We start from the raw sequence: 72,089 nt of genomic DNA on the forward strand, positions 1-72,089 counted from the left end.
GACAACGGCTTATAATAGAGTGTTAAAACAGTTCATAACATTTTGTGACAACAGTTTCTAATGATGTGTGACAACAGTTTATAAAAGTTTGGCAACAGTATATAGTAGACTGTGACAACATATTGTTATAGTGAGTGGCAACGGCTTATAATAGAGTGAGTAAAAAGTTCATAACAGTTTGTGACAAGAGTTTCTAATGATGTGTGACAACAGTTTATAAAAGTTTGGCAACAGTATACAATAGAGGGTGACAACATATTATTATGGAGAGTGACAACGGCTTATAATAAAGTGTGAAAACAGTTCATAACAGTTTGTGACAACAGTTTCTAAAGATGTGTGACAACAGTTTATAAAAGTTTGGCAACAGTATATAATAGAGTGTGACAACATATTATTATAGTGAGTGACAACGGCTTATAATAGAGTGAGTAAAAAGTTCATAACAGTTTGTGACAAGAGTTTCTAATGATGTGTGACAACAGTTTATAAAAGTGTGGCAACAGTGTATAATAGAGTGTGACAACATATTATTATGGTGAGTGACAACGGCTTATAATAGAGTGTGAAAACAGTTCATAACAGTTTGTTACAACAGTTTCTAAAGATGTGTGACAACAGTTTATAAAAAAGTGTGATAACAGTTTGTTATTGTGAGTGACAGCAGTTTATAATATTGTATAACAGCAATTTATAATAGTGTGTGAAAAACAGTGTAAACACTCTAATGTCCTTCAAAACGTATCTAAATTGAAAAGCTATGTTTGTGTTTAAAACGAATAATTGTGTTCATATCGCAGTAACTCCAGAATTAACATATTAATGTCTCTGAACATGTATTTCGATAAATTACATACGTGTTTATTAATAATATTTGAATACCATTAAATACGATTTGTTGGGGAATAGCTTTTAAGTTCTTTCAATATAATAAACAATTAAAATACTGTACTTAACCAATACTTGTACACCAACACGTATCGCATACGTGTTCTAGTATTAGGATAAAATTGTTCGACTGTTTCGCGAACCGGCATGACAAGACAAACGGTCGTAATTGCAAATACGGTAATTAAAACCCCGTCTTGTCAACGAATACGATTTTTAAATAGTTTATTTTATGGATATTAAAATAATAGAACATAATATTTAGTTAAATTTCGATTCGGTTAGATGAAGCTTTGTGTTGACAAAGAGAGCTATAATTTACAAACATGATTGCAGTGATCAAGTGGGACTCTGTCAATGGTATACATCAATGACAATTAAACACTTTTGTCTGTTCCCGTTTCTTCCGTTTGATCAATTAACGTTCGCTATACACATAATCGAATATAACGTTTCATTTTTATATTTCTGCAGTACACTTTTAATTGTAAACTGTTCAACATAAAAACATTCTTTTATTCGAATTAGATGGAAAGATATGTATTGTTTGGCAGTTTATTATTAAACGATAACTAGAAAGTCTAAGGAATTACAAATTTTATGAATTAGAAGTACACAAGCAGCTTCTTAAATTTTGGTATGTTACAGTTTTTACAATATTGAAGAAATGATAACAGGACAGAGTACTAGCATCTGTAACTCATACAAATCCAAATTCTACAGGACGTTATAAGAAGACGGAAACTTTATACAATTTCCTGCTGCCTTGACATTGGAACGTCTAGTACATACGAGTTAAGTAACAGAGCAATAGAATGATTTGACAGAGAACTAACTCGTTTAAGGATTCAATAATAGCATGTAGTGCTGGAGCACTGTATTCTAGTGACAGAAGACTAACTTTTTTTAAATAGTCAATAATAGCATGTAGTGACGGATCACTGTGTTCTAGTGACAGAGCTCTAACCTGTTTAAAGAGACAATAATAGCATGTAGTGACGGATCACTGTACTCTAGTGACAGATCACTAATGTATTTAAAGTGATAGAGCACTAATCATTTTTAAGTGACACAGTAATAGTATGTATTTACCGAGGACAAGTATGTTTACGTGACAGAGACATGCGTGTTGTGACGGAGTTATAGTGTGTAGTGAGAGTACACTAGCATATTTTAAGTGACAGAGTACTGACATATACTGACAGAGCACATACATGTTTAAAGTGGCAAGAGCAATTGCATTTAGTGTGCACAAGAACGTTTTAAGAGGAAAATTACAAGGATATTTTAAATGACAGAGTACTGACATATACTGACAGAGCAAATAAATGTTTAAAGTGACAAGAGCAATGGCATTTAGCGTGCACAGGAACGTTTTAAGAGGAAGATTACTAGCATATTTAAGAAAATACTAAAGAAACCGAATTGTGATGAATTATTTTCTATGTATAAATAAAATACTATACTTTCAGATAAAATATTAGTTTAAGAATGATGCTTTTTAGAAAATTCACTTTAGAAGTAAATTTTGGAAGCAATAGGATGATTTTGGTTGCACTGGTGAATCGGAGTCAAACTCAAAATTCCTATTCAATCAATTTTTTAACAACATAGCTACGTTATGTATGGAACTGGACAAGGTACTTAGTGTTATTGTGATGCTTTTTCATCAATGCAATTCCCATTATTAAAAAAAAATGTATTTAGGTTTAAGAAAGAAAATTTACTTCAATATTGCTGATAAGGTTTTGACCCTTCAATTGTTGTGATGATCTGCCAAGTGCGCGAAATCGAAAAACAGATAACATCAATCAATTTCCCAAGTAGATTGACACAATCAGCACAAACTCTGACAACCTCGCAAGGACTGACAAGCGACAGTCTCGCGTTAAATTTCCCAGGAGATCAACTCACACATCAAGGGCTGCTGGATTCCTATTACTAAAATTAAATTGCATTATTTCTCGTTGTCAAAATAAATATACACAGATAAAACTTTAAAACATACAAGATTATTTTTATTTTAGCATTTAAATATTTAGAGTGTACCTGAAAATTTTATATAATCTACGTTACGTTTTACATACCTAATAAAATTAATCACTATCAATCGTAATTAATTTTCATCCTCTCCATCTGAAATAAGGAACATTAGTTTTAAATTTAAAATAATTTTACGAACAGAACAGTCTAACGGACTATATCGAATATTTTGCATAATTCCAAGGTAAAGAAGGAACAGTAGCATTCAAGCATTATATGTTTTTGAAATTGCTTAAAATGTTACGCAATGAGAAGTATAACACATACACATACTATGGATTAATTTTTTTATGGTGTTATGTATCCGAAAACAAGCATTTTCTATAAATATTCAGTTTGTAAAATGTAATATTTCCTTGAAATATTGGATTCTAATTGATGAATTTAAATATAAAATAATTACGTTCATAGGTATAGTACTGTGTCTTTTCAACTAGTAGTTTTTTTTTAATATCAGCAATACTTAGTTATCGTAAAACGAACATCAGCTTGCAACTAAAAGATTTAAAATGATCTTGGACTTCATCTAATGTGTGAGATAACAGTTACATGCACTAGATTCTTGTAACCTGAGTTCGAAGTGTTTCAAGTGGCTGGCAAGAGTCTACAAGTTGATCATGTTAGCTTACTTGTAAAGAGGTGGATCCGTTATCCAGGTGCTCTTTTGCTTTTTGTTATGTTACATGATGCCTTAAGACGTACGTGTGAAGGATGAAACTACAGCAATTTTATTTTTTGGGATTTGAATTTTTGCTTTAGTTTTCCCTTTAGAATTGAAGGATTTTCAACTACCCTGTAAGACATATGAAGCATTGGGACTATTTTATTCACATTAAGCATAGTGTTTTTGTCCTAGTCTACATGTCCGAAAAAGCTCAGTGGTTGTTCTTCTGCTATCAATCTTTGACTTAAAAACTCATTCACTTTATTATTAAGTTAAATACATTTTGTAGGTAAATGGATTTATTTCCTAAGACCTATATATAGTGGTACCATGCTAAATATTTTGTCCAAGGCGCTAGTAGTTTTCAAAACCGTTAAACTCTGATGGGAAACCAATGGCCCCGCGATTGTTCATACATAACGTCTATCCAAAATCTCCCAAGATCAGGCAAGGGACAGGCAGCAGATGTAAAAGCACGAAAGCCTCATACAATTCAATTGATCCAGAAAAAGATTTAAACAGAAACAATAATCCTAGGATGATTGTTCTTAATTTCAGTGTGCAAAGTCGGGTCGTTTCTTTGTTATTTGTACATCCTCACCAAAAAGTCATAGCCAAATAAATTAATCCATTTACATCTTTGTGCAGTAAAAGAAAACTTCAAACGTCGGTCAAAGACATAGATGGGCGGCTGATTGCACTTTAATACTTTTCGGTAATGTTATGATTACTTTTCATTAAGGTTTTAGTAGATGTGGCTTTTACTCTCTAACTTTATTTTGAAGTAAGTGGGTTCAATTAATATTTTTTTACTTAATAGTGAATAATTATCTTTTGAAGTCAGCAGCTGTAAATAATTATCACCCACCTTCTTCGGTAGCCTCCTTTATCAGAAATTTGCTTGATAAGATAAGTTAAAATGATTAAGGAACTCTTTCACTGATCTAATCTATGCGAAGACTGCGTTTTCCAAAAGGTGTAAACACTGCCATTTATTTACTTTGTGTGTGTCGCTTTGTAATCGTCCACTCCCTAGGTTCTACCACTTATATTTGAATCCTTATCAGTTCACAAAAACTAATAAATATCATTATATCCAGTCACTTTACAATCTTATCCATTCAGTCGCTACACTAAGCGGAAGTTAAAAAGGAATTGAACCCAACATTCGTACTGATTCAACCCTACCTACTCCATGGTTGAAGAAAGCATTAAACTCAGAGAAGTCACCGCCTTAATGTTCCTGATGGATCCATATGGATTATAGATAAAATATATTGAACTTAAAAATATATCAGTTTTCTATATAAACTGTGTTGGCCATACTTATATTGAGAGAAGGTGCCCATAACACAAAAATGTATGAAACTTCTAAAAGTTTGAAATACAAAACCATTTTTTCAAGGTATGAAAAGTGAAACGCGTAACTGATTCGTCTGTGGTTGTAGATATGACAAGAAATTAAATGCTCGCACAAAACAACAAAGAAACAAAATACACAATAAGATTACCAGAACAAATTGACCAGCCTCCAAGCATTGAACAACCATTGAGGTGAAAGAGTAATGAAAACTGTACTACTCTTTTTCATATAACAGAATCGTTACTGGTATTATCTATCGGATATTTTACAGGAGATGATTAGCCGTTCCATTCAACACGTTGATTGCAATGCCTGAGGGAATGAGCCATCACAGAGATATAACTGTTCAGTCACACGTCCATCAACCATCAACACAAAGCTGATGATGTTGGTCCATTTTGGGAGCGGAAACAATTTGGGTATCTATCAGTCCATGTAAAATATAGTAACAGACGAATACTAAGGATATTTTTTACTGCTGAAATGAAATTTTTTAATGAAGAAATACACGCTACAACTGTAATGTTTTAGTGTAATAAACACAACTTTCCCGTCCTCACAATTTTTAAGTATGAATGCAATACAATCTTCATTTTATTAAGTGAACATAGGATCAAGAGTTCCATCTTATATTTATCCTTAAAATATTCCAATAAGTGATCTAGAGGAATGGAAAACAAAAATAAATAAAAATATTCAAATAAACATAAATCACAATTAAAATAAAATAATTAGCAATTTTTACATAACTTATTTCCCATATGTAATGAATCAAGACTGGCTTCTGGATCATACTACTGCGGCTGTCTACTAAAAGTCTGAAACGTCCAAAAAGACATGCCACATGAAGCAGCGTAGTTCGTCACATGTTGTTAAACATGTGAGCATGAGGTCTACTTAAATTTATTATTTACAGATTTTCAACCAAACAGGAAAGACTCATAAATTAAGAGAGAAACCCTGGTGAATGTGTTATTGATAGTTATTATAAATTTTGTTGCAAACTTAGGGGTAAAAGTAACTTTTAAAAGTATCATAAATATAATTTGTTTTAACTAATAGGCTATACATATACGCAAATGTTATACGACATATTGTACACATAGATACAATTTAGTTCTTATTGCAATTTGGATTCTGCAATTGGCTCGGCTCTGAGAAGAGTTAAAAGAATTCAATTTCGTTGAAAATCCAATATGGAAATTTCGTCATTGTGTTGGAATAAAAGTTGAATGTGACTTAGCTGTGTTCTTTTTTTGTGTGGGGTATACATGTTAAATGTACCGTACCAAAGTTATTTTGGTTAACCGATTGTGTAGTTGGACAAACAAACTAGCCAACTTGATTATGCATTGTTTCAAACTAGTAGTGGTTGGTATTTCTCCTTTAGTAATGTACTAGAACCACAGAAATAATCATAAATTTTAAAATATGAAGGACCTATACAAATTGGTGTTTTTTACCTAACAACCTCGTTTTTTTCTTGAAAATAATACAAATATTAAAGAATAGAGCGACCAAAACTAATACAATTACAATTGCCTAAAAGATAACGATGTTTTGAACTCAAATATGTACCAATTACTCATTGAAGTTAATCTAGCCTAATGCGCTATCCAGCTCAAAACAGATTGCAATGCCGTAGGGAATAGTTATCAGAGACATATAACCGCTTCCTCCCATGCCTATAAACCAACAAAGCGCCGATATTAGTCTATCACGGCTACAGCTCGCCTGAGAGTTCGTGAACGGTTTCCAATAATCCAGCTATAAAATACTACGAAATATGACAACCAATGTTGTACCGTCATCCTTTTACTCTCTATATATTTGAAATTAATGTACGTGTAATTTGGCAAACTCTTTCTGCTGCTGATAACGTTTTATAATCTAAAAAATATTCAGATGCAAATAATACGAGTTATAATAATTTTAGGTGAACCGTGTAATATGTGTTTACTTATAATTTAAAATGGGTTTTGTAGATTTTTGTGAATAGTTATTTTAAAAATTGCATTCAACGAAGAATAAAAGGCGTTTAACACAGAGTATTTAGGAAATTTTGAAAAGAATAATAAAAAAGAAAAGAAATAGTGGCACTTTAGAGAGGTGTGATCAAAATTAAAGGAAACATTCAACTGAAATACATTGCACCACCCTTAAAGAAACCCCATTTTAGAAACTATTTGAGAAAAACTTCAGATTTCTATTATTTCATTTAACATGATATGTGAAATACAAAAGGAAAAAGTAATGGCTTACTTATATATTATTAATTGTCCTACTAATTTTGATGACAATTTCTACTGAGCAAATGTATAAAACTGTATGATTATTAAAATAGGAATTTTCTCGGTATATTCAGGTTTCTTAATTATTTTAAGAAGTTATACCTAATGCAAGCACAGTTAGCTCCGATTCACCTTCCGCTTTGTCCAGAGTCTGAAATCGGACAATGTCACAGATCTAAGCCCTTTAATCTGGATTCCGTGCTCTTCTCAAAGGATCCAAAATATTTCTAATTTGTAGTCTAGAAGTATCTGATGTCAAAATGAGGCGATATTCGCTTTTTAGCCCCGTCATCATTGAAATGATTTTTAGCTTTAATACTGCCTAATAAAATAACTATATAAATTATATTTGAAGGCTTTGTTAGATTACATGTTATCATATGAAAGTCGATAACTATATGTTATACATGTCTAAATCTGAAACGTCTTAAACCTTGTAAAACTTATTTCCGCTAATTTTTGTCAGAAAATTATATTATTGAATGTATTTTTGTATTATAGGTAAGGAAAATAAATAAATATTTATCAAGGAATGTTTTTATTTTATCAAACTATGAGTGCCCAGCTATAATTTATATTTACAAAACGACCATACCTCCCGTTTATACGTAGATAACACTAATCATAGCAGGTTATGCTGTTCTATTTTCTAATAAGATTTCAGGGGCAGCATAATCTTCAATGATTATGCTGTATTTTTGGTGGAGATTGATAGATTTTGTATTATGAGCAGTTTTCAATAAAATAGTCATCGCAAATAGTAATATATCATCCATCGTGAATGGATGGTTATCAATAAAGTGACAGGGTGGAGAGTGATATTATCTACAATGACTGAACGCCTGTCAATTAATGTATCAGAGGATAGAGCGATAGGTAATTATCTACTGTGAATCTATAAAAATGATAACGTCAAAAACACTAAGATTATTATCACAGAGGGGTGAATAGTCTACGCCTTTGATGGTGAGTTGTGGTTTTTACAAAATGGGTGATAAAGATGTCACTAAAAGGAGAGGGAGAGTAAACAGCAGGCTATAAGAGAATGGACAGTGAGAGATAAAAATGAAAAACTACTCTATTAAACATATACACAATTACTGAAGTAATGATATTTATTGAGTAAATTTTATTCGTAGTGAGTTAGATTTCAAATATAGGTTAAGAAGACATGTATAAGAAAATACCATTGTAGCAACATAGTATAGAGTGAGAGAACGGTTGATAAGAGAGTTATTGAGTGGAGGGAAATAGCTTTTCCATCATAAGTGATCGGTTGTAAAAATTTAGAGATTGGTAAAGATAACATTTTGAGACACGATTATCCTTACAGATTTAAAGAATACGTAAAGATTTATTAGATTTGTAACCACACATCAAGGAGGGACCGAACGACTGTGAATAGAAGTGAAAGAGTGGTGACTGATAACATAATGTACAGTGTGAACTGGTAGTTAAAGGAGAAAACTAAAACTCACCGAAAAGAGAACCAATAATATTATTTTTAAGGGTGTATAGTTATTTTACTTTTAATTACAAATTAAATTATTAGGCATTCCACTGTTGAAGTTTTCATCCTTGACTAGCATGACTCGATTGGTAGCGTCCTTACATTAGGATACGTATTATTTATCTTCGTTAGAATATAAAATATGTATTTACAGAGGCAAGGTAGCAGTGGCTAGACAAATGCTAAAGTGAACTGGAAATATTCTTAATAGATATATAAGTGTGTATGAGTGTTTTCTCCTTAACAATTATTTCCACAAATTCATAAATTTTGTTCTCAATTAGACGACAAAACCCCAATAAAATTTGGAAAAGACTCGCTATCCGATCGTTTTAGACATTTTCAGAAAATAATTGCGTTAGTGCAAAATATCTTTTTACTCCTAAATATAGCTGAAAATCGTGGCTGTATCCCTCTGGCTAGACCGCCTCATAAGTTCGATATACTTTACATTGTACGACAAGTAAGTTCTTATTTCACAACACTTCATTCGTATAATGTACTTGCCACTAAATTATAGTAGAAGCTTAAGTACAGGTCTTTTTAATAAGTAATGTGCCAATACTCTACAAGTGACACATCTAATTGTTATGTACCAACTTCTGGACTTCCTAGTAAGTATAATCAATCCAGAAGTTTACTCTTCCAAGTGGTTAATATTGCAAATCTCTTTTATTTTCATCCACATTTTCAATAAGAACTTTGTTTTTTTTAATTATTTATAAATTTAATTCTAAAGTGGCACAATGCTGTCTATTTATGCGATTATTACAAACCCTATAAAGCAATAATATATCTGTCTAGGTTAGTGGTTACTAGCTGAATAAAATACAATTTAACTGTCTCGTATATACTAAAGTTTGAAAGACCTTTCTATTTGAGGAGCGAGTTTAAAAATGTGGATATATTAAAGCATTGAAATAAATTACTGTTACGTTCTTAATAAAAATAAATAGTTTATTTTGGACTTTAGAGAAATTCACATATTAATGTTCTGTGTTTAATAATCTATTGTTACATAGATAAAATCTAACTATGTGACGTAATGCTATCTAACTGTCTGATATACTGCTGATATAAATTGTATATCGCATATAAATAATACACAGGGCCTTTATTTTGGGGTAGTTTTCTGCTAGTATCGCTGGTGAACAAAACAAGTCGTCTTTTATAATAATTTTTTAAAAAGCTTATCTTATTTTGCTGTAGTTAAATATTAAAACATAAAATGATCTATTCAATATAGGTATGACTGTATCACTTATTTTGCACATTAAGTACTTATATACATTTTGTTAGATGTGTTTTCAGATACAGCCTATTCCATTACACTGGTCTGTATTATATATTTTAAGAGCAAAGTACATAAATCTATAAATACAAATATGCTGTAACCCTGAGGTACAGGGGGTTATTATAACACTGGCGTTTATGTACTGACCTTTCCCTAGAACAAATACCACTAACTGACCTTTATAACTGACTCAGCTTTAATTAGAAAATATACTCGTGATTTCCCTAATCCTAGACACTTCCTTCTTGAAATCAGAATGTACTCAAAACAAATTTCTTATTAAACATACTTCATTTTAACTGGCACATGGAAATTCAGAAAACCTCAAATTATCTTGACTACCAGGAGAGAGCTACACAGTATTTATTTGCTAGGAACCTCAATGACCACAAACCCGCCAAAAAAAAACTCCAAACTAATTAGCATAACCCGAGACAATGACTTATTATTAATAAATTAAAAACTCATGTTCATTGCGAGCAACTTCAATACTGGTTTGAATGATCAAAACCTTAAACTTATGGTATGAACTTATTAACTTTGATCGATTGCTGTAATAATATATTAATATTAATATTTACAATACCTCACCTTAATCTTATCATACGAAAAATGAATACTTATGGACGGAATTAGCTGGAATTTTGTTTCTGTGGCGGTAAACAGGGGCAACTTGTCTACCGAATGTCACTACAATAATACTAACTCAGCCACATATAAAAAAAAAAACGGTACTGTTCATATATGATTGTTTTATAGTAATATTCTATATTATAATTTGTTATAATGCGTATAGTCGTGTTTAAGGGTTTATTAAAGTACCATCCAGGATGATCCTGAAACAAAACCCTACGTATCAAAGCATATTAACTAATGTAGTGCTGTTCATAAACAAAGCTCGAGTTTATATTTGTTCAATAAATTGTGATCATTCGAAATGACCAGTCCATGAGAATGTTTCACAGGGCAAAGGGCACTAAAGGGCACTACACAAAAGGACTTTGTGAGCCTACATCAACACCCCAAAAGGGACATCTCTGTTGATGATGTAGCCAGCTGTATTTGTCCCTGCGCTACGTGTGCAAATGACCTTACAGTGACATTTTACTCTTAGTCTCCGATAACTTTAACGTTTACAATTACCAGTTTACTATAAATATAGTTAAGTTACTCCCTTTTGAAGACTTCGGAAATATAACGCTCACTTTATAATATCACTCTGAAAATCCGTTAACCCCAAAAAATTTTTACATTTTGTTAATTTATGAAATGTATACCTACATCTTTTAAAAGTCGGAAATATTTAGCTGGTTTCATCACTATAATACGGTTTTCTTAATCGTGTCCTCCTCATATAAGTAGTTTACTTATTTCTATATTTTTCATAGCACATATATTATATGTTACGTTACAAAATATTTAAAAATAACATTAAAATCATTACGCCCATTCTTCTTGTAATTAAATGAGTGTTCTCGCCAAAATGTGCTAAGAACTAAGAACCTTACAAACTGGTGGCATTATTTAATCGTTACAAATAATTTCTTATGGTGTGCCTCGTCAAGCCAAATATGTCGCACAGTAAGGTCGTCGGAATTTAATAAATGGTTGAACATGATTTCCAGTAATAACTTTAGTAATAAATTCATTTTGCAAAACCTATAAATGTTATTTCACGTAGCAGATTAGGCTGCACACGAGTGGCTGGAGGTCTCGCCCTCATGTAGTAATTGTTTAAAAACAGCTGTTTGTAGATAGGAATTAAATATGAATAATAGAGTGTCAGCAAAAACACCACAGCTAATCACTTTCAACAATTGGCTGTTCAAACAATCATTTAATGATGTTTAATATCAAATCTCAACTCAGTGTTGTTTTCAACAGTCAGCTGTCAGCAACAAACAGTTGATTGTACATAATTTTAATTAATTAGGAAACTTTTAGCTTGGTTTTTAATTAATACTTACATATTTATTCATTTTTACGATATAATCTTAAAATGTGGAATTTTTTTATAATATGTGTAGATTAGTTTATTTCCCTGTCCCAGAGCTTTCGGCTATTGTATAAAACTAAAAATTCATTGGTATATAAGTTCATTCATCGGTAACTTAGCACGATATCACTGGATTAAGAAAGACGTAAAAAGGTTTTCATTTTGTCTAATGTAAATGCAAATTAACATAAAAGCGTTACTAGTAAATATTGGGTTAAGTTTTTGTAGAAATTAATCTTTAAATATTTTACAAGCCATTATTTTCCACTATGTTGCAGTTTTTGCCAGTTTTTTTACCGTCTTAAGGTTATTTTAAGTATATGATTTCAGTTATTGTCTCCGTCGGAGAGTGAAATATTGCAGTAAAACTCATCTTCCAACAAGAGTTATTATAACTGCTTCCGTCCACCAAGAAAAGAAACTTCTCTTTACGCAGTATAAATTAAACACAAGATGAAGTTACACATAGTTCTCATCCAAGCGCAGAATTGAAAACATATAAATTAGAGAAACAAACATTAATTTATAATCGAACAAACTGATCAAAACATTCCGTTCACATTTTTCTGCGAAAGGTATGTTTAAAACATATTAATTACCATTTTATATTGTACTGTCCATACGTTGAGTTACATCTGACCCGTCTATTTAAAAATAATTTCCATGTAAAAATTAGATTATTTTCTAGTGAATATCTTTGCATTTATTTACTATTCTTATGTTATCGTTAACTCTTTGATTCAAATAAGATGTTCCCATTTCGTCACAAATTGTATTGCAAAAATTATTTAACTTACGTGGCTGGATAAGAAGAAAAACATCTTCAATAACAAAGATAGCAAAAGTTGTCATGCACTTGGCAGCATGTGAGAAACAATAATTATTTAATTAATTAGTCTGACACGACAAAACCTCACCTATTCAATCATGTGAGGAAATGTATCCCTAATCCTACTAGTTTTAGTATTCAACAATGAAGATAGCAAAGATTATCGAAAACTGGCAGCCTATGAGGAACAAGCACTATTGTTCTCTGATTTGTCAGACATTTAAAAAACTTTGTCCCATACACTCAAGTGTGGTAGTGACCCTACCAGTTTTAGTTAACATTAGTTGATTGAAGATGCTTTCACAAAGCAAGGCCTAAATATTTTATACACACTTTTATTGTGTAAAAATTTTTTTCAAATTGATATGATTCAACAAACATTGTTAATAGTAAAATAAAAAATTTATTTCCAGTGGTATGTTTGAGTTTATACCATGATAATATATTCCTTAGTCGTTTTCCTTAAAGTAGCGTCCTATAATATCTTATAATTTGTAAAGACTACTACTGAATAAAGCATAACACTTACATGCAATGAGATATTTTCCAATCTTTTTGTCCTGACCGAAAAAACTTTAACTTTTTTAAAACTGCACAAACTGAGAATAGAAAAGAAGATAGCAGCTAGATTATGCCCTCCAATAGTAAAATTTATATCGTGCAAATAGCATTAGTCATCTCCATATAAAGTGTTATAAAAAAGGAAATAATTATAAAATCAATTGTGTTTTCCTGCAATAAAATTTACCTTAAGTGAACCTTACTAACCAAGTATTAGCCATCCAAACCCTGCTTGTATTGTAATGTTCATTATTTTATTTTTAAACAGATGTTAAACCTAAAACCCTTACACAAATTTATAAAACAATGTCTATTTTACTAGTAATTCAGAACCAGTACACGATCTACATAATTAAATAACATTGATTATGGAATAACCCTAGTAACCTAGTTTTCAGAGTATTTGATTTGAATAGAAAAGCAATGGTACGATCTAGACAAGGTAGCAACTGAAATTCGATATGCAAGTTTTCTTCCTCTCCAACACACCTTTGCAATTCTCCATTTCTACATCACAACACTGTTCTGGTTGTTATGATGGCGTATGATGTAACCTTATGCTGCCCATATTATACGTTAAAGTAAGTATTCCAACATATCACCTTAAATAGGACTGCTTTGTCGATTAAAATTGGTTACGGAAATTGGTTTTGGCCACACTAAAATGGAAATTTATTATGGCTACACTATCTTACACATACATAGATATGTAAACTACTATACAAAAATAAACAGTTTAAATAATAAAATATTCTAAGCTTCATGTTTAAACATTTTAAAAAAGTAGTACAATGCACAATGAAAATATCAATACTTATAATTGAACATGATTTCTAAAAACAAAATTTGTTTTCTTGAAAGTTCATGAGTATGGAGTAAATTAGTTGGCGGCCATTTACAATCATGGACACATCACAAACACAAATATTCGTATTTAATCAAACTTATAGTAGAAACCGTAGGGTAGTGGGGTATTACAATAGAAGATGAGTTCAAGGGAAAATAAAGGAATGAGTTATGTTGATATTAATGCAATAATGTATGGGTTCTATATTATAATGATGTATAGATTTTCAGGGAATTTAAATGAAATAATCGACTTCTAAAAATTTCATTGTATACTGTGCTGACATTTTATTCCAGAGTAAAGACTACGTATTTTTGTAATCTGAAATTTCTAGATCGTAATATGATATATGCATTAGCTGAATGTTAACATAACATATAAATAGGTTTTATTAAATTTTTTAAGGTTAACGTAGCGTTTGATTATGATGCATGTTCCTATAGATTTAACAGTCCATTACAGTATCAACCTGGTAATAACAGTCATTCAAATTCAAAAATATTTTTATTACATTTTACGTAGCCTACAAATTATTTTTAAATTTCTAAATAATTTTATTAGCATGGAATCTTTGAAGAATTTTAGTTTACCATACGTAAAAGGAAGTAAATAAATGTCTATCGGATAACTAAAATGTCGAAAAATATATAGTTTTTTTATACCCTATTATTATTCAACGATGCAAATACTCAAACGATTGCATGGTCCACCACCGAATACTATTTGCTCTTATTATTCAACGATGCAAATACTCAAACGATTGCATGGTCCACCACCGAATACTATTTGCTCTTATTATTCAACGATGCAAATACTCAAACGATTGCATGGTCCACCACCGAATACTATTTGCTCTTATTATTCAACGATGCAAATACTCAAACGATTGCATGGTCCACCACCGAATACTATTTGCTCTTATTATTCAACGATGCAAATACTCAAACGATTGCATGGTTCACCACCGAATACTATTTGCTCTTATTATTCAACGATGCAAATACTCAAACGATTGCATGGTCCACCACCGAATACTATTTGCTCTTATTATTCAACGATGCAAATACTCAAAACGATTGCATGGTCCACCACCGAATACTACTTGCTCTCATAAGAGACAATGGCCCAACAAAGCAAACACATTTATATTTGATAAATGGCCGAGTAAGTATTTAGAACAAAACATGTTACATTTGAATATATTCAATATCGAATTGTTTCAGTGAATTTCATAGACTTCAAAGTTGTTCAAACGAATTGGAAGTATTAAAACACAATTGGTATCGGAAGCAATACCAGTATTTATTCACTCTGTGGTTGCGATGATATTGGGCGTTTTATGTGCTTTACGAGCTGATACGTTATAGGCTGTGACACTCAAATATTCTTCAATAAAAGCACAATTTGTTTGATGCATTTTTATTACGACCGGGGCATTGTTGTTTTACTAATTGTTTTTCCATGATTAGAAATTTAAAGAAATAAGTAATAATATTAATTGTAACGAAAATACACAAACAATAATTCACGAACAATAACCAACATCTGTACTTTTATAACCAACCAGTTATTTTGCGAGGTATGTAAAATATATTTTATGTCGCAAACTAATAATAATAAAAAAAACCTTCACTGAGTTATCAAAGATTAGCAACTCTGATCTAAATTATAATAATATGTAATAGCACATAATTAGCTTCAGTACCAGCCAGACGACGGCTGACAACAGCTTAGTTAATTGCTGTAGCTACCGGACATCGCCTAAGCGCATTACGTAATCACTTTATAACGAGATGCCTTCCTGATTGGTCTATTTGAAACTTATATTTTTTTAGTTGCTGAAAAGGACAATCGTTGTATATAGATAAAAAATTTCCAATAAATAAACAAGAATAATTTAGCTTATGTTCGATAATGCAAATCCGTATAGTAAATCGTAAAAATGAGTGTAAGATGGTCTGGTTTATAAAATCGATTCTAATAGAAGGGGAGGGTCTATATATATATATATATTATATATATATATATATATATATAAAATTTAATTTTCGCTTCAGGAACTATAAATGGATTATAACATAACAGAACTTTCTATTTCAACCGCATAAAATCTATTGCGGCTCTCGATTGATATTTTTTTCTTGAGGGTCATTTTCACTATCGATTTCACTAAAGACAAGACTGTTTGGCTGTACAATACAAAGCGATTCTTTGCTCCTGTACTATGAGGAGTTCAGAAATATATGAATTCGACATATATATATTTTAATATAGAGTAATTTAAAAGGAATGTGAAAATTATATTAAATGAAATTTGCCTTTTTTCAAAGCAAAGTTAGCACTGAGAAGTCCTCTCGTATACAAGTTCTTAAAGGTGATCTGAACGATTACATTCGAATGAACCTTCCAGCTAAATCTTAAATACTGACTTCTTTGCAAGGCAAATTTAATTGAATTGACTCGGTTGTTTACTCTAGACTGATTTCGTAAAACAATCAGCTAACTGGCGCAGCGGAGCCTTCTTTTTGCTAAGCTATTTCATTGGAAATTTACAGACTAAATCTGTAAACAAGGTACGACTTTCATGCGGAATATTATACAGCCAATTATAAGAAATAAGGTAAATTGGAGTTGAAATGTAACTTTTTGTACATTAGTTGTACATAAATGTTTAATGTCTCCGAACTGTACCAATATTGGAAAGTTTACTGATTGAAACATGTTGATCTTTTACACAATGTTTAAGAAACAGTAGAACTCTTAGCACACTTCCTGATGAAAACTAGTGCATTAACCTACCGCTATAATTCTGGTAAGTCCGTCAAAATCTCACAAGTAAAATGCGTTTGCCCGGAGTACGCTCTACTTTTTTTGGATTTTAGATTAAATAGTATTCAATTACTTTTACAGACCTAAGCCTCATCTATCAATTTATGTGGTTAGCATTTTGCTGCTCAACTAAACATGTTTAAATGCATGTGGATAGCAGCTATATATTTTTAATTTGCCTTTCTGCCATTTTTTATGTTACATGGTATTGTATCAAATTATTTTTATACATGTTAAATAAATCATGAATTGGTAATCCAGTTGATTATAATTGTGTCTTAAGAAGCAAATAATTGGATTTCGGCTATATTCTGTGTACTCGATGTTCATTATTAGATGCAAACATTACAAATCTAAATCGATCTTGATAATTCTTCTATTGCAAAAATCAAACACAATATCCTGAATCATTTTCACAGATTGATTGACACATTCACACCCAGTGCTGACAAGCTCACTAGCAGTGACAAGTGACAGTCTTACGTGAAATTTCCCAAGAGCTTTTTTCAAAGAGCTTTTTTCAACTCACACATCAAGTGCTGCTACGTATCTATTGCATAGACTATATTGACACATTTACACCCAGTGCTGACAAGCCTCACTAGCAGTGACAAGTGACAGTCTTACGTGAAATTTCCCAAGAGCTTTTTTCAAAGAGCTTTTTTCAACTCACACATCAAGTGCTGCTACGTATCTATTGCATAGACTATATTGACACATTCACACCCAGTGCTGAAAAGCTCACTAGCAGTGACAAGTGACAGTCCTTCACGTGAAATTTCCCAAGAGATCAACTTACACATCTAGTTCTATTACATACCAATTGCATAGTCCGGGGACTTTTACCCAAAAAATAAATAAAATAATAATTTTTTTTTATTTTTCTTTGAAATATACTGATTTCATTACAGTAATTTTTTTCCCCACTAACTGAATGTCAGTCATGTTCCACTAACTAACACTTTCATATATTTCACCCCGCATCATTTTTTTGCTTTATTTAACTTTTTATGTTGGCTATACTGTCTAGCATCTTTATTTCAGGTCACTATTATTGTTACTACTGTCAAAAGAGGATGGGGAAAGCGGCTTTTAAAGTTAAAATCTGTCTCGGGTAAAGTAAAACTTGAGGATGGTAAGGGATTAGGTGGGCAGGGTAGGCTAAGGGAGCCTAATATTAAAAAAACTGCAGACCTATTATAGCCTGGCCATAAGGCGAAATGTGCAGAGTGTTGAAGAGATGAGAAAGGCAATATGGGCAGTGTACTTCTACACGATGTCATCAAATGATAAACCTACTCATCAGCTATGCCCTAAAGACAATGAGACATGGTGTAAATATAACCTGAGTTTACTGACCAATGAAATGTATGACCATGATAAACATTTTCATATCCCTGAGTGTGTTATGAGTTTTATAAAACCTATATTCAAATACCTTTCAGAAACAAAACTGTTGGAGCGTTGTTTGAAAGGGAAAACTCAAAACCAAAATGAGTCATTGAATAGTGTCATTTGGTCCCTAATACCAAAAAGAACTTTTGTAACTCTGCCTACCCCTTAAATTTGGTGTTTACTCTCCAGTTTTGTAGCTTTAATGACGGCTTTTCTAGTAAATTACAAGTTTTGGAAGCATGAAACCTACGTCCAGGGAAACATTTTGCAAAAGCGATGCAGCGTATAGAAATAGTGCGAGTGAAGGAAGCGGACAAGAAAGTTCAAGAACTAGAAAAGAAAATAAGGAACAAGAGAGCTTTGAAAAGAAAACGCCTTGAAGAGACATGTTTACACAAAGTGAAGACCCAGATAATCCATCCTACAGCTCAGGAAAACTACTAGGCTATTGTAGTTAAAGACATTTTTCCTCGATTCCCGTAAGTGGGTTTTTTTTTTTATTTAGATGCAAGTTTCCTCAGCCATTTATGAACTTAGATCTCTCAAAATCTTTCCACTTGTACTTTGTACTATTTTTCTAGTCCTGAACAAAGGGTTTTACAAAATAATAAGTATTATTCTAGAAATAAAATATTTTTTGTGATTTTTCAGTTTAAAAAAAGTGAATTCTTTAAAAAGTGTGCTTTAAAAGACAAAAAAAATCAAAGCGTTATTATCATGACTCATTATTTTAGAAACCTGCATTAGGTTTATATGGACTAAGATAGGCGGTAACAGTCCCCTTAATAAATTATTGAATTATTTGTTCCCAATTCATTCACCATCAGGATAATTAGATCTGGGATTGTGTTATCCCTTTTTAAAACATGTTTAATTGAAATTATATCAGTAAAAGTCCCTTTTTAGCTTCGTTTTAAAGAAGATGAATACATTTATGTAATTTATTTATTTAACTATCAACGGCAATGCGATTACGTTAGACAAACTTAGTAATAATTATACACAGCAATAATCAATCAGTACTGAACACTACTGATTCTATCGATACTGTTATTTATAGAGAATAATTAAACATTTATTCTCTAAAAATAACATTTACGGAGCGAAATATAATTTCTAATTAATAAGTTCGTTTAGTCTCTTCAGTCTCATTTAAGTATAACTAAATTGATGTGTCATAATATAGGTGAAGTTGGGATTTAAAATTCTCTTTTCATGGGAGATTCTAACACCAATTATTCAGGGATTACAGATACTTAAGAGTGCTAAATACAAACTACTTTAATTTATGAATGTCAGTAAGTTACAGTTAATTTCTTGTTACGGCTGTTGATAGTTACAAAATAGGTACTTGTTATTTACAAGGGTAATTATTTAAGCATGGCTAGTTTATTGAATTGTAACTAAGACACGATATAACTCATACAATGCTCATTCAATTGAGGGATTGAAACATTTGGAACAACATAGTGAAAGTGAGAACGTTCGCCATCAGATAGCAAATAGATAAACGGTTGCAATGAAAGTTACGTGGCGCGCCCTAGCGTCGGACCTCAAAAACTAACTGAGATATCCGCTGGACCTCAGCACCACCTCGTCCGTAAGAAAAATGTATCTCCAGTGTAACTAACAAAATAAAATGTAGCACAGTTACCGGCTTGTTACAGATGACGGACAGTAGACAGTGATATGTGCCTGCAATTTACAGGCACTTGCCAGTTACAGGTGCCGGGTAGACATGTGTGCCAGACCTGCTGTAGGAGTGCCAGATAGAATGGCTGTTACGGGTGTCTATAGTTGTGATAATAAAAAGAGGATTGCGCTACAATTGAGTACCGATAACTACGCTCTGTTTACAAAAAGTGATTTTGTGAAGTATGTAGGCATCGAAATACCATAATAAAAGTATAGTTGCTTCAATCTGTTCTCCAGGTGCCGTCATGTTATAACTGTATCTTTGAAATATGGATTGAAATACTTCGGGTAAAATCTGTTTTATTTCAAAACACAGTCCAAATCCAACAGGATAACATGAAAGAAAATGACAGGAAACTACTGCTACCTATTTAGAATGAGAATAAAAGTACCTCCACTGTGCGTATTCAACTGTTTGCTCTGGAAAGAATTGCAAGAATCCAATCCAATTGAGAAACGAACATGGAGTTTTCCTCTTTAGCGCAAACAGTTTCGGTAGTAGATTTTATATTATTTTTTTTATTAGTTAGTTTTTTGCTGTATTATATGAAGCTATGAATTAGATATATTCATAAATTATCTTATAAAATATTTTATATGACTTATAATATTGGTTTGTTTAATATTATTTACATTTTAAAAGGTTACAAATTATTGTATTACTGACCTTTTTTTAAACTTTGCACAATTCATAAAAATTCATACATCACTAATTGGTTACGAATTCTACGTGTACTGGTGGTTCCTATCATTACACGATTTCTCATTATTATTTCCTGTTCTTACGTTCCATGAGCTCTGGGTTTTATAGCACAGAAAATCTGGCAAGACATAACACTTGAGAATCGATTAATTAATTGTATATTTAATACAGGTAAATTCACTGTAAAACTAAAAACATAAAGAAATAGTTTAAATCTACTATTACAACTGTTTCTGTTAAAGAGGAAATAATGATATTGGTTTTTCATTAGTATTGGATTCTTGCAATTCTTTCCAGAGCCAACAGTTGACTACACACAGTCTAGGTCGGTTTTACATTCAGAATAAATACGAAAATAATATACAAAAGTAGGATTTCCGTTTTGTAATTAATTTTTTATTACTTAAACCGTTCTACTTATTATTATTTTTTTACTCACAGCAGCAATATTTATTCTCGCTCTGAATAGGCACCAGTAGTATCCTGTTATTTTTTTATGTTATACTATCGGTAATGAATGTAGTTAAATAAATTGTACTAAAGATAAGCCAACCCAATTTTCGAAGATGCAGTAATAAATTAACTGTACCAGTAAAACGGACTGAAGAGACTCTATTTCCATTATGGTATTTCAATGAGTGTTCATGTAATAAATATTCATAAGATCAGTATAGTTAAATTGAATTTGCCGTTCTGATAGAAAGTTAACTCATGAATGGTAATAACATTTTAGTACCAAATCGATAGATTTTCATATTAGCTGGTTTGATTTATTTTTAGTGATGAACTATAAGACATTGTTGCTTTTCCCTGCCAAAAGATTGATTGGACTGTAAAAACTTAAGAGAGTAAACGACTGACAATAGTAGAGTGAAGAGTGATAGACAACCATTGGAAACAAACACGATTATCTGAAGAGAGATGGAGATAGTTAATTATAGTTGCTTTTCTCTTCCAAAAGATTGATTGGACTGCCACAAACCTAACGAAGGGAGAGTGAGAGTGAACGACTGTCAATAGAAGTTACAGAGTGGAGAGTGATAGATAACCATTGGAAACAACACGATTATCTGAAGAGAGATGGAGATAGTTAATTGTAGTAGCTTTACTCTTCCAAAAGATTGATTGGACTGTAACAAACATAACGAAGGGGAGAGTGAGAGTGAACGACTGTCAATAGAAGTTACAGAGTGGAGAGTGATAGATAACCATTGGAAACAACACGATTATCTGAAGAAAGATCGAGATAGTTAATTGTAGTTGCTTTTCTCTTCCAAAAGATTGATTGGACTGTAACAAACATAACGAAGGGAGAGTGAGAGTTAGCGACTGTCAATAGAAGTTACAGAGTGGAGAGTGATAGATAACCGTTGGAACCAAAATAATTATTCAATTGGGGTACTGCACCATTTGGTGAATATTTTTATACTACTAGTGTCAGAAAAATTCGATTAAACACTAATAATATTTTTGTATTCATAAACAGGATAATGCAGTGCCTTTAACTGTACTGCACTCCTGTCACTATTGTAAAATGTGGTTTATTTAACTTATTAAATAAATTTTGAAAGGAATTTCCACTGGTTCATCGTTCATAGTCTGATGCACTTGTTTGTTTTCTAAATAAGTAGAATTAAAACATGTTTTTATTGTTTTATATATAAGGCCATAATTTATATAAAAATTTGTGTCTTATTACAAAAATCATTGTATATACATTACTTGAATCGCCCGCCTATCACATGAGAAGATGAGTCAAAATTTAAAAAGCGTTTTTTAAATCAGGGAATCAAGACTGTTGTAATTCTAATACAGTTCCGAATTAGATTTTATGTAAACTGTTGCCATGTTAATATATTTTTATAGAGTTAAACTAGTTTTTAATCGGAATGTTGATTTTAGCTTAGTTCACCTTGCTATTATTCCAGAATCTGGAATCGGAAACTGTCACAGGCTTGACCTCTGGAATCTGGTAGTGTATTTGGGTGCATTGAGTAAAAATGAGAATTGACTTGATGAGACATAATAAAAATGTCTCTTCATCAATATTTTACTTAATTTTTTTTATTTTATAGTCTGATTTCTCTTATTTCAAAACGAGTTAACAGTTGGTTTTGATCATCTCCGTAAACTATTTTTTTTATCTCTTCATACGAATGTAATAGCGTTAGCTTGCAGACGCTGCACTGAAAGGAAGGTAAACATTCACAAAAAATCACCCCTTCCCCTATAACTACGTTATGTTTAATTTAATGTTAATCCAATGCATATGTCAGTTATATTTCTTCACACATCTGATAATAATGTTTGTATTACAGTTGTTGTGTTAATGGTAACATTTATTTCTTAATTTATCAAATTTATTATCAATGAACTTATTTAAGACATATGTTTTGTGAAATTAATTACGTATTTATCACTGCATACAATGATTTTACTTAGTAGTACTCTTAAAATCAATTTACCTAAAATTAGATTCTTGAGACATAGGGTGGTATCATTAAGCTTCAAATTTAATAGCAGGTAGTATTTTTCATTGTATGAGGTACACGAGAGGTAGCTTAAAAAGAGCCACGGCATAAAAGAGAGCTCGGACCGCTATCTGTGGAGTGAGAGGTCAATAACAAATATTTGAACTGTCACAATCAAAGTGAAGTGGCGCAGTCCAGCGTTGGACCTCAAAACTAACTGAGATATCGTCTCAGATCTCATGATACATATATGGTCCGTTTAAACGAATTATCTCCTGTGTAACCAATCCAATCAAAGATTGGCGTACTATTTATAATTGCATTGTCATTTTTCTTTTCGAAGGAGAGGCTTAGAAAAATTCTGTTATGCACACAGGTGGCCAGTCTGTAGTGTGGGGGACTCCTACTAACGTAGAATACCCACTAAAAATCTCCTCTACTCTTAGGATTCTAGCCTGCTTTTAACCACTTATCGCTTTTAACTTTTTTGGACAACGCTATTGGATTAATTAAAGGTAATATCACTGTTCATCGAAAATTAAAATAGTTTATAATTCCTGCAGCAATATAAAAGCATATAACAAATTTTTAAAAGGCAATTGTGCAAAGTATTCTTTGCTCTTTTAGTTGATGTTCACAAATTCAAAAAATATTGAATTTAAGGTATCCAATGAATAATTTAGAAGTGAAGATGTATTTACTTCCATAAGAATGAATCGCTATGAAGAGTCTTTTTCCGATTCGGATTCACGAGCGTAAAGAAGGAAGGTTGAAGTGCTCCAGGCTTTGTGAGTGTAAATGAGTCTTTCCAACTGTCAGATATTTACTTGTTACGAATAATTAATACTATCACTGTATTAAATTAGATAGGAAAGCAAAGTAAATTACAATTCATAAACAGGTTTAAAAATTTGAAAAAACTGCGGCATTATAACGTCTGCTACGCATTGCGTGTAGTTACTAGGAGGAGAACTCTGATGTATGGCAGGAAAAGGGCAATTCTAAGTTATTGTCTCGGATCTGGCTTAATAAGAATCCGATTATTTTATGTTGCATAAATTTTCTCTTTTGGCTATATATAATATATATATATGGCAGTTACCTTACTCCAAGAAATGTTCAACACATAATATAAAAATGTGACCTCTAGGAAACGGGATGTGCTATTTTTTTTAAAACACAACTATGGTAAACTTTCCAAAATCCCGTTATCCTATTACATCCCTGATATTTATACTTCATGTAAATATTTTTCTCCTTCTTATAGATAAATGCAAACAAACAAATTTACCTCAACTTTCCAAAACATTTTCCATAATTTTGTGCCAGACAATTACTACATTGCATAGTTTAAAAAAAACCATGATTGTTCTTTACTGAATAAATAATATCTTCTGAGGTTTTTTGTCATTTGCTGCGTTAGTTTTTACGAGAGTGGACATGTAAGGTATACAAATATTTAATTGTAATTTTTTCTCAGCTCATAAATTTTCTCAGCTCAAAACTAAAACAGACACGTAACACAATGTTAAATCAGCGTCAGCTATCCACAAACATACCCAGGAGATGAAAATTCCAGTCTCTTTATCTAATTTTTAGCGATGATATAACAAATATTTTTGTTTCCGACGGTTAGTTTTAAGATTATAAAGCAAGAAAAATTTAACATCTAAAACAATCTTATCATTTTATGCCATTTACCGTTTCAATTCTCTCCCAATTCAATATCTACCAAAATCAGCTTCTTTCTTAGAAAATATTTTTCCTTCAAATCTTTTAGACAAACTTATTTGTGCGTGCGTGGGAATTGATATTCTTACCGATAATAATACTCACGTATCAGTTCACTACTCAACTAATTAGTAGTAACATTGCTATTAATATGATATGGTTTATCATAGGAGAATATATGTGTCAAATATTTACCTGAATGGGTATCAGCTACTATAGTACTAGACATATCAGTGCAAGCCTGGATTATAACAAATACACTGTTGTTTATTGCACTTAGGCCTAATTATATATTTTTAAACTTAAATATACATGATCTTTCTTCTAACGATAAAAGTAGCATTACAATTCCAAATTATATCTCCTTACATTAATAATAAATAATAAAGCCAAATTGCCAGGCTTGCAATGTTTGTTTCGTACTATAATATAACTGGCGTAAAGGGTCTAGCAAAGTTAGTTCCTGCTGATTGATCGCAGTATAGAGCATTAAATGTGCATAACGCAAGGAGTAAACGGTAAGTACAAAAGACTATAATTATACTAACTATAATGATAGCCTCTATTATCCTTGAGAGGCACTGCCGAGGCAGAGTAGCTGATGGGAACATTTCCATTGTATCTTATGGTCGTTATCTAACGGGGGTGGGAGAGTTTAATGACTGCAACAACTTTTCTCCTTTATATATATATTTTATATTCCCGTACACCAAACTACAATGCGACCTTTCCAGTTACCATCCCTTAACAGACCCTTAATAAATAAAATATGTTTTAATTTCAAATTGCTCACCATGATTAAGAAGGTCGGGGACATTTTCAGGAATATATGGCATACGTTATTATGGGTTGACTAAAATGTACAAAGATATCATTAAAAATATTTCTATTGTTACCACTATTTGTTTCGTCCACATCATCACGGCCTAGTACACCAGTACATATATCTCTAAGTATTTATCTGATTACATATGACAGACTAATTTGAACGTTAAAGATTCACGACACTATTTCCAAAACATAAATCTGTAAAATATAAGGAGATTAATCCACCTGTCAGTTTGAACGTAGGACGTTTACCAATGTGCCAGTCCCTGAAACATTTAAATAACGGAAGAAATAAAATCTCAACAAAATTGGCTGAATAATGGTTTACATCAAGTCATTTTGAATTGTTTTGATTTACCCTATGTGAAGGATGATTTGCACGAAATTAACTAATAAAGGGAGAGTGGAAAAGAGAAAATACGAAGTGGTTAGTTATAGGTAGTTTTCGGCAAGAACCTAGAGAGGTAAAAACAGATCTCAGTTATTTTAAATGAATTTTTTTGCTTAGCAAGAGATTCGTTACTGTAAAACGTTAACAAAGAAAAAATATATGAATCAGTAACAGAGTAATAGTATATCCCATTAGAAGTATAGAAATTGTGTATAGTTTTGTGCTGAGTGGGCTTTTTTAAAGTAGATAGTTTTCAATAAAATAACTATAAAAAGGTCTACTTTTGTCAATAGCAGTGAGAGATTTGGTAGTGATACATAAATGTTGGAAACATCATGATTATCATAAGAGGTGTAAAGACATTTTGTCATCTTGATGAAGAGTTGGTTTTACCAACCAAAAGAGTGATTGGACTGTAACAACCTAACGAAAGGAGAGTGAGCGACTGTCAATAGAAGTGACAGAGTGGAGAGTGATAGATAACCATTGGAACAAGATTATCCGCTCGGTATTCTGCATCAGTTGGTAAAAACTTTTTAGACTGCACTGCCAGCGAAATTCTATTAAATACTTGTATCCATAACACTACAGTACAGCGTGTTTAACTATATTACTGTATTCATTTTACTATTTTAAAATGTGATTTATTTAACTGATTAAATAAATTTGTAAAGTTATATATTCTATTAGAAAATCAAGTTATTTATTCAAAATTATATTATTGCTTTAAATGATCGTAAAATACTTACGAAACAAAAGCAGTTTGTAATAGTATGTATATAAATCCGGATTTTAATCAATGTCCAAATTATCTGATAGCTTTAGTTTTAGTAACACACAATAACATTTTATATGATTGGGTTTGCTTGAAATGTACGTGATTTATTACTGTAATTATTATTTATTGGCTGAGAGTTAGCGAAGTCTATCATTCAAGTGGCTGGAAGAACTTTATTTATATTCGAATATAAGGTAATAGATTTTGTGTAATGTAACCTCAGCGAAGCCTTTTACGTGGTACGTGGTGTAGCGCACTTACATATGGAATATATATGTTTTGAAATATACTTAAAAATAGCCAATCAAAATATTTATTTACAATGTTCGTTTCCTTTCTGCCTTTACGGTTCAACTGACATTGGTATTCTGATGTAATTTCTGTTGTTGCGGTTCAAATTTCAAAATGGAAAATTGTATTTATATACAAAACAGACTTATTTTGCTCATACTACTGATATATTATTTACTATAAAAAAGTTAAATTTATTTTGCAATTCTAATAACTAAAAATAAACACATAATAAGTAAAAACTCTGAAATTTAACTTTGCAACTCGTAAAAAATGTGCCCTGCGTGGGAGAGACGTTTAGGAAGTTAAAGTTACGTTTACAATTCTACTTCATTTACTTATACTTATATATAAACTTATATTTATATATGCATTTGAATATCACTTAAGATAATTTAAATAAATGTTCAGAATTTTTTACCTTCGTCTTTAATACTGGTTCTTTAATCTAAAAACTTACCAATAAAAAAGTACCTTACACTTATACGCAATAGTATACACACACAATATTTGTATTGAAAATTGGCTGTAATATATTTTTTAAAAGCCTTTGAAAATATTTTATATTGTCTTTTGGCGATTCCTCACAAAGATTAAAAAGAATATTATTTCGTTTTAAAAGAAGAATCAAAATATTTATTTAGTTTATTAATTGTCAAAAACTTTCTAATTCATTTAAATTTAATGAGAAAGATTTTATATTTAGAGAAAACTATATAGTCAATAAAAATTTAATTTTAAAATAATCGCATTTTAACTAACGCACCCCAAATATTTTCCACCGAAAGCAATAAAGTTTCCAGGTTGTACGCAGCCGGCTCGATAAAGCTCGGTTTAAAGAGGGACAACAAGGCCTGAGGTATTTAATAAACTGTTCTTCTTTGTCGAGGGCCCAGTTTCAAATGATGATGTTTGTAAGGATTCAAACCAATAACGTGACGTTCCTTTAAAATTGTATCTTTAAAGTAATCTTTTACTCATATTCACGCATATGTTTATTATTTTTTATATCTTATATTCGTAACTTTAACCTTCCTATTTGTAAATACATGTTTAACAGAAATACGTAAACTCAGATAAATGTCGTACTGATTTGACATGCGCTTGTTGCAGTAATTATTGATAAAGCAGTTATTACATTAAACCTAGTTTGAGGGACTACGCTAACATAACAAACGAATGAAGCTATTTCCATATGTATTTATCCAGCCCTACAATGCACAGGTTTTAGAGTAGACAGTACTAAATAATACTAAAGTATGCGTTGCTGCAGTGTAATGTAGTACAATATAATACACTAACTGTTTTTATAGTACAGCATATGTAAAAACTAACCTAGTTATTATCGAGGTCAAAACCACTAATGTTCTTTTTACTTTGAATATTTTATTAAAATTAACTCCATTAATATTACCCCCAAATTAACAAAATTCAGTAATATTCACTGCTATATTGAGCTTGAATATTGAGCCATACTCAGAGGTTCATCAAGCTTCAAATTTAATACCTTATATAGCTGTACTATTTGTTGTTGTTTCATTTACACAAGATAGCTTAAATAGAGCTACGGCAAATGTGATTGCTCTGACTGCTATCTGTGGAGTGAGAGGTCAAGCAGGAAATATTGCAACATTAACAGTTAATGTATAGTGGCACAGTCCAGCGGCGGACCTTAAAACTAACTGAGAAAACGCCTCAGACCTGACGATATCTCCTCCGTATAAGTATCTCCTATGTAACTAATACAATCACAGATAAGAGTACTATTTATAATTTCATTGTCAGAACGCTATTAGAATTAATAATGATAATGTCACTGCTGATAAAATAAAATGTAGAAAGTTCATAATTTAAGCAGTAAATGAAAGAATTTCATTTACATTAGATTTAAAAGACGATTGTGAAAAACATTCTATGGTCTTTTAGCTGATATTTACAGAATCAGAAAATATTGAATTTTATGTTTGCAATGAATAATTTCGAAGTGAAGATGTATTTATTTGCATAAGAATGAATCGCCATGAAAGAGTTTCTTTCCGATTCGAATTCACCAGCGTAAAGGAAGAAGGTTGAAGTGCTCCAGGCTTTGTGAGTTTAAATGAATCTTTCCAACTGTCAGATATTTACTTGTAACGAATAATTAATATTGTTGCTGTGTTTAAATAATACAGCAAAAGCAAGTAACTTAACATGGATGTAACGCTTTAAAATGTGAAAAGCTGCAGTATAATTTTATTTTTAAATCATTTTAATTATTTAACGTAATAATATTTTTATTATAATTATCTTACTTTTTATTTTTATTTCTGATTTATTTGCACTGTTATAGGTTATGTCGTGGTATCTAATGCTTTTATTTAGAGATACAAAGAATTATTGAAAAGATCTTAGAAAATTATTACATTAATTCCTCTTATAATTTAACATTGTTACATCATAATACTCAATACATAGACTATTCCATTACTTATTATTAGTATTGCACCGTATTCTAGGTTAACTGCTTTGAGTCATTTAGTTACAACACAGTTTTTATAAAACATAAACTCTCAGATATTCCGACAGAAGGAGTGTTCAATGCGATGTACAAAAACAGATCCACACACCAGTGTATACGATACAGCGACTTGGCAAATATCCGGGATATTCGATTTGAATAAAAAAAAAAAACCATACGCAGCTTTGGACAACGCTGGCAAGTTAACAATAGCTATTCGATTTGCAAGTGGCCATCGATGCCACAGCTCTTTCTCCTATTTCTAACTTTTCCTCTCTGTCCAGGTTGGCAACCGGTGTACTTGCGTCACTACTGAAATGAAGAAATTTTATACACTCACACTGAAGAACTTGATATAACCTTACACTAACCACCTATCTATACTAACTATATAACCAAGCGCTGTAATGAATTGTTTGTAAATATACGGCAATAGAACCACCTATCTATACTAACTATATAACCAAGCGCTTTAATGAAATTGTTTTGTAAATATACGGCAATAGAAACCACCTATCTATACTAACTATATAAACCAAGCGCTGTAATGAATTGTTTGTAAATATACGGCAATAGAACCACCTATCTATACTAACTATATAAACCAAGCACTGTAATGAATTGTTTGTAAATATACGGCAATAGAACCACCTATCTATACTAACTATATAACCAAGCACTGTAATGAATTGTTTGTAAATATACGGCAATAGAACCACCTATCTATACTAACTATATAACCAAGCGCTGTAATGAATTGTTTGTAAATATACGGCAATAGAACCACCTATCTATACTAACTATATAACCAAGCACTGTAATGAATTGTTTGTAAATATACGGCAATAGAACCACCTATCTATACTAACTATATAACCAAGCACTGTAATGAATTTGTTTGTAAATATACGGCAATAGAAACCACCTATCTATACTAACTATATAACCAAGCACTGTAATGAATTGTTTTGTAAATATACGGCAATAGAACCACCTATCTATACTAACTATATAACCAAGCACTGTAATGAATTGTTTGTAAATATACGGCAATAGAACCACCTATCTATACTAACTATATAACCAAGCACTGTAATGAATTGTTTTGTAAATATACGGCAATAGAAACCACCTATCTATACTAACTATATAACCAAGCACTGTAATGAATTGTTTGTAAATATACGGCAATAGAACCACCTATCTATACTAACTATATAACCAAGCACTGTAATGAAATTGTTTGTAAATATACGGCAATAGAACCACCTATCTATACTAACTATATAACCAAGCACTGTAATGAATTGTTTGTAAATATACGGCAATAGAACCACCTATCTATACTAACTATATAACCAAGCGCTGTGATGAATTGTTTGTAAATATACGGCAATAGAACCACCTATCTATACTAACTATATAACCAAGCGCTGTGATGAATTGTTTGTAAATATACGGCAATAGAGAAATTACCCTGGTTTTGCTACATAGGAACTTATGGTTTTTCATTTTAAACTTATGATTCCTTGAAATCGTTATTTTCGTCTGTACTATTATTAGACCAAATTAGATTACTTTGAAAAATCTGGAATATACGTTATTACTATATTTATAATAACGTTATACCACGTTAATAATATAACAAAAAATTGACTAACTTTTATTTGTTATGTGCCTCTTTGTTTTCAAATAAATGAGTTACTTTTTTAGACAATTGTTTTTGCATAACCCTTATTTAAAATATCATATAATATAAAATACGATTATTAATTATTTATTTTACATTGTTTCATGCACCGTCACTGTCATTTATATTTTTTAAATGTTTTGATTTTGGCAGTTTGAGATCAAATAAATACTTGACCTATTTATTTTATACTTAAAGTATGAAATTCTATTTAATTCAATTTTCTTAATATAATTATTTATTTTTTATTAAATTCATGACAGGTTCTAAAAACTAATCTTTGATTAAACTTTTTTGAATTTGGATCCAAATTATTCTTGGTTTGTTATAATATCGCAATATGAGCATGGTTGGTTTAATTATTTCCTTATTTATCCTGCAATGGTTTAGACCACTCTCCATGACAAACAAACAAAGTGCAATCAATACTTTTGTACAATGTTTGAGAAGTAGCCTAACTTACTGTGTTATTATTCTACAGGGTGTCCAAAAAGATGGACTCTGTATATTAATTTCCTTACAGTAACTACTTATTTGTATTACCACAATAATAATAATAAAAAAGTATCTTTATATTAAAATCTATAATAACAATGTTATTAAAATATATAACCCATAAGTATTATTATATGATAAGTATACCTTACTCCAATCTAGTTATTGTTTAAGTATTTGCTTTATATGTTCCTAAAACAATATAAAAAAATTTTTTAAATGTTCTAATTATACATTTGTACTATTGAGATGTTTTCCCATTATTTTTACATACATATAGGGAAAGAAAATATTATATTTTTAAAGAAGTCAATAAAAACAGTGTTAATGTTTACAAACTGATCACTCATATTTTTCTAAAATGATCACTTTGTACTTTCTTAACACTATTCCATCTCGTTTTCACACCCAGTTCTCTTTACAATACAAGAGGTAACTCTATGGAAGTGATAAGTGGAAGATGTAAAGTAAAACATGCATTGATGAGACTTGACCGACAGTGCCCCCTCTTAAAAGGTACAATCGTAAAATTGTGTGGTCCTAAAATACGATCATTACAATAAATACTTATCAACATGCTGAAAACTACATCACAGTAATGAGATGTTTCACACTTTTCTAGACAACACCCAGTCTCATTGTCTAAAACAACACGCTAGAGTTGACACAGCCTAGAGCATGCAACAGGGGTTGAACACGTTTGGGGACTTTGTTGACCGTCCCTTTAGAGAGGTACAATTTAAAACAGTTGCACTCTAATACTATTGAGATGTTTTCCCATTATTTTTACACACCACACATCCTCATTGCCTAAAACAACACGCTAAAGTTGACACAGCCTAGAGCATGGAACAGGGGTTGAACACGTTTGGGGACTTTGTTTACCGTCCCTTTAGAGAGGTAAAGTTTAAACAGTTGTACTCTAGTACTATTGAGATGTTTTCCCATTATTTTTACACACCACACATCCTCATTGCCTAAAACAACACGGTAGAGTTGACACAGCCTAGAGCATGCAACAGGGGTTGAACACGTTTGGGGACTTTGTTGACCGTCCCTTTAGAGAGGTAACAATTTAAAACAGTTGCACTCTAGTACTATTGAGATGTTTTCCCAATATTTTTTACACACCACACATCCTCATTGCCTAAAACAACACGCTAGAGTTGACACAGCCTAGAGCATGCAACAGGGGTTGAGCACGTTTGGGGACTTTGTTTACCGTCCCTTGAAAGAGGTACAGTTTAAAACTGTTGCACTCTAGTACTAATGAGATGTTTTCCCCCATTATTTTTACACACCACACATCCTCATTGCCTAAAACAACACTCTAGAGTTGACACAGCCTAGTGCATGCAACAGGGGTTGAACACGTTTGGGGACTTTTTGTTTACCGTCCCTTTAGAGATGTACAGTTTAAACAGTTGCACTCTAGTACTATTGAGATGTTTTCCCATTATTTTTACACACCACACATCCTCATTGCCTAAAACAACACGCTAGAGTTGACACAGCCTAGAGCATGCAACAGGGGTTGAACACGTTTGGGGACTTTGTTTACCGTCCCTTTAGAGAGGTACAGTTTAAAACAGTTGCACTCTATTACTATTGAGATGTTTTCCCATTATTTTTATACACCACACATCCTCATTTCCTAAAACAACACGCTAGAGTTGACACAGCCTAGAGCATGCAACGGGGGTTGAGCACGTTTGGGGACTTTGTTTACCGTCCCTTTAGAGAGTTTACAGTTTTAAAACTGTTGCACTCTAGTACTATTGAGATGTTTTCCCACTATTTTTACACACCACACATCCTCATTGCCTAAAACAACACGCTAGAATTGACACAGCCTAGAGCATGCAACAGGGGTTGAACACGTTTGGGGACTTTGTTTACCGCCCCTTTAGAGAGGTACAGTTTAAAACAGTTGCACTCAAGTAATATTGAGATGTTTTCCCATTATTTTTTACACACCACACATCCTCATTTCCTAAAACAACACGCTAGAGTTGACACAGCCTAGAGCATGCAACGGGGGTTGAGCACGTTTGGGGACTTTGTTTACCGTCCCTTTAGAGAGTTACAGTTTAAAAACTGTTGCACTCTAGTACTATTGAGATGTTTTCCCACTATTTTTTTACACACCCACACATCCTCATTGCCTAAAACAACACGGTAGAGTTTGACACAGCCTAGTGCATGCAACAGGGGTTGAACCACGTTTGGGGACTTGGTTTACCGTCCCTTTATAGAGGTACAATTTAAAACAGTTGCACTCTAGTACTATTGAGATGTTTTTCCCAATATTTTTACACACCACACATCCTCATTGCCTAAAACAACACGCTAGAGTTGACACAGCCTAGAGCATGCAACAGGGGTTGAGCACGTTTTGGGGACTTTGTTTACCGTCCCCTTGAAAGAGGTACAGTTTTAAAAACTGTTGCACTCTAGTACTAATGAGATGTTTTCCCATTATTTTTACACACCACACATCCTCATTGCCTAAAACAACACTCTAGAGTTGACACAGCCTAGTGCATGCAACAGGGGTTGAACACGTTTGGGGACTTTGTTTACCGTCCCTTTAGAGATGTACAGTTTAAAAAGTTGCACTCTAGTACTATTGAGATGTTTTCCCATTATTTTTACACACCACACATCCTCATTGCCTAAAACAACACGCTAGAGTTGACACAGCCTAGAGCATGCAACGGGGGTTGAGCACGTTTGGGGACTTTGTTTACCGTCACTTTAGAGAGGTACAGTTTAAAACAGTTGCACTCTATTACTATTGAGATGTTTTCCCATTATTTTTACACACCACACATACTAATTGTCTAAAACAACACGCTAGAGTTGACACGGCCTAGAGCATGCAACGGGGGTTGAACACGTTTGGGAACTTTATTTACCGCCCCTTTAGAGAGGTACAGTTTAAACACAGTTTGCACTCTAGTACTATTGAGATGTTTTCCCATTATTTTTACACACCACACATCCTCATTGTCTAAAACAACACGCTAGAGTTGACACGGGCCTAGAGCATGCAACGGGGGTTGAGCACGTTTGGGGACTTTGTTTACCGTCCCTTTAGAGAGGTACAGTTTTAAAAACAGTTTCCACTCTCGTGTTTATCATTGTATAATTTTTAAATCTACTTACATGTTAATGCCACAGACGTTATATATTCCAAGATGCAGTTAAAATGTACTCTATTTCTGTCTGAGCGATAGTGAAGCCTATACCTCGAGGGGCTACATATATCTCATTTCTGTCTGTCTGTCTATCTGACTGCCTACAAGATACGCCTAGAACGAAATGTCCTATAGAACTGACGTTTTTTCGTTATAAAAACGAGAAGATCGCAGAACACATAAAATTCGCAAACAACTGTGGTGAGTCATATAGAATTTAAAAATGTGAGACATAGCTGTGAAATTAAAGTATCCCATAAAACTACACCGATGCCCGCTACACAACACCTGATGTTTCTTAGTCCTACCTATAGTAAAATTCAAATAGAATTTTCGGAAAAAAGCTTAGAAATTATTACTTTTTGACATTGCTTTTTTAAGTGACTGTAGTAGCAACCGATCCTACATATAAAATTACCGGTGCAGAAATAATACTTACGCAACCTAAGGTTATATTAGGCACGCAAATAACCATGTGTGTAAAAGCCCAAGAACTTTTAGTACTTTGTTTTTAGTTAATATCACAAGCATTTCCATCAATATTCATAATTTACCCCAATTCTACGGAAAAGATATTAAAGTAAAGCGTACATTACTTACTCAGCTATAAATGTTTATCTTAGGTTGTGGATACATCAAATTTAGCATTTGCGTAACGAGCAGTTTCGAGGATTGAAATCCACCCTCCTCTTCAGGTATTAACAAACCCTAAAAACATCAGGCTAAACATGCACAAGAAACGTAAAACTAAGATGCTATAAACTTGCCACTCACTAAACACCTTCTTACCTTCCCTGGTGCGAGTATTATGTGTTGTTTAGTGCTCTCGGTTCTACTCAGTACCTGTGCTTAAGTTCATTCCCCCAGTCCAGAATTCTTACTATTCGCTTAATAGTCAAGTATTACTTGATTTCTTGATGTATAAAATTGTATGTTGTTCAATTTAGAACTCGCTGCCGCCCCTTTTAGTTTTAAATTTTTATACTAGTACATTCCTATGTATTAAGAGTTGTGACACCTGAAATATGGGGTAGATTTCAATCCTCAAAACGTAATGTATATTTATAACATATTAGAGTGGCAAGTTGGAAACCCCATTATTCTTTCAAATTACATTCATCCACTGATAATATTTAAACAAAGAACTTAGCATCCACTCTTAATCCTTTTAGTTCTTAAGCAGGTACGTATGCATGATATAGACGTTTTTAACAGTCTTACAGGAAGCTTCAACATGTATCCAACGCATTATATTATTTTTTAAACATTTTATACAGAGAAAATATAGCAGTAATATATAAATATGTCTTCCATTGATGTGACTTGGTACAGAACAAGGAACTTAGACAGCCACTTAATGCAGGCATTATCCAAATCTCAGATAATACAAATGGGCAAATCGTGTCAGAAGGAATAGATCCGCAGATAACCGACCTGTAAGTGCAAACTCTTAGTGTTCATTTGGTAACAAGTAATCTGAACGAGCATTTAGGGAAATTTTAAACTATAAACCTCATTAAATACACGTTATGACATTTAATAGTTAGTATTTTTATTATTATGCAGTGTCATTCAAAAGTCAATTGCCTCACCTCTTATTTCTGGACGGTTTTACAAATTGAAATAAAGCCTTGGGTATATTTGTAGGTTAATAAGAACTACTTAGGCTTATCGAAAAATGTTCGGAGGACGGCCGCCCTGGGTAAGGGTTAAAATTTTCGAACATTAATCCCTGACATGGGACGAATTGGTGTAAAGAGAAAAAAAAGAAATATTTTGCCTCAAAATATGCGTCGCTTTCTATGACCGCTATGAAGGCAGAAAATGGGGTTTTTTAGCTTTTTTGCAAATGGATTTGAACGAAACTTGGTTCATGGGTTAATTTTGTCAAGAAACCCGTACCTGACATCAATTTACAATCTACAAATTAATTTCCAAGATCAAAAAAGGGGGAAGAGGGGCTATCCTTCGTTCTTTGGTAACATTTAAGGGTTTTCATTAAACAATAAAAGGTTGGGGTGCGCTCCTCCTGGGCGGCCTACCCTCAAAATTGTTTCATATTCAAACAAGTAGGGCTCATTAACCTACAAAATTCACCAAAAATTGCATTTCACATGATTAAACCGTCTAGAAATGACCCGCGGTTAGCCATTTATTTTGGATAACCCTTTATTATGGTACTTTAAAATTGAATGTCAACCATATAATTTGTATTATTGAAGTACGCATAAAATAAGTAGGTGCACTCTTTACAAAACTGTATTCTCTTCTAGTGTCCTATTCTATACACTCTAGTATTCTTTATCTGATTACGTTCATATGCAACACACATTATTGGGCACTTCAAACCCCTGGCCTGAATGACGATGAGGCTAAACATTTAGGTATGTGTTGTTGAAACCAATCCCTGCATTCAGATGTTCATGTATCTTCCAAAGACGTAGTCAGCGACGGTGTCCTAGGGGCCCCGACCCCCAACAAATTTAATTTTTTTATTTTATTACACTATTATTATTACATAATAATTCAGTATTACTGGCATGTATTGCTGAAAGATCGCTCTAAACAAAAAAAGGGTCCAAGAACTGCTTAAGAAACTTTCTCTTACTCTGTCCACTACGGGAAAATATCAGGTGCCTGGACCTCCCCCCCCCCCCCGCAAATCTTTGCTAGCTACATATTTGGTATCTTTAACTCATTTTCTATTTACTCAATGCCACTACCAAAAGTTTTGTAAATACTTAGGTTTTGAGAACTATTGTCAAAATAATGTTTGAAAATACGGCACCGGCAAGTCGTAGTAATTAATCAAACTTTGCATAAAAAACTGTAATATACATCTACAATGTCAACCGTTAACTACAATTTCTTCTGCTCTCCTTCCGTTAATGCTGAGTTGTGCTTTCCGTGAACAGCCTAAAAAGCGTTACTTTATTGCAACATTATCGGTTGCACCATGTACTTCACCATCACAAAAGGTATCTCGACCATGATTTTTAATGAACGCTGTTGAATCTCTGGCGTATGAATTCAGTCCTTTTCACGCAATCATACTACAACATGTATATATATTTGGTTACATTGCAAGTTTTGAAATCTCATACACCAGTCGTGGTTTTGAGTTACTCAACCTCTCTTTACACTGTATTCTCTCTGTATGTTACATCTGGTTGATTTATTTTATTAGCAAGCTTCCACACCTGTTACCACGTATCTCATAATAGGCCCTGCTAAAGCTGGTATGCAACTTTCTGTAAAACAGTATTTTAGGGACGGACTGCGGACAGATAAACAGAAATTCTTTTAGCTTACTAAATCTTTGTTGCTATGCAAAATTTTTATGGAATATGTATGATAGTTTCTTTACAAATTAGTTTCTTCTACGGTTTTCTCGACCGTTACCGTTATAATGACGGTTAAGACCAATGTAAACATGATCGCTCAGCCAAAGCCCATGGAGGACATGCACCACTACCGAATAATATCAACAATTCGAGTGGTAGGCTTCACTAATGCTCAGTCAAATTACGTAAGCAATTTCCTTAACTTTTTACGGATATAATCTAGCTCATAGTTTTACTTCACTCTACATAATTGTCCCAGCCTTACAATCGTATATCCTCTGCGCTACTCGCGTGATGTTTTGTTACGCTAATACTCGCATGGGCTACAATTGTAGCCCACGACTTTTTTTTTGTACAGTAACATTTAACTTTAGCACTGTTTTAGATATTTTTATTATTTCCAACATATACATTCTTACTTAAATTATTATTTCAATGGATTACACAACGACAATTTTTAAATAAAAAAATAAAATTGTAAAGGTTACGTTATTTTGTATTTTAATTTTATTTTGCTGGTTTTGAAAATTGCCTATCTTTAAAGTCGTGAAACTTAAAAAAAATTTTCAGAACATGAATGATGGAAAAATCCTTCACTTATAAACATGTTTTATTACAACATCAATAAAATATATTAGATTAGTTTTAAATTGCTTATTTACATAAAAGTCAATATCTTACCATTATACGTTACATTTTATGAATCTTTTTCATTTTACAAAAACTCTTGAATTTACATTATAAGGTTCATTTTTTGTAGACTATAACATAAAACTCTTCATTCACCTGAGACAGGAATGACAAACAAGCAAAGAGTGGTCAGGGCAAGTCTTGTAGTCACATATGTCACAGCATTTCCGTGTAGATTTATCACGTGGTCTGCCACACAATTAGCAACGGCCTACTCTGTTGTCTTGTGGGATAGGTTGCCGTCATAGGTTCTTCTATTCCCAAAATTCGCCTAGCTCGAATTTTTATTTCAATGGGTAAACACTGAGGATTCTAGGCGTTTTCTGATCTGGGGCTGAATAAGTTCCCAAGCAAGATGGTCTAGAAATTCCCTTCTAGGCATTGAAGTGTCCATATTGTTGAACTTGTAGATGCGTTGAAGCATTTATTGCTGCATTACTCACAAGCCCAAAAACATTTACTATAGGCCAGCGGTGTGTTTCTTGATACATCATACTTAGCACACATTTGGTCAACTACATCGACTCCAACTTTTGTACGATTGTAGAATGTAACTCCCCCACTGTCTAGATCAATGGTTTGGTCACTGTGCAATTGTCGAGAGTTAGAACGACTGCCTTATTTTTCTTCGGGAAATAAGATACAAAAGTCTTTTTTTGTGGTGTGCAAATATTTAGGAATATAATTCTCGGCTTTTATTTGCCTTAAGATCTTCGGGTATTCCAATTCTGTTAGACCTCATTCGTAACCAACAATAGTCAACTGTTTTTCTTCAAATCATTTTTTCAGCCAAAGGAGTTGAAGTAAAACCAGTTGTCCATTTTAATATTCCGATTTGTTCCTGCAACTAGCTCACAAATTCGAAATTGTTACGACGTCCTCTGCAGACTGTGACACATTGAAAGGCCCTGGAGGTTGCTTAGCCACATAAACTTCTAAATTACACACATGCATGGTTTTTGCACAAACCAAGGCAAAAACCTTGATCCCATATTTTCCTGGTTTACTTGGAATGTAAATCTTGAATTGGCAGTTGCCTCTCTAAACAATTGCTCGTCAATAGTGCAATACTCACTGGGTGTGAAGAACGTCCTAAATTTTCTGCACAATCAGCTCAAAAAATGATCTAATAGGTGCTAGATTGCTACAGCTTTTCTTTGTGGGACGATCTCGAATATCATCGAATCGCATACACCTCATTAGAAAATGAAAACGATTTTCACTCATTATCAAGTAACACGATTCTACGACACTTCCATGATTATTGTCCCAAATATGCTTTGTGTGTTTCCTTCCACTGCCCAAACAACCAGAGAGAAGTAGAATTTCCTATAAAAGCACGAATTTCAGTCTTATCTGTTGGTCTTGCATCTCTTTCCCGCTCAAATTGGTCTTTTATACCTGATATGTAAAATGTTAGTTCAATTTACTATCATTTCTATAACATCATCGTCAAAATATAAATTAAAAACAATCAATCTCAATTTTAGTGTTCCGAGCCTCACCTCTCTAGGCCCGGGCAATCGCAACACAATGTTTGATGCCCTTGTACGAATTTGAGATGGATCAAGAGGACACTTATTCCACTTCATCACTCTCTTCTGTTTGTCTTTTGAATAAAAAAATATTACCTAAAGGAGTATTATCTTCATCATCACACTCACTCATGTCCTGCGGACTGGAAAGGGGCAGTAGGCGCCATTTCTGCATTCTCTTCATCGGGTAAATGGATTTCTTCTTCCACATGATCTACTTCTCCATCATCACTGTCCACGGCAACGCAATCCTCCTCATCAGAACTTAAAGGATTGTCAATCTCATCAAGAATATCTCGTTTGGTCAATCTGGCACGCTTCGGATTACTCATGACACAAACACTCGCGAGGGCTACAGTTGTAGCCCAGATCACTTTGAAGTAAAACCACACGGACACCTTTACCCTATGCAGTGAAAGACCACACTGACTGGACTGAGCAGCTATTGGTTTGAAGTTACTGAGGCTCCGCCCCTCCTAGGAACACAGCACTCTTAGTATTAGGTGAACAAATTACACTGGGCTACACATGTAGCCCGCGCGAGCACCGCAGGGATTATTTTATATCCAAATTGATCGTTATTCTATCTGGTCTGCCCCAAGATGATTAATTTCGGACTACTTTACACTCATAGTTGAACTCACACTAGATACAGCAAAAATCTATGTTTCTATTAAATATGGGCAACCATATGGAGTATCTATGGGTGGCAAACCATTCACCGCAAAATGTCTAGGTATTGGGTTAGAAGAGTGATTGGAGCTCTCCTAGTGTTGTACTGCTGCTGCTAGACTGTATATGAAGCTATGCTACCAATTACCTGCTTTTATTTGAATAAGCTAGAAACAGAGCAAGGCTCCCGTCCTTCCAACACGACATGACAGATATAGTCTCCGATACCCCTCCTCATGGTGGATTAATCTAAGGATCTCGACAGGATGAGGCCTCTTCCCTCAATCTTACCCATCAAAATAAACTGCAGGAAGAAAGCAAACGTAAAGTCCATACAGGACTAAGTAAAATGTCAGGTAACTCCTCACTTTATTCTCTGTCCCAAAAAAAGAAAACAATAAGCTAGAAAGGACTATATAGTAAACAAACCTATTTATTAAGACTAATACTCAATTTCGTAATACTTCCGTTCAATGTTCATGATGTTAATAAATTGTTAAAACAATTCTGTTGACCTTAAATAATAATATTATTTATTATAAGTAATATTTCAGAAATTAGGAATAAGGTTTCATTAGTCTCATTGAACCATAGAAGAGTTACCCGCCCATGAAAAAAGCAAATTAACAAACCAAACTTTGAAATTTTCTTCAAAACAACGAAGGATGGTCTTCAGTTTGCTTTGATTCACGGATACTGCCTATCAGTACATGAATTACGAGCTATTCTAGGATGAGGCTCTTACCACAGAGAGGTAATTGCCTTTTGGAATACATTATTCCTAAAGTATCATAATATAAGATTAATGTTAATCATGCTTAATATTTTCGTTTAGACCATATTAGGTTTGCTTTTGCTTTGAAATATAGTTTGTCTTCTTCATTAGCAGATATATCATTGTATTAATAATGCCGAACCACAAATATCTATTAAATGGCTCGTGAAGCTAGAAGCTCTGCTTTGAAAGCTACCCAGATTGGGTTTTGAACCACTTCAGTATAACTTTGTTACTCGGACTAATACAATTTAAAACTAATTGAGCATCCGATGCCTCAAAGTTAGAGAGTTGAATTTCTAAATTAGTGGAATTCACATTCATTCCATATTCTATATTTGGATTTAGTGAACATATAAAAGCATTGAAAACATCATTAAATTCAAAATATTACAGACCATTTAAATAACACCGGCCATACATATACTAACTTCGAAAAACAAATCTTGAAATTTTACACACATGCAAAATACGTTGCCTATTGTCAAATTTAGAACATTTTGAAATTTACAAAAGTGCCAAAATTAATGTAATATATTATTAAATGACAAAGACTTTCTAACAACAAATTTATTATTCGATATACTTTTAAACAATATACATTAATCACATATAAAATTAAATACAACCAATTTAGCCACCAAGGTAGTTAAAACATAGGACAATTTGGTTTTAATTATTTATGTTCATAATTTACCTTAACCTGAAGATGAATTTCTAGAATTTGAAATGTTACATTGTACAAAATAAAAAAAAAATAAAAATTTTTTTAAAAGTTTATTATTTTATATATATTTATCAAACACTTTTCGAGGCAACATCTTTTATATGGATTACAGATAGTTTGACAGCCATATCTGTTCAAAAAACTTTACTAAAACTTTCTGATTTCATAATTATGATGTGGCTAATAAATACACAGTAAACCCAATAGAAAATTTGGCTATGTAGTTATTACAAAGATTAGCTAAGTAAAAGTTCATTGAACTTATTTGGAAATCTAAAGCATTTTATAACTTTTTACTTTTCATATTCATTTTATGCCCTCGAATTATTACTTAGAGACATCTATAGAAATCATATTTCTTTATATACAGTGAATAAAAAAGGAATATTTATCGATATTTACAATCGTCCATTGAAAAAAACACTATATTTCGAGATGTTCAATCTGATATCTTCCTCAGGTGAATAAATAACTTAAAACACAACTACAATCTAGGTTAAAATGATCAAAGCTATAGCAAATTTCCGGAAAAAGTCCTATCTCCTTTACAATCTTTTCATCGTCAAATCAAACTTAAAAGAAAGTGATAGTGAAAGTTGGGAGAGATAATTTACTTACGAATTTAAAATTTTAAAAAGTTACGTTTAATGCAAAAATAAGGTTAATGGAAATTGCAAGATTTATTTTTGTTAGAAGTTTTAAAAAGGAAATAAACTTTAAAACACAGATAAAATATTATTTTTCATTTTAAACTTCCTTTAAATTTATAATTTTCTGAGAGTGAAGCGTATCTTTTGAGGGCCTGGGAAAAAATTATTTTATCTGTCTGTTTGTTTTTCTGTCAATCAGATGTCTCAAAAATAACCTTTTGTGTAAACTTCAAAATTTACATGAAGCTTCATTTATATATATTTGTAACATTGTATTCGATGTTTATGCATATTATGTTATAGTATTTGATTGAACGTTAGTAAATATTTCCTCGTTAATCGTGTGGCTAACCATGGTGACAACGAAAAATGGCATAATAAATATTTGAAAGCAAACAGAGTTTATTTTATTCTGCCTCCGCGAAGCCTGTTAAGTAATAAGTGGTCCTGGTGTACCTGTACCTTGTATAATTTCAAAGAGGCATATTCATTATTTCAATTAGTCATGGTTGAAAACCAATTTACAAATTTAATTGTCATAGACCTCTTTTCTTATAGAGCGGCAACCGTACCCCTCTGCGTGAATGTCACGCACTTACGAGAATAAAAATATCGTCTACATTACCGAAATTTATGGTATGGTTATTTAATGCACAAACCTATAAACGAATAAAAATCGATAATCTTTACTTTATTAAGATCAATATAAACATTTTTGATCGAAGTTGAATCATCTGAGCTTCATAAACTTCCCTGCACAATACGTGCTATTTCCCAGCACTAATTGACAGTTAACAATTAGCAGGTGGAGGTGTAATGCAGTAATGGCACCCCGGGCGGGTTACCGTGCGATAACACTGTTACTGTTGACCAACTACTATAGTCCATTGCTGACAATTGCAATGAATAGTAATCCTTATTGAGGATAGAAGATGAATCAGAGTCATAAATTTGATGGGGAGTTGAAATCATTCATTTTAAGGCCATCGGCCATTTATGTTTCCACTTATTACGTTTTCCTTTTCCAGCCTCTTCAAATTGACTTAATTTTCTGGAGGAGTAAAGAAATAGATTTTTACTATTTTATTACAGTTATTTATAAATAATTAAAAGAAATATTTTTATTGACAAGTCATCAGTACGCCACACTACGTGCCGCGCGTAAAAGGCTTCGCTGACATTGTTTGCAAAATTTCAAGTTTATAGCTCCATGTATTATTATATCATAATTATGTTAAAAATTAATTATGCTCATTGTTTGCGTTTGAATAATAGTTAGACATAGTAGCAATGTAAAAATGATCGCTAACGATAGCCAACCCCCATGGAGTGTGACATACACCATTATTGAACTTCGATGTTGTTCATTTTAAACAATCTTCGGCCGAAATTTTGATATTACAAATCAGATCGTTCTCGAAGATGACAGAAGGAAGGCTAAGATCGCTTAACAAGCTATTTTCTTATTAAGAGTACATTCTGACAAACATTTTGATGTAAGCAATAGCAAAAGTTAAGGACTTGTTAAGGATGAGGGCAAACATCGATTAAATTTAGCCTGCGTTTCAGTAAATAAGATAAACGCTATTGAATAAAATGAAAATGTATATAATTAAACATATTAAAACGCATGATATAAGAGAAGAGTGAGTTAGGATCAGGCTTTAGATCAGTTTTTGCTGGGCTATATACTTACTTTCCAAAACTTGAACTAAAAAAAGAATGCAAATGAGAATAATGGGTCTATATATATATTTGTTGCTTCATGCAATATTCATGTAAATCAGTGTTAACAGAATACACTAAACCAAACCTGGGACAAATTTCTCAAAACAAAAGTACTAAAAATAGTTTCTGACTATATTATCCTACAACATTAAAGACATACTTTAGAAATAATCAAGAAAGAAAGCAAATTCATATTAAATATAAAAACTTCATGTTATATATAAACTGGAAGCATATAATGTTAACTGGGCCGTTCTATGTTTCATACTGATTACTGATTTGTGGAGTTTTAGAATTGCGTGACATTTTTGAAATGTGTGAGGGCCGGAATGGTCAAAACATAATTATTCATAACACTTTTAATTTGTATAAAGCTTTATTTTTACTACTGAATTTAGTTAACATACTCAAATACGACGTATATTGTACATATTTAAAAAACCCATTATGGTAGATAAAATTATAGTACTTTTTTCAAATTACTGTCCTAGTTTAAGGATAATTTTAAACAATGTCGTATTATAAATTGATATAGAAGGCAATAAATAGTTTCAAAGACAAAGAATAAAATATTACCACTCGGGGCGAAGCATTTCAAGATATTATTAAACTCCATCTCTGAGAACAACGGATTTGAATTACGATTTATAGATATTGTTGATGAATATTTAGAGGAAATATTTCCCACGAATTGAAATCACTGAGATATTAACGTTGACAAAAAAATGGAAAGTTTCCAATATTTAGAAATGTTTTATTTATTTTAATAATGTTTTATATATGCATCAATATCGTTAATGATAAAATACTACTCGTGTATGCTAATAACAATGTATTGTTTTCAGTATTCCATTACATCCCCCAATCCAAATCAATAAAGGAGATGACAATGACGTTAAAAAGTACAAGGAGTTATCCTTTATTGTGGCTATTGGAACCATAAATAGAATAACTTAATGTGACATAGATTAAGAGGATGAACTTTTAAATCCTTTTTATAAAGCGATATTATATAGCCCACAGTATTTATATTTGCATTATTTAAGCTTTGATAGAACGAAGAAATATTTTAATTTCTCTTGATCTATCTGTATAAATAATTCATATACTTTTTTGTAACACATAACGGTTGCAAAAGTCCGAATCAGGGTTACCCTTTCAAAAACCTGCAATCGTAGATGAAAAAGTTTGTACCAAGAATTTCTTTTCATGTTTCCTCTAGCTTATTATGACAGCTATGTTCTACTTTATAAATTGTTGTCACGTTTATGAGTATTTTTCAAGGTTTTTTAATATTTACAATATTTATATTAAAATTTTAAAATAACGCTGGCAAGTTAGAGTCAGCTGCGTGTTCGTCTCCTAATGGTCAGATGTCACGTGGCTTAGAGTGTGCTTACGTCGTCTGTCCGGTGACCCGCATGGTCTTCACTTTTGTGTCCCGACCTCTAGCTGTAAAAAGAATGGCTCAGGTCCATAATCCCCTTCCGGCCGCTTTGTGTATTCTCCCGCTCTCTCAAGGGTTAATAATCGGTGTTGGCTGTTTTATCACTTGTTTGATTCTCGTAAATAATTTGGAGTCAAGTTGGTCCTTAATTTTTAGTATCTTGTACTGTGGCCTACCATGCCCTTACCACACCATGTTGTCCCTATGGATAATTGTGGGATAAAACTTGCTATGGAGAATATCGTAGTAGAAGATACCTATGCACCAAAATATCAAGGAAATCGAATATTGTATCAAGTGTATTCCCAAACTGTCCAGATTTAACCTTGTCCTGAGCCTGGTTCAGAAGGAAGGAGCCCATTTCCACTAAAAAACTGGAGGACTTTATTGTGTGAGTGAATCCTTATTGTTGACGTTATTTTACATGGCCTACTCCCAACCCCATTATTACCCTTCCACTCTCCAAGCCGTATGTATTCATAGTTATTATCTATCTGTGACGTATTCAAGGAATAATCACATTTTTAATCATCCAAATCCATATCTCATTTCAATCAATCAATCAATCAATCAAACATCTTTATTTCATAAAAATGTACATATCGTACAAGAAATAGTGTCAACAAAGTAATTGGTTTTAATTTAAACATTTACAATGTCTGTGAACAATTAAAAACAAATGAGATTAAAACAGAAAAACAAGAACCTCTTTATACACAAAATTTACACATTCTTAAATAGGTTCGTGCAGATTAGTTTAGGGGTTTTCCCTTCTTCGGGCCAGAACAACATTAGTTCTAAATACAGGTTTTTACAAACAATCATACAAAACATTGAGCCTACAAATAAAAATATTAAAATTAAGTGTTTTTCACCTTCTTTCAAACTTTCATACCTGTTCTATTAGAGTAAGTCATTAACAATTTTTCTTTTGAATAAAACGAAAAGGGGAAAAGCACAATGTATTTTCAATGGTTTCTTAGAGTAAAGTAGCTCTTCAGTTGAGTAAAATGCAGATTTTATTAAAAAAAAATTTTAATGATTTAAGAAATGTGTTCGGATTTTTCTCTTGTTTAATATTTTGCGGTAAACAGTCAAAAAAATTTGTTTCCTTTAAAAGAAGTTTTCTTTTCGAAAAAACACAATCTATGTTGTTCAACTTGTCGATGTGATCTAGTATTATATGTATGTATCATTTTTCCCTATTGTAGTTTTATTATTTAAAAGTATGGAATTTTATTGTCTCAAAAAATATATAAGCTGTACACTGTAAAAAATCTTCAATTCTGAAAATATATGTTTAACAGAGTCGGATTGTTTCAAATGGAGCATAATCTTTAAGGCCCGTTTTTGTTGGATTTAAGATTCTGTCCATATTTCGTTTTGTTGTTGTGCCATATATACAAATACCATAAGAAATGTGGGAGTGGATTAAGGCGTAGTAAATAGATTTTAATGTTTCTATGTTACATGATAGTGCCATTCTTCTTAGAGCATAAAGGCCACTTGATGTTTTGCGCATAACAAGATTTACATGCTCATCCCACGTTAAGTTTTCATCTATAACTAATCCTAGAAATTTAGTTTCTTGTACTTGGTTCCAGTATCTTATTTTCGGACAAAATATTGTGGGCCGTAATTTATTCTTAGCTTGCTTTGTTGAGAAGGAAATAAAATTAGATTTACTAGAATTCAAAAGGAGATTTTTACTGTCCAAAAAGTCTTTCACCAACGAGACAAGCCATGTGAGAGGAAAATTTCTATTTGCTCTTCACTTTCCGCAGTTACAATTATGTTTGTGTCATCTGCATAAAGGCAAACTTTATTATTCATTGCCCCATACTACTCCAGGTAGACCTTTTCAAATAGCATAGGAACAGTAATGGGCCCAATATCGATCCCTGGGGGACACCATATTGAACAGTTAAAAGACGAGAAAGCATATTTTTCCTTATATCTAACTTTTACATTTTCTTTATAATGATTAATTTTCAACAAATTGTTTTCTTTCTGACAGGTATGATTTAAACCATGTCAATTCTGTACTTTTCACTCCAAGAGTATAAAGTACATTCAGTCACTTACTGTGTTCAACACTATCGAAGGCCCTTGACAAATCCAGAAAAATTGCCAATTATTTTTTGCCCTCTATCAACAGATTCAATTATTGATTCAATAAACTCAACTCCTGCCGTTGTAGTAGACTTACTGGACCTTAAAAGCCATGTTGTTGTTTATCTAATAGCTCATTAGTTTCGAGATAATTAGAAAATTGACTATATACTACTTTTTCTAAAATTTTTGAGAATACTGGAAGTACCGATACTGGTCTATAACATTTCACATCCTCTAAAATTACCCTTTTTAAAATATAGGTATAACTCGGGCTATTTTAAATTTATCTGGAAATATACCTGAGATTAGGGAATGATTGATTACATGAGTTAACGGAATACAAATAAAAGGCAAAGCTGCCTTTATAATTGTATAGGAATGTAATCGTATCCTGAAGAGTACTTATTATCGAAGGATGTTATTATTTTTGCAATTTCATTTTCTGTTACCATTTTGAATTGAAATTTTGTGTTGACTTGACTAACATTTAATAAAGTAGCTTTTGCCGAGTGCTCAATGTTTGGGACTACTAGATCTTTAACTGCATTCACAAAGAAATTCATTAAATGTTTCACATATAACAGATGGATATCAAGTTATGTAGTGACCCAGATGAAAATAAATTTAGTGTTTGTGTAGGTTTTTTGGACAATGTTTTCCAAGTTTCTTAAATTTACTAAGTTCCATGCTAGTTTTAATTCTTATTTTTTGAATTCATAATTTTTTTCCTCAAAGTATAAATGTTTATTACTTAATTACATTATTTCGTAGATCTTGCTTTTTGACTTTTGTTTAATAATTTTAATTCGTTATCTTACATATTCTAAAATTGAGACTCCAAATAAGTTATTTTCAGTTTGCTTTTAAGTTTTAACTCCTCATTAATCCATTTTATTTCTACTCTATCCACTTTTCTGTAATATACAATTTTGGAAAATTAAACATCAAAGTAATATTACTTAAATATATATTGTAAAAACTATCAGATTTTAATAGGGGAATGGTAGATTGAGAGACATCTAACCAATGTTCTAAAGCTTAATTGTTTGGTTGAAATATGTCTATGTTACTTTTATCAAATTTTCTTACTTGTTTTCTAACTAGAGTAATATTTTTTGATTCTAAATCTAACTAATTCCATTTATTTGGCCATCATGATCAAGAAATATGCGTGATTGCCCCAATTACATTTAAACTATTGGGTTCTATATTGGTGATGAAGTTATCAATTGCTGTTTTTGAATGTTCTGTTACTCGAGTAGGGAAATTTACCATATTTACCCTCATACCATAACCAGATAAAAACATTTACAAATCTAGTATAAGTGTGGTTTTTTACTAAAACATCCACATTAAAATCTCCAGCAAGAACAATTTTTTCAAATTTCTTTATATAAAATGTCTAGTAAAACTTTCTAAAGTATTTTCAAAAAAAGATGTTTAAGTTTTGAACCATTTGGGGATCTGTAAATACATCCTAATACGAAAGAAAACCCACTATTTATGAATTTCTGTCAAGCAACATTCAAATTCCTTCAAATGTTTTCTACTAATATTGATGTGAAAATAAGGGATTTCTACAGCTTTAAAGTTTACATTTGTATGAGTCAAAATTATGACACCTCCACCCCGTCCTAGGTTTCTTGAAAAATAAGAAGCTGTTACATAATTTGAAATTTTTAGCAAGTCTAGTTCTTCTTTTATCATCTCTTATGCTCGCTTAGTGCAATTATGTCCGGTTTTGATTCAGTGAGAAAAATAGTCAAGAAAGATCCAGACGAGATGGAAGGTCGTTGAACATTCGTGAGTGTAATATTGACAAGGCTTTTTATATAAATGGATTTACTTGAAACAACTAAGAAGTGTTTTTTTGGATATGGAAAGGTTAGGCTTATACCCCCCCCCCCCCCCACCCCCCCCCCCCCCCACCCCCCCCCCCCCCCACCCCCCCCCCCCCCCACCCCCCCCCCCCCCCACCCCCCCCCCCCCCCACCAAATCTCGCAACGCTTGTCTTCTTCAAAGTTTAATATGTTATGAGGAAAATAATATTCGATGCATTTTTCCTGTCTTGAAATATGATCTTACCTTAAAATACAATCTTCAAGGGTTTTTCATCCTCTTCTAAGTCCAATTTATTACATTTTTAGTTTATTAAATCTGTCACAATTACGAATGAAATGTACGTACTACGTTAAACAAGTTTCCAGTATTTTTTAAAGGCGAATGTATTTTCTTGTCTGAAATTATTACATTATTGCTTCGAAGCGTAACATTCACCAAGTATGTTTCATTAACAATAATCTCGAGTTTTCTTAATTGTAGATGTATACATTAAAATATAGCTAAACATTAGTAAACTTCCCACTGAGTTCACCAAGTTCATCTAAGACAAAAGAATTTAAAACGGCCTAATTGATTTAAATAAAAATCATGTCTATCACGACTTGATCATATGTATTGAAATGTTATAGATGCCATTAAGATTTAAGTACACAAGTCTTCTTTTTGATATGTTAATGCCATTTTAACATCATTAAAATATTTATTTAAATCCACGTAAAATGAATGTTTTTCTGTTACCACTTGGATTTTTTATTTAAGCTGTTTCAACAATAAAATACATACGTATCTGTTAGTGTACTTTATAAGTACACTAAAGTAAGTTTCATAGTTACTTAGCACTAAACCTGTATTCAATAGGTATTACTTAGTGGTGTACTGAAATTGCAGGTGAAAGGTAAATGAAGTTAAGTTTATTAACACAATAACATAACAAACTGCCTTTATACTAACATGAATTCAGTGAGCTTAAGTTACACCTTTACTTTGACCTGAATGAAGGTTTTTGCTTGGTCCAACCAATTTCATTCATGACTGAATCCTACCTTCGTAATTGGTACCTCTTCTAATTTCGCTGGTGAAATTGTCTCAACCCTTTATCTGAGACCTGTTTACCAGGCAAGTGTACCATCAAAGTCAACACGGTTAACATATAATAAGATTAGTATCCTAATGTGCTAATGAAGTGTAAAGTGTTTGATTGTCACATGAATGTTGTTTGCGAACCAAGTGAACTCTTTCATTAATTAGTTAGAGAGGTACAGTGAGATGAATGGAGTTGATATTGCCAATCCGTGGAAATTTTGATACTTGAATTCTATAAGCATCTCTGTGGATGCTATTTTATTTTAAACATATATAGTGACATGGCTTCAATTCTATACGCTAATTAGCCTTTTTTGAATGAACGATTAAAATGGCAAATTCAACCAGGACAGGTGTCCAAAAGTGCAGCATTTGAACATTCAGCAAGTGAGAACATTTCAATGTGGTCTGGTTGTCAATTAAAGCCAAATTTCAAAACTCAATTGTGACTTTTAATGTCAGTGATGATACATACGCGCGCTGGTCGCGTGTGTGAAACTTCAATAACTGACAGCACGAGTTATAATATAATCCGATATTTGTATTTACACATTTTTATATAAACACTTGGATCAAAAATTAAATTCTAATTCTTATTATATTGTATTGGTAACTATTAACTTTTAGTAAACATCATAAAACTTAAGTTATTCTATATGTTCAAATAATACATTTAATTTCAATAAACATTAAATCACAAAAAAATACATTCTCTTCTGTGGACAGACAAATAAAATAAACACAAAACCTATTGCAGGGTCTACGTAAAAAAATATATTTTATATGTTAAAACAATATGTTTTTCATTGTTTAATGCTATATCACAGGAATTGATTTTTAAGTTTTAGTAACCAACTGGAAATTTATATATTTCTCAACTAATTAATCCTGAAAAACTTTGAATGAAGCTTAAAAGCTATAAAATGAAACTATACAAGCATAAAATAATCCTAGTCTGTTGGTTGAGCTACAGTCAAAAATTTAAACCTCCAATTTGTTTCCAAAAATTTCCAAAAATTCCATAAAGAATTCCTGATAAGACTCACTAATATTCCATTCAATTCTTAGTATTTTTCTTAAGTACTAGGTATTTAAGGCTTGTAAAAGGTTTTAATAAACTATTAGATTTGGATTGATTGAACCATTGAATGCTTTCTTTTATGCATTATAGCGCCTTCTTTATTGTGATTATAAGCTAGTACTGAGCTTTGCAGCTGTAACTTTACAAATAACAGAATTTAATTTGATGCATGCAATGAAATATGGCTTATTTATAATCAATGACATGAAAATGCTTGTAAGAGTAATATTTTACTTCTGAAGCGGTTCAGATTTGATACACATTATTTTTAATATTTAACCATAAGAGAAAAAAAAATTACGGATGTATTGTACGTTATAATTTTCGTTTATATACGTCAAACCTACAACATTTTCAAATTCCCAAAATAACGAGAAAGGATAATTCTTTTTAAAAATTTAAAGAACTGAAGCTATCCCCTTGAATTTTTGAGTAAAATGTATAAATTTATATGTATCTAAATATTTAAGATTAGAAGTCAACAGTATTATTGGTTGTCCTGCTGTGTTTTAAGGAGAGACATGACAATTTAGAAAATTCCAAATCTCTAAACCTTAATCTGGACTGCCTTCAGGATGCATACCTTATTGTCTCCTACACGGATTTAATTCGGAACGATAGTGTGTACAGCGAAATATTCCATAACGTCTCCGAAATAAACGGTGATCATTGGAAGGAATTTCTACATCTACTGGTACTGTAATCGTAACTAAAAAAACGTTGCTTGTGGGTTAGTTTAGGTTATATCGGGTTAGGTTAATGAAAAATAGAGTAAAGTCATTGGACAGTAAGGACCCGTATATAAAGGGTGCTTATAGTTGCATTATCCTTTACTCATCCTTGTTAAACTCGACTGCTTTGTTACATTGCTTTGTTTAATAGATAAACTTTTGACTCTCGTAAATGGTATTTGTAAACTTTTGTAGAATATATTAAGCGATGGAATTCGTACTCAAAGACCCACTCCAGTTCAAGGTTAACTAGCGACACTAAAGTTAAAGTCCAGCTCAATAATGTATTAGGCCGGTATTCGGAGAGGATTTCAAGCCAAACGTACAGTTTTAAGGTTTAGCGGTACAACATTTTGGGCTAATTATTGTGGATGAACTGTAATTGTATTGAATAATTTGAATAGCATCATGTTCTGATAATATTCCACATGAATTGTATCTGAATAGAGAATCGAATGAATCCTAATGTTCTATTATTGAGAACTTTAATATATAATTTTATTTTAAGTTAAATGTGAATATATTATTTAATACTACAAACAAATTATTGTACCTTTGTATACTGAGTTCCAAATAAAGTCGGAACGATGATACTTGAGTATAACTGTGTATTTAAAGCCTTGTGAAACTAATTTGTAAATGTTTCAGTTTGAATGGATATACATTTTTTCAATAGGGGAGTAGGTCGTTACATGTGTATACATTTAAAATAGAGGATTGTTTTTATCTGTTTTATGCTAGAATTCCCTCATCTATATATTATCTTTAACTCGCTCATAAAGCATTGAAATTATAAATTAATGATAAGATAATACAATTTTACATACTTTTATGTTCAATGTTAATAGTAAGCAATTGCTTATCTCGTTAGGATTCGTGAATATTTTTTATCTATACAAATTAAAATAATTTCTTGCTCTGTTGTCAAAAACAAACGCGACTCTCATGAGTTTTACTCGGTGCCATGTCTAAAGTTGATGTATAGCATTCTTAATAACATTAAGGGGTAACTTCCAGCCTTCCGGTTTTTTCTTAATGACTCAGGAGAAAAAGACGGGAAACGCGTGAAGAGATGTGGGAGTGTGGACGGGAGGTGTCGGCTGTGGGTCGCTCTTTGTGCTTTGTGTCACTGAATAAATGCAACTCATTAACGTCCTCTCTGCGACTTGAATATTAAACATTTCTACGAAAAAAAAGTTTAGGTAATAAGATTTTGCTTTTATATCTTGTTTCATTTCTACTTCTTATCTTTAATATTCACATACTGTATTTTATCTTCGTGTGTATTAAACGAACAGTTACTCACGTTACACAGTGTTTGTGAAAATTTAATATAAAATAAATAATATAATAAATTATGTATAAGAAATATATAGATTATGTTTTTTAAATGTATTATTATGAATTACATTAAAGTATCATACGTTCGGTCTAAGATTTAACTAACGATACTAAATTTTGGAAAAATTAAAACATATACAATTTCTGTCCATATTTCTACCAAAATCAAATTTTGTTATACTCAATCCAGAGTATAGAAAAGTCAACATATTTAAAGAATGATTAAACTTTTTCTAGTATGTGACACGAGTGTACATGTTACTAGTTAAAGGTATTTGTGGTTATAAATTTAAGATCCTTGCATGATTTGATGAATTTCTTCGGTAAGAATTAAATAATAAAAACTTAAAAAACTTCGTGGGTGAGAACAATTTTTGTACTTAACAAATTTTTGTTAAAGTGAACATTTTCCACCTGTGAGCACAAAACGTAGTATTATAAACACCTAATACGCCTTTGCCACATTATAAAAAGCAAATATAAATTAATAAAATCACAATACAATATGGGTACAAGTAATCATTCTGCGATTTCGACTCAAACCCGAGATTAGTGAGTAACTAAACACCAAGGGTAATCAGGCAAGCTGTGTGATATGTGATACATCAGTAAATTGTGGACTGTCACGTCATTACAGCTTAGTTTTTGTATTACATAGGACTTGGCTACAATGGGTACAATATGGGTACAAGTAATCATTCTGCGATTTCGACTCAAAACCCGAGATTAGTGAGTAACTAAACACCAAGGGTAATCAGGCAAGCTGTGTGATATGTGATACATCAGTAATTGTGGACTGTCACGTCATTAGAGCTTAGTTTTGAATTACACAGGACTTGGCTACAATGGGATACAATATTGGGTACAAGTAATCATTCCTGCGATTTCGACTCAAACCCGAGATTAGTGAGTAACTAAACACCAAGGGTAATCAGGCAAGCTGTGTGATATGTGATACATCAGTAATTGTGGACTGTCACGTCATTAGAGCTTAGTTTTGAATTACACAGGACTTGGCTAACAATGGGGTACAATATGGGTACAAGTAATCATTCTGCGATTTCGACTCAAACCCGAGATTAGTGAGTAACCAAAACACCAAGGGTAATCAGGCAAGCTGTGTGATATGTGATACATCAGTAATTGTGGACTGTCACGTCATTAGAGCTTAGTTTTGAATTACACAGGACTGTCTACAATGGGAAACAGTTTGTACACAAACCCCATTGAACACACCCCATCTAACACCTGATGTTAGTTTACACATACATTGTTAGTTTCAGTAGTTTAGTTTTATATATGTATATGTATATATATTGTGTCTGTGAACATAATAAATTGTCTGCAACGGAGCCCAGAAAAACAATATCTCACGTTAAAACTTGTAGGCCAAACCATTGGGAATAGGGCAAAATGTCAAAAAAACCTTTATTGTTGATCGTGCTGTTTTCTGCGAAAATTTCCAAATATTTTCACTTAATCGCGTTTTGCGGTCAAACTAATGGAGATATAGTAAAAAGTCAGTAGACCTTTTTTGTAGATCATATTATTTCCTAAATCTCCCTTTTGTTTTAATTACAAAAAAATTGCACATAATCACGTTTTTCGACCAAACTAACCTGACCATGAATTTTTCGTCAGATCCGAGCTAGCTTTCAAGTTTCCAGCACTTCTAGAACTATGTTAGAATTTGTATATATATATCAGTCAGTGAGTCAGTTACACATGCGGCTGTATAGTATATTAGATAAATATGACCATGGATTAAGTATATACATATACAACTTTTATTGCGTTACACGTCAATACAACAAAAAAATCCTTCCCGTTTGCCGAAACATCTGGTATTCATAAAACTTTCGTTGAAGATTTTTTGTGAATAAAATACAAATTGAAACATTTGTCCATGCCTTAAACCTATGATGGAGTATAAAATTCCCAATTAAACACACACTGATTGCAACAATAACCTGTATAAAAATGCATATTGAAGTGTATCAGACAAAATGACACATGTTGAAGAGTACGTTGTGCAGTGATCAAAAGCGAATTGTATCTGATACTTGGAACAGTTTTGAACTTGGAAATTCGTCAGTAATTTTAATACTATTTTATTAACCAAGTCTGATAGTATTATAGGAAGAATTTGAGACAACAATTAAAACTCATGTTACGTGCATTATTGGCTGTTAAATTAACAAATCGATGGCTTAGCTCAATTTACTGGTGCAGTACATTTTTGTCTGTTGGTCAAATGGTCATATTTACGTACCGGTTTAAATTATTATTCCTGGAAGAGTTAGAACCATGGCGTACATGATTATCACACACTTTCCATCTACGGTACCCCTTGTCTGTAATCAATTTTTGGGTAACTAATGTTGTAAAATTCGTCATATTTGCATTGTTATTTGCCCAACTAGGCCACGTCTGTCCGTCACATAATAGATAAGATACGTAATACAATTCATATTTTCTTTGTTATATGCCCAACTGGTCTACGTCTTTGTTTAGCTGATCCCTGAGATTACTATAGCTAATGTAATTAATGTCGTGTTTTCGTTGTCTTCTACTGTTTTTTCTCAAATATTGATGTATTACTATACGAACCTCAAGTTATGAATCAATATCTAATGCCGTGCATGTTTCTTTTGTTTACTTTTATTGTGGTCTCGCCTTGACCACAAACTCGTTCCTTTTTACATTCACCTCATAAATAATGGTTTCTTAAAACCTAATCCAGGTCAGTTAAAAATTTCATGAAAATCGTAACTTTTTAAATGTATGTAATCTAAACATATGTTTATGAAGTCCTGACTGTGTTAACAAAATAGTATTTTAAGTATTATTGCAGTTAGTAATATTGTAATAGTTCCCATAAAAGAGAAAAATTAGTGAGCAGACGATATAACATAAATGGATAATTTTCATGTGTGAAAAATACACAGAGACATAAAATATTGGTCAAATATAAAAGATACGGCATAATACGGTTGCTGTTATAACAGGTGTTCTACAGTATACAGTGTACTACACATACGCTATCTTGTAGAGAAGCTTTGTAACTCTAATCCGATTGCCAGTAATTGGAAAGCGTTCAGATGAAACTTTGTTTTCTTCCCGGTTGGACCTGTTATGTTTTTTTACCCTTTAGCTACCACTGTCTTCAATATTAATATTGTGTAGTTCTTCTGTAAAACAAACACAATTTAAAAAAGAAAATTAATAGTATTGTGCCTAATTTTCTGCGTGCACATATTTGTGAGGATAAACAATGTTGTTGACTAAGAGTTATACTAAAGTTTGTATATTTGTTTAAGACAGTCATTTTTAAGTCCAGACTGCTCATCTAAATTTCGAAAATCAATAATTTAAGACAAGTGAAGAAAATGCGAAAGTTTTGGAACTCTTCAGAGCATTTCAATACGTATTGTAATTTGAATAGTAATAAAAAGACCTTGTTTATGTTATTTTTGACCTAGACTGTTTATCTTGATGAATCAAAATTGAGCCTTATTAAAACATGAGCACAGGACCGAATCTTGTAGCTAGAAGCATAGCCAACGCATGCGCACAATCCATCTTTTCCTCTCGAGTCAACAAGAAAGAACGTGCTTCAGTCCAAACCAAAACTAGTGATGCCATGGGCTGAGCGAATTATATAGCAGTGGCCAGTGGATTTTGGTGAGGGCTGTACTCAGTCTAGTCGCTAGAGGGGAAGGCTATTTGCGGAAGGTGGAATACGGGTTATCTCCTCGCATCTCCCAGCACCGCGCTTCTTGCTAAATGGCTCGGTCTGTACTAATAGTCAAGCACTAGCTTATGGCAGCAGTTTATTTGTAATGCACCATTAAAATAAATATTGGAATCAATACTAAAAACATTTAATCAACAAATGGAGGATGTAATTAGTTTATTAATCAACTAAGTGCTCATTGCTGTACCTGGTTGCAGCGGTAATAACCGACAATGGCGTTGCCATTTCCTCAGTGAAAAAATAAATCATTCCCATATGCATAATATATAACATTGTAACGTGACAGAATGTTATCGATTATATAATATTATTTAATAATTTCATCACTTACTTGCACAGTATATTAGAGTAAGTAAAAATGTTGCACCTAGTTACATTTATAAATTATAAGTAATAAATACTTTATATTATTTATGTCATAATTGGTAAACAAAGACAAATGACTGTCTCTTAGTTATTTCTGACTCGGAAAGGATAACAGATACGGACATGTCATGTTTCTTTACATTAAGACTGGGGCTGACTGAGTAAAGCCTGAGGCATGAAAAGGGATTATAATTAGCAGCGGATCTTCTCTGGCGAGCGTGGGGTCAAGGGGCAATCTGTCCTCGTTCCAGCTTGTTCATTTACTGACAAAGGTCACCGAGATGTTATTGCAGGAAAGATTTTGAAAGCAACATTATTTACGCTGAAAACAAATAATATACGTATGATTATACTTTTAAGGTAAACACAATGAGTTGTAACATAACGATGGAATGTAATTCGTTAATGGTGTCATTTTAGCAGACTAGAACATGTATTTATCTTAAAATTGTTTTACATGTTTTACAAATATTTTGTATCTATGTAAAGCATTATAGTTTTTGAGTTGTTTTTCATAAACATTTGACCTTAGTTAACGAACGCGTCATCTTTTGTATTGATTTGTCATATTAGTTCTCCACCATCCAAACTGACATTGAGAGCATAGATATTTAATGTACCCTTAATACAATTTTATCTCCTACGTTGTATAGGTTGAAGAGCTATTTTGGAATTTTTTCACCAATACTCGAACGTATTTTGAAAATGTTTTAAGAAGGAAAAACAGTGCTGTAGCTGTAAACATCACATAGCATATAAGTGTATACGTTTCTACATTAGTTTAGGTTACAATTAACTACCTGTATTTATAACATGTAACCAAGAACATTGTAAAAAATTATTTTTTATGTTACGGATATTATATGGTAGCATCAGTTGCAATTATGATAAATAATATAACTTTTCCTTATTGAACACGTGCAGAGATTTGTTTAATTTTTTGTCAAACTAAATTTCCCTGCCTAATACATACGATCCAATGATAAGGTCAGTAAATTTAATTTTATTATTTACTTGTAGGAATATCAGGATTATTGCCGTCGCTTGCCGCTGTTAAGGGTTGCAATAACATTTAAAACTCAGGTATTTCTGTCACTGTAATATTTAAAGATGGCAATAGTCCATATTAGGCTACTATTATTCCTTATAATCATCCATTGTGTGTAATTAAATTTAAACAATGGGTTTAAATTTGTTAGTTAAATTTGCTAATCTCAAGAGGGATTTTTAAAAAGTTTCTTAATAAAATAGCTAGATCCTTTTTTTATACTTTTCTGACTTCTGTAGAAGTGAGTCGTAAAACAATACTCTTCGATCGATCCAATGGAGAAAACTTATTCTAAATCCTACTACTTTGTTTGAAACCTTTACATTTGACTAAAACTAACAAATATTTGATTTTTAAACAAGTTTGATACACATCTCAAAATTCTGGCAGTTCTCGAGATACTTAATAGCAATAACAATAACACCAAATCTTCTGGTAGGTTCAGAGTTGTGTCAGGACAAAATGGTTGGGGTTTACACTATTATAATATAACAGTTGGATAACACATATTCCTTCATCCGTGGACATTGCAAGCAGCTATCTAATACTTTTGTGAAGATTGGTCCGTTTATCACCAGATATGTAGCCTATGTGGAACAGATTTTGACTACACAAAATATTTCCAGCATTTCTCCAAAATTTTAGGCCAAAATGTTCAACCGAATTCCTTTAAACATAAGAAACGTTTCAAGTTAAGGCAACTATTATTTATTTATCCCGTAGCAATAGTACTGTTATTTACGTATTTAATTTCCTAAAGTTGTTTTTCAACTTCCATCGTTTATATTAAAACTGTGTCTGAAGATAAACGTTAGTGATTTATTAATGTTATATGTTATGTATTGTTATTTTTACTTATTTTTTTTTATTTATTACGTTAATTTAGTATAAATCATTTTTATTAACCACATAATGTATATTATTATTTATAATATATCATTTTTATAGCTCATGGGTGCTGTATAATAAGCGGCCACCATGACAAAACGAATAATCGATAATCATGAATAATAAATCTTTGATACAATAACTGGAACAAAAGTATGCTATGTGTATTACAAATAGCAGTATAGTTCAGCTGTTTTTTATATCTTTAAAAGTAATAAATTATTTAAAACTATTTAAGTTATATGTATCTAAAAATGTATAAACAAACCAGTGTAAATTTAGTTATTTCTTCCTATTTTGAAGGATAAACGTGTCTGACAACTTGTGACACAAATAACACATGTACACCGACATTGTACCTCCTACCGCCGGCCATTACTCCAATTACCATTCAAACGATTTTAACTTTAAATAATTTGTAGCAAATGTAGTTCCGATTTACGTTCTAGTCCTTTACGATTCTACTTAACAATGTTTTTTCAATTAAATAATAACAGCTAGTGATTATTAAATATGAATATACATATTCCTACATATGTATATGATATACTGTTATATTACTTGGTCAACTGTTCCAATTTTTCTAGTTGGATACAATATTTATAGTAGTAGTAGATTTACAATAATTGTACCAGCTTGTAATAAGTTTTTTTGTATAAGTTTTTTTTTTAGTTGATTTACTATTTATATTTATTCTGAATTGGATGCTTACAGTGTTATCGTCAGTTCATGTATGGTTGTTTAAACTGATGTAGCTCCCCATTTTAAGCATACCAGAGTATACATATATCATTCTTTAAAATTTGTTTGGAAACCTACCTTCTCAGAGGCAACAAGATGTCACTCATAGTCTTCCAATATTGCATAGTACAACATTTGCACACAAAAATACAATGCATATTATATTTTACAAATTTTTACCTTAAGGCATAGAACTCAGAATAGTTCACAACAAAGGAGGCAGCGAACTGAGACAGGATGTAAATGAATCTCATACCGGAACTGTGGCCCGTATAGTAAGAACAAGGAGGCAGTGGTTTCCTCATTTTATTGCATTACATATTACATAGAAGGTTACTTTTAGGTGTTTTTATCCTATTCTTATTACCCATATAATAATCTCTGTTTAAGAACTTAGGAACGCCATGCAAGAAGTCTTGATTTGTATTAAGGTCGCTATTTTGACCTTTCTAATTCACTAAATTTTATTGCTATCTATCACTTTATTTGTTTTTTATGTTAGTTATTAGATATATCAAAGAAGGGAAACTTAAAAGTTCTGTTACCTTAATCAACTCTAATACTTAATGGTATTTTAAATTAGAATATTTATCAAATAAAATACTGTTTTTCTTCAAACTTTAGTTTTCATTTCATTAGGAAATAATGCAACAAAAGTTATATTAACCATGCGAGCAAAAATGCTATTGAATTAATGTGTATTTCTCTACCTAAAAATATTGAGATGTTTCTTAAAGACTTATTTGTCGGCTTAGCGTTAGCAAACCACTTAAAGATCTGCTTAAATTTAATTCTATACATCTGCCTGTTTGTCCCCACCATCTCTCGATAGATCTGACTTAAAATTCTAAATGATGCAACATTTTTATCGAGTTTGATGATGGTGCATATAGTTCTAGTTCTTGGGTTTGGCAAAGCGTTTAGCAAACCTTTGCACTGGTCTAATGAGTAACTATGATGGGAAAAAGAAAATCACAGAATAAATAAATTTGCCAGTAAACTGAGAACAATTTCAAATTTAACCACGTGACATAGCAACAAGCATAGACTAAATGACGTCATTTTTTAACCTTACCGTAGTCTGCTCACACGATATGTCGTGTAGCTATTCCTACCTTATTATATTATACAGAGTAGTAATAATATATTTCCCTCTTCCATATCACTGCGATTACCCTTCCTGAGACAAATACACAGTCACAGTCGTAGTTAACACGTACTTGGATACGTTTCATTTAATTCGTATTACAACAATATGCTTTATATGAGCCTGGACAGATCGTATTAATTATTTTATTAGAACAAAAAAAATTAGCCCAATTTGACTAGTTGCACGTTTTTGTAATGTTCAATTAAATAAACAACGAGGAATTTGGAAGTAAACTTCAAATTTGTATATCAGTCGTTTTACATAGAATTTCTTAAGACTTAATTTGTAAAAATTTGCGTCGTAATTATTTATTTCTTATTATTATTTCAATCTATGGCTTAAATCACTACTCACTTTAACCAATATGACATAGAAAAATAGCAAATATTTTGATTATAAAAACACCATATTTCATATATGGATTACTTGAATTTTGTACTCTTAACGAATTAGAATTGAGTAAACATTCAAAGAAACAAAGTTTCCATATAATTTTGAAATGGAAAACGAAAGCCAATACTGATAAGTAAATATTATATCACTATTACACTACTGGCGTATCCTGATTGTAAAACAACATATATTGCATTTTAGAAACACTGCGTTTTTACCTGTAAATGAACAAATAAATATTACAACACATTTTCACGTTGGTACTTTATTTTTACAAAACATATATCCAACTTAAATACAACACTGCTGGACTTAATTTATTGAAATTCTACAGTATATTAATTAGAAACTCTCAAAATAATAAAACAATGCTCCAGTTTAAAAAAACTCAACCGTAAGCCACCAACTTTCATTTTCTCGAAGAAAATTTATCATTATTCCCAATAATAACAAACATGGCGCTAATGTAATATAGTTTTCAATAATTCCATATTTTTATGTCCTAGGGTTTCGCAATAATCGTTGATAAAATGGTGAAATTTCAGCTTATCAAAAGCGCCATCGTAAAGTTTATGGGAACAAAAGCATTTCACGCTTGACAACCTGTTATATCTTGTCCATGTGTGTGTATTATAGACAAACATAAAACGCTCATCACATCCTTTCATTGTGTATTCATACCAGCAAGCGCTTTACTGCTAACACTCGTATACGTCATTATACCAAATGTCCGTAACTGTAAATAAAGGTATTAAAATGATAAATATAAAGGACACACTAATGATGTCATCTTAACAATTTTTAAATCATTATCAACTGGATTTTTATCTTCGGCTTGCCCAACATAAGCCCAGTAATTGATTTGTTTACCTTATGTTTAGGACCAAGAGTTGATACAGTACCTAGTTATTCTAAACCCGCATGAAATACTCTCTGATTGAGAGAGAAAGTTTACAATCAATTATAAATTATGACGATAAGTATCTAACCCTTTAAGATTATAAGAATTATCAGCTAATTAACAAAAGTAAGGGGAATCTTTTGTTCGCTTAGAATAAGAAGGATCAATGAACTCAATTATGTAAGGAAGTCTGTATAGCTATCACAGAGGATACTCAGGATGGGTTACTAGATCGCCTCCTACCTAGGCTTCGTGATATATACACCATGAGGGATATAAGGCACTACTCATGACACTCTAGAAGAAATGGGTGATTTCTCTGTTTCATACTCTATCTACTACCAGTTAAGACGAGCAGGATGTAACACTACCTCAAAACCCAAAAATTTCCTTTATGTATGCAAACTCCAACTTATGAGTCCTGCCCTTCCAACAATTATCTTCAACATTACCTACTTGAAGACTAAGTTATCAATGAAGTTTTCCTTTTACTTCGTGCCACTTTTGGATATTTATTGAGTTGTATTGATGTAAGTAAATCATTGGTTTTGTTCTACCCTGTCTGGATTCTGGTGCTAATTAATCTGGATTTAATATAAGATAATTGCTGCTATAGTGCGAGACATATCAATGCAAGCCTGGTTTGTGCCACGGTTTTGCCAGCGTTAACGCAAAAATAACCAGTCATGAAATAATCGATTGAGTTCAATAATCGAGTAATCGTTATTGCTCATCTTTACTTCTCATCTATCTTCTTCAACCCTTTAGCTTCACAATTTAAATTAATACGTGTTTACGCTATGACAAAAAAAATTAACAAACAGAAATAATAATACAAATACATGCAGAATAATCGAGCATGTAAATGAAGCAAACAACCGGAACGAAACGACACATAGTCACGTCGCCTTATCCTGAGAATCGGCTGTGATATGACAATGTGGCAACACCGCCGGGTGGGGGGAAGTGGGGTGCGGTAACTGCCCAAAAGGCCAGGCCTGCAATGATGTCTCGCACTATAATAGTAGTAGTTCCCAAGTGTAAACTGCACGTCCCTTGTAACATTTGAGATTACCAATGGGGTTATTAATTAATATTAAAATATTCTGTAGCGTTCAAAGTTATCTCATTACTTCACTCACGTCACTAATACAGACGTGTAGAACCGTGTGTTCATGCAATATGTTTGTAACCAGTGAATACTGTCATAACTCACCGTTTTTCTGTAAAATAAACTAATATGTTAGACTGTTTAACTTACGAAATAAGATGGATGGATTCATGTTAGATCACTTCATTATATTTTAATTTCTATTTATTATTAAAAGACTCAGCTGTGGTAAATTCCAGTGGCTGTAATTCCAATATAGAGTGATATTTCATTCCTTCACTGTAGCAAATTAGTGTGGATAAAATCAACAACCATATCATATTGATGATAAAATTGATGATAATTGATATAATTGTTATGCAGTGCTCAAATCTGCACGAACCTTTAGATTAGCAGTCCAAATTCCACACGTTATTCGAGTATTATATTACGATGAATTTATAACTTACTAGTTCATTTAGAGTTTGTTGTAACTTGTTAATAACACATTTTAGTTATTGACGCGAGTTTAGGCGTGTTAATACAGTACTTGTTTCATCAATAGGCATGTGTCTTAACATGTTTGAGGTAACTCTGGAACTAATAGGTAATGTTTTAGATCAGGAAAGTCAATATTGAAAGACATTAATTTGTGTATCTTCCGTGAATTGTGAAGCCCAGAGCCAGAGCCTCAATGCCCGGAGTGGGTGAGAGCTTGTGGGTGTAGTCTCAGCACACGCAGCCACGCTCGTGAGATTCGTTATATTGTGTTAACGAGGGACCTCTCACCCTCTCACTTCATTCCGCCTCTCTAATTGGTTAACTTTTCCACTGCAGCTTAGTTTCTTTCATTTTGTGTTTCTTCCGGTGTAATCTTCCATTGATGGCGTATACCATATCAGTGTATTCAGTTGAATATTCAATTATTTAAAAATTTAATAATTATTTCGTAAGTTTTCAAGTATAACTTTCTCACCGAATATCAATTACGAGATTTTCAAAACTGTGTGATAGGTATGGCAATACAGAGATCACTTGACAATACTGAGAAAGCTATAAGAATATTGAGACTGCATGTCAAAATACTATGACAGCTATAACAATTCTGATACAACTATAACAAAACTGAAGAGCTATAATAGTTCACTATAGCTGTAACAATATTGGGAAGTAATAGCAATATAGCTACACGAATGTTGGGTTCAGATCCCATTAACTTTCAGTTTAACGCAGCGTCTGAAATGTGACGATGTCTGGCATACAATTGGAGACACTGAGAACACCACTTCATCTAGATTACATATTTTGTATTCTATTTGTCTATGATGTCAAAAAATATGAGTTCATTTGAGTTTCGTTTTACCGACTTTTGGGTCTCATTAGACGGACACAGTCTCCAGGTTTCGGGAGTCAAGTCTCCTAAAAAGCGTCAGATTGCATACGCTGCACTTAGCGGTAGGTGAATGTAGCTGAACTCAATGGTCGTATTGAATAAACACTTTCCACCATAAATATGTTAAATTCATTTATAGTTTTGCAATTCAATATTAAACCGGAAGCACTTATTTATTTTTCACAAATAAATTCCCCTACTATATATATATATAGCCTATTCCCAAAGGATTCTAACCCTGCTTAAGAAAGTAAAATTGTAAATTAAAACGAAAAAGGTAAGAGAAGTGAATGGACAAAGACACAATGTTGTACATTAGGTTACAAGAAGCCATGGAGAAATAAACTAGATCAAAATTCTCACAAGCCTTCAAGGTTTTGGCTCATATATTCACCGTATTTAAAAATGAACAAAGACAGCAAAATTCTGGTTATTTGGAGACCATGATACTCTGATACAGCTGCTGCCTGCTAGTTTGCCTAATATTAATCACAATATTTATTTCAAGTGAAATCAGAGTTTCTATGGACCACTTAATTACAATAGAAACGCAGCTGCTGTCTGCTTATTTACTAATAATATTTATAATGTTTATTACAAATGAAATCCAAGTCTCCATGGAACACTCAATAACAATGTAAACGCAGGTGCTGCCTACTTGTTTGTCTGATATTATTCACAATGTATATTAAAAATGAAATCCAAGTCTCTATGGAACACCCAATGGAAACGCAGCTGTTGCCTACTTGTTTGTCTGATATTATTCACGATGTTTATTACAAGTGAAATCCGAGTCTCCATGGAACACTCAATAACAATGGAAACGCAGCTGCTGCCTACTTGTTTGTCTAATACCACTTCAAAACTACTTAATTGCGAACTTTGTTACGGATCTGGACTCCCTAAACTTCTCTTTTGGAAACACGCGATACTTGTTTCTTCCTAACATTAAGTTTTACGTGAAGGTTTATTCTTTCTTTTGTTTATACAACTGAATAATAAATGTGCAATATGGTTTTTTTACTAGAAAGTGCAGTGAACTATTTTTCTTAATAAGATTTCAGAATTAAAATAAACCAAACAGTTAGTACAGCATTTTGTATTTTAGTTTAATCAATTATGAGAGTTTTAAACGTAACGTCATTGATTATGCAGCATAGGTTTCATATTTTTATCATATTTTGTACAGCTACCTTAACAGAATTAACAATATATGCTATTAAAATGTATCCAAATATTATATATATGAAGTTTCCAAAAGAATGGGTTTTAACCAGGTTTATAACTTTAACGTATACACATGTTTGCGAAATTATTTATAACCAAGTTTTCGTAATTCATGGATCTATCAGGAATTTTAGTAGTAATTGGATGATCAGTCTAAATATTTGGAAATCCAATTACAGGATGGTGTGTGGATACGGTATTGTGTTCCACCTCAGAAACGTCAGAACAATATTGTTACGCTAAAGTACACCTTAGTAACAATAATATCAAGTAAATTTATACGAAATAACATTGGTTCAAAATTATCAAGGCATCCCCTTACTTTTACTCTCAGTTGTCAGATATGGGGGCCAATTTTAAGGTTTTAGGTCATCAAAAAAAGTTAAATTAATTCCCAGTGACATTACTGTTGTAATCCATATACAATTTCAAAAACATAGAGGATGTTTCATTTAAAAAATTAATATTAGCCTTTGAATTACAAAATGGCGTTCAAATTACGATTTAAAAACTGATTTTACATTATCACAAAAAAGTGCGTAGTAAAGAAAATTTAGTATTGAAAATTTCCAATACATTTACTTATTTTTGAGATAAAGATGGTGACACAAATAACATGAATTCGCTGTATAGAACGAAAAGTAGTTAAGCGCATTAATAAAGTAGAAGTTAGGAATTATATTCATTCGTTATACTTCCTGAAGGTGTTCATTTAATCCTCAAAGCTTATGTTAGGCAAAAACACAGACACATATAAGAATGCATATTCACATTAACGAAGTAATCTAAAATACAAAAATAGTCTAAACTTTAGTTTTTTTAAGATTTTCAGAATAGTTGACCATAACGTTTTAGAGTCAAGATATTAGATATTAAAAACATTTTTTGAAATAAATGTATAATTTTATATCATGCGTCACCTACAAGAGATTTCACTTTCACGACGAGTTTTAGAGCTTGTATTATTCAGCGAAAGTTATAATGAGATTCCGAAATTCGTACGCAACAACAGCATGGAGATTATGGAAATGTTTCTCGCGCTCAGCGCAGACAGGATCTTTAGGGTCCAGTGAATCAGACGCTTGTGTGTTACTCTCACCAGTTAACTCTGCATAGAATGAGACATAATATTGAATTGGTTGATCTTGCAGTAGGAGTCAGTAAGCATTCTACGGATAAAGATGTTGGATTCGCCTTTGCAATAGAGTTAATAATTACATGCAATGCCGACGAATATACTTCATTAATTAAAAATACTATGTACGCATTCCTTACGCATTCTCGGATCAAACAGCTTACGTAACCTATTTGGAAAGTTAATCAAAAACTGACCAGTAGTTCTATAATAACGGGAAGTGTATTAAAAATTAAATTATTTCTTCGTTTATACACATGAAGTTAAAATTACTGTTTCCTGTTTTTATGTTACTAAAAAAGGAAAAATAACAATTTTGGCTCTTTTCAAACAAACTGTAACTTTAAAACTTTCTACCTTTATAATTTGAGATATAATGAATTCCAATAATCAGGTATGTTATGGTCATGTATGATATTTTAGTACACAATTTGTAGAATGATATGATAAAGTTGATAAATTACCATCTTACCTTTTGTTACGGACTAAGTGGTTCGAAAATTTGGAATTGGTCTCATTATGTTAGGCGTGTAAATTGTTATGCTACCATTCAAAACGTCAGATTATAAGACCGAATTAATCCAGCTAAGGAGGAAAGGGATGATTCAACTGGATTTTTAGTTCTGCTTTGGGGGTCACGCGCCTTGGGGTTCACCTTCCTCTTACGTGCAGCGTCTGAAATCTGATGCTGTCGCAGACTTGACTCCTGACATTTGGAGTCATGCTCGCCTGAAGGGTTCCAGAAAATCCCAGCCACTTATACCCGAAAATAAAATAACGAATATTGATTTTGCTGAAAAACTGAAGAAAGTGGAACAATTTTTTTCAAAGTCGGAATCTCCATTATGGATCACATTATTCTAGCTACGCTAACCTGATTAATTTGTTTCGTGCAAAAACGCAGTGCACAAACCAAAATTCAAACCTGGGTCCCTGAAAAGATATTGTATCATACCAAATGCCATTTTACTGAGAGCGTGTTAAGTTTATATCTGGCAATTTGCAAGAATATAATACGAAAAGCTACCTCGAGAAACAATATATAGATAGCTAACTACATATAATTTTGATGAATAGGAAATGTTTTTACTTTTGCTATGCTTTCTCTCGTTAAATGTTAGAAAATTGAAAATATTGGTTAAAGTTAATAAGACATAACAGTTTTTCTGACATAATACAATATTTTACGCAGAACATTTGATTACATTTAACACGCTCTTTCAATTTATATTGCACAACTTTAGAAACAAAGATGGATTTTATTTTTCCTTTAATGACTAGTGGGGCGTAGCCCGGAGAGATTTTCGAAATAAGATTAAACCTTCCCTAAGATTTATCCCAAGGAACTCTAAGAATGATCATGTAAACTTTTAGTACAATCGGTTGAATAGTACATGCGTGAAATCATAAGCAAAGTAATAAAAGCTCTGTCGCATTTATAATATTACTAGCTGTTTACCTGCGGCTTCGCACGCAATCTTTAGAACCCAAGTCCTTATATTATTTAGTAAAAGCAATTATGATGTCATATGATGGGAGTCCCGTTCAAATTTTAGTAAGTAGGGCATAAATCAGGTATATATTATTTAAAGTCATGGTAAATAGTATCGGAGTTTAACTTAATTATTTTATCATGTTTTGGGCACGTGTATGAAGCGTTTCTGGTTCTAATATTAATTATATACATAACGTCACAGCTGAATCTGCCTTGTCATCCCGATCAAGAAAACACAAATCTCACACAGGTCTCGGAAATTTACTTCGGTCAAAAAGTGTTTTTTCCAGTCCATATATTTCAGGTCTAAGATATATTCATAACATAGTAGAGTTTGCCTTCTTTTTCTGACGAAGAAAAAATATATACGTAGAACTGAGATGCCTACTTCGGTTAAAAAGTGCCTACTTAAGACCGCTTATATTCACTTATCTACTATAATCACAGTTTAGCTTGCCATATTGCCTTGATCAAAATACTATATAAGTTCGATTATCTAGCTCTCGGAAATCTAATTTGGTCAAAATCGTGTTGAGATAGTTGAGTTGGCCTTGTCCCGATGAAGATAATACACACATAAGTAGGACTGAAAAGCCTACTACGACCTAGAAAGCAGTCCTACCTACTTCTTATGTACTTTTCGGTTTTTAAGGGGGAAATCCTTATTAAAGTTATTGCAACATTCCACAATAATAGTTATTAAAGTTTTGCGTTACACTTATTTTTTTGACTGTAACCAGGGAAACAATAAATTTTCGAGGCATGTTAGTGTTCATTACTCTTTTTTTCCATAAGCCACTTTTAAAATGCAATATCACAATGTCAAAGAAGCCCACCAGTTTAAAGTAACTTATGTGAAAACATTCATAACTTTGTTCATTAAGGTTTATTACATAACATGTTTAAATAATATTTAAAATGCGTTGGATTATTTAAACCCATCACTGGCGCCATCTTGATTAAAATTTATATAGTAACTTCATATTTATTATCTGCATTACACTGCTGATCAATCACTGTTTACTTAATATTTCATTAAATTGAAATTTAACAGTTGATGTTCCAGCCAATTTTATCGTCATAAAACTGAAGGTTTGAATAGCTGTTTAGTGCCAGTTTAATTTGGATTATGAAAAGTAAAAACTACAATTTTTCTCAGTTTCTGAAATATTTCAGGTAACTTTTTTAAATATTTTTCCTTTATAAAAACCGTCCATGGATTTCATTTAAACATTTTACAAAAAGAATTAACCTAATTGGTCGAGCTTTTTCGAGATTTGCGCTTTACCAACACATTTTGCGATTCATTTTTATTTATAAGAAGATAACATTATAATTAGTTTACGAAATGTAAATGTTGCATTTGTATTTGTGTAACCTACCCCCTTGTAACATTGCTTTGTTTATTATGTTTATCGTTGATACAATTACAATTAATGGTAAACTGATAACGCTAATACAGC

The sequence above is a fragment of the Homalodisca vitripennis genome, chromosome 4 (genome assembly GCF_021130785.1).
Source record: "Homalodisca vitripennis isolate AUS2020 chromosome 4, UT_GWSS_2.1, whole genome shotgun sequence".
NCBI lineage: Eukaryota > Metazoa > Arthropoda > Insecta > Hemiptera > Cicadellidae > Homalodisca > Homalodisca vitripennis.